Genomic DNA, 60,948 nt, shown 5'->3' with positions numbered 1-60,948 from the left:
GCTCTGCCCACATCCCTCCTCGTACTTGGGACTCCTAGTCCAGGCAGGGCCAGAGAGCATGTCGCCCCTGCTCGGTTCCTCCTCTACTCTGCCCCAGCCTAGGGCTGGGGACAGTGACCCTGGGCCTTCTAGGACCCAGAAACCATCCCCTGCGCTGACCAGAAGGGGAAGTGGTCACCTGCGCAGGACACCCGTATAACTGTTTCTCGGGTACCAGGCACTGTCCCAGGGCTGGCCTTGCAGGGACAATGGAGGTTGGCTGGAAACAGAGAGAATGTTTAAAAAAAAAAAAAAAAAAAGAACAAATATAAGCTTCCCAAAAAAAGAGTTGGGGAGGGGAAAGAAGGTGACGGAGTCAGGGGCTGGGAGGCAAGTGGCTGTCTGTCCAAGAGCTCTGGGTCCCCAGGGGTCACAAGGTCTCTGTAGGCAGGACACAGTCCCTGCCCAGGCTGCACGCATCTGCCTGTCTGGCTATGCCCAGTGGGCACTTGAGCCAGGTCCGGCTGGCCGAGGGGAGGGCACCGTATGGCTGTAGAGTCTGAGCGGGCGGTGGGCTGGGGGGCCGGCTGGCTGCAGAGGCCTGTGGCCCCACCCTAGGCCCAGGCCCAAGCGTCCATGCGGCCCGGCTGCCTCTCAGGAGGCAAAGTAGGAGCTCTGCATGGAGTAGAGCCGGTCGATGGGGTTCCCCACGCGGGCCTGCAGGGAGCCCACGTCAGAGGAGCCGAGGAAGCAGTCGCTGAGGCTGGTGAGGGAGGTATCGCTATCGATATCGTGGAAGATGGAGTCGTTCCCTGTGGGGTGCATAAGGGATGTCAGGATCTGGGTGTAGGCTAGGGCTCCAGGGGGTCCTGGCAGCCCTGCAGGATCCATGGCCAGGGGTTATGGGCAGGCCAACTGGCTGGGGCTGGGCCCTTCCCGTCACGTGGAGGCATGCTGGCAGAGCTCGGGGGACTGCCCTGGGCCCTCGGCTTAGGGCAGCAAGGACGGTCAGAGCCCGTCTGCCCTGCGAGGCAAGGACAGAGGGCAGTGCTGGGCAGGTGGGGGTGGGGCAGCTTACCATAGGGGTTCATGTGGTCACCTGGCATTTGGGGCGGCGTGAGGCCCTGTTGGAAGGGGTCGCTGCTTCCGTAGGGGCTCTGCTCCATGGCCACGATCTGTTGCTGCGGAGGGGCCAGTGGCGTGTAGGAGGCCATCATGCCCTCCATGCGGCTTGATAGGACCTCTGAGGACAATGGATGCCTTCACCAACTGGTCCTGCCTGCCCTGTGCCCGTAGTCCCGTCTGATGCCCTGTCACCCCCTCCTAGATGCACCTTCCACCGTCTCTCTCCAGTGCCTTCCCCCAGACTTCCCACTGCTGTCTTCCATCTGCTCCAGCTGTAAGGGCACAGCTGGAGAGGCGGCAGGCTATGTTGGCAGGAGCCCTGTACCACGGTTCACCATGGGGAAGCACTGAGAGGAACCCAAGCTAGGAAAAGCCCTCATCCCCGCAGAAACTAAAGCACCACCAGGAAGGGACACCACAGGCTGGGGAGGGGGTGGTCTGCCGGGAGGGACTGGGAAGTCCAACAGCTGGGCCAGGCCATCAGGGAGCGAGGTGTCAGCGTGAGCAAACACGTGGTAGGGTAGCTAGGCCAACCATGGGCTGTTCAGGAATGGAATGCAGCAGGGTTCCCGCTGGGGCTATCTAAGCAAGGAAGGTGCTGTGGAGAAATATTGGGAGGCTGGGTCTGCTGGGGAAGAGGAAGTGGGGGAGGCCCTGGGGACCCTGTCAAGGTCTCTGTAGGAAAGATAAACAATACTCAGAGGGGTACAATGGGTGATGGACAACTGCTCCCCAGAACAGAGGGAAGGGTGGGGGTCAGAGGCATTATGGGCAGTGAGGTAGCACCAAATGGGCTCTGGTGGACTGGGAGGATTCTAGTGGCATCTAGGAGGGAGCAGGGGCCACTGGCAAACAAGGAATTCTGTCCTCCAAGAACAAGTAGGGCTGCCTGGTGGCTGGAGGCAGAGGACTGTGGCCCCAGGAGGGCCTCTAAAGAAAAATAAGAGATATGGGGTTTTGGAACCTCGTCAGTAGGTCCCCAAGGCTAGGCTGGGATGCTGGCCTGGCTCCAGCCTTGAGTGGCAGAGCTGCCTGTGGGTGCCTAGCATCTTTCCAGGGCTGCCCGCTACCCCGAGCAGATGGCTTTGTCCCCTCCACCACACTGGCAGTCTCTGGAGCTCTCTGAAGCCCCTCCCTCCATAACTGCAAAGTCTCCATGTCCCTGTGTAGCCACTGAGACCATCCCCTGCCCAAGCTGTTGGTGCTGAAACCAATTTCTGAGTGAAGTCCAGCCTCGACAACCTGCTTTCCGCTCCAAGGCCTGGCTCCTTACTGCCTATGACCACCCACCATGGGCTTCCCCATACTCCACCCAGCTCTTCTGGGCACTTCCACAGAATGAGTGAGCAGCCAGCGTATGTCACTGCTAAAGTGCAGGTTGGAGCCCCTTGCTAGTGGTGGGATCCCGGAAGATCCCTGGATAGTCATGGCCTCTGTTTTCTCATGAGGTATGCCTGACAATCCTGGCCTGGAGGGATTCCACAAGAGCAGAGTGAACCAGGGTGGGCAGGATGTAAGGCCACACTGAGTGACAGGGGACAATAGCACCTTCCACAGTAGCAATCCTGACCACCCTTCCCGATCCTGACCACCCTTCCTGATCCTGTCCACCCTTCCCGATCCTGACCACCCTTCCCGATCCTGACCACCCTTCCCGATCCTGACCACCCTTCCCGATCCTGTCCACCCTTTCCCATGCAACCTCTGCTCCCCATGTCCCTGGGGCTCACCTTGGCCCAGCCGCTGGGAGTTCTGCTGTTCCTGCTGTTGCTGGTGCCTCCGGGCCAGCTTCTTCATCTGCAGAGGGACAAGCCAGGCACCCACTCAGTCTCAGCCTGCATGCCAGGCCCCCTTTATGCCCCTCACCTCATATGGACCCTTCCTTGCCTTCTACCCAGCCCCACCTCCCAGGTGTGCCCTAGACACTGGAGTAGCAGTGACCTCTCACCTTTGCTCTTTGGTTCTGAAACCAGACCTGGACCACACGCACGCTGAGACCTGTTTCTGCCGCCAGTGTCTCTCGGACCTGACCCGGAGAGAGGGGGGGCAGGGCGGTCAGTGCAGATGGCAACTGAGAGGTGGCAGTGGGTTGAGGGATGGAGGGACACTCCTGTCCCCAGTGATAGCAGTGGGTTGGGGAGGAGCAGCTGGACCCACAGTGAGCAAAGGGGGGTGTTGGCCTCAGACCCTCTGCCCGAACTCCTCACCTTCCGACAGGGCTTGGAGGAGACCTCAAAAGAAGCCTTGAAGGCTCTTCGCTGCTGCGTGGTGAGGATGGTCCGGGGCCGTTTGGGCCTTCTTGGGTCCTTCCCATCGTCTCCACTGCCCTTACTCTGGCTGCCCTGCCCCTTTGCTGGCTTCATGTCTCCATCTTCGTCCTCACTCTTCACTGTGGAAGACACAATCCAACCTGTCAGTTCAAGCTTTGTCTCTTGAGGTGAGAATTCCTCCACCTACCTGCTGTGGCCCCCACTGGCCTCAGGATAAAGTGGTCCCTTCCCTACGCCCATAGAGCCTTCTTTGCCTGGTCCTTCATCTTCTGCTCCCTGCATGTCCCATGACCCTAATATACACTCCTTCATTCTGGGCCAACCTGGTCTAACTGCTGACACACAAGCTTCCCCATGGCATCGTCCACAGTTGCAGGTGCTCATGGGCTCAGGGAGGCAGTGAATCAGGCCCCTGTGAGGAACGGGACCCAGGTGCACATGCATGGCCATGCACGAGCCTCAGGTGATACACACTAGAGTGAGTGCAGGATGCTGGCGCTCCCACCCAAGGGCAGATCTGCTCTTACGTGTCTCTGAAGGCCAGCAGCCTCCTGCAATTATGGCCCAGGCTGGCCCTGAGCTTCCCCAACTCATCACGTTTGACACCCACCTTCGGCTGGCCTCTTGGGGTCATGTGTCATGCTAGCTGGGGACCAGGGTGAAAAGAGAAGAGTGTCAGGAGCCTTCTTTCTTGAGACCTCCAGGGACCAACAGCTGACAGACGCACAAGGGCCAGGCATCCTCACAGGAGGACTTAGGACCGCGAGATGCAAGCGTGTACACACGCAGTGTGCTCACTGGGGGTACACACACCTGCACCTTGGCACAGAGGTCCACACATATGCTACTTAGAGATATTTACAATCATGGGCACACAGAGGCTTGTACCCACAGGAAGGGACATACATGCCAAGACACACGTGGCATGAAGAAACATGTGTGTACACCAAGCAGCACACAAACCACTTCCATGACCCCAGGATTTGGGGCCTTAGAGAGCCAGGTACATGGCTGAGCTTCCTAACAGCCATCAGCTTCTAACACTCCTCACCTCTTCCTAGCCCCAGTTTCTTTGGAGATGAGCCCCATGGAGAACTGTGATCCCTTCTACCTTATCTGTAAGCTGGGTTAGTGCCCTTCCCTTCCGTGGGAGTGCAGGTGGCCACAGGGATGCTGGCACAATGTCTAACCCAGGGATGGCCAGCAGCAGGTACATGAGGACTCTGCCACACTGAGGCCCAGACACTGGGGCCCTGGCAATAGCAGACACTCCCGAGGTGGGCAGAAGCCATCCCTGGGGGTCTAGGATACCTCAAAGGACAGGCCAGTCATCTCAGCATGTGCCCTGCTCAAGTTTCAGGAGTGACAGGGTGCCAGCTGAATTGCTGGACTTGCCCAGAGCAAGTGTATGCATGCACAGTGCATGTGAGTGTTTACACAAACATGCATGTGTAGCCTATGAGTGTACTGGTTAGCTGCAGAGATATGAAGCACATACATGTGTGTGTGTGTGTGTGTGTGTGCGCCTAGGGAGAGCTTTGCATGCTTGGGTGTGTGAGCACATGTCCCCACATAGGGGCACATGGGGTGCTGTCTCTATGGCACTGTGTACATGTGTGGTCAGATAGGCATACAGGTGTGTGTGCTCTGGGGCTGGCACCCACATAAATACTAGGGTGGCATGCAGGGGTGGGTGTGACACACCGGTGCTTGTGTGTGTGGGTGCAGGTCTGTAGAGCTCAGAAGCCCCCCTCCAGCATCCCACTGAACCATGTTCTGCAGCTGTCCCAGCCCAGGCTCACCGGAGTCAGACTCATCAGGGCTCACGGAGCTGAGAAGATCCTTCTCCTTCTCGTAGTCACCCTTGCACAGCAGCTGGCCCTCCTTGAGCACAAACTCATCACCCTTACGCAGCTGCCTCTCGCACACACAGCAGCAGAAGCAGCCAAGGTGGTACACGCACTCAAGCGCCCGCATCACAAATTCGGTAGGTGCGATCTTCTCCATGCAGCCGCTGCATTTTGCCGCGAAGAGCCTGCAGGGCACGAAGGAGGCACAGGCTGGGCTGAGAGTCTCGCCCAGGACATCTCCCTCTGCCACCCTGGCAGACAGTGGGGTGGTGGTGGGGGAAACACCCTCCTATTTTGCATGTCCCATGGACTAAACTGTTTCTGGGTCTTCCCGCTCAGACATGGTAGCCACTAGAGGGCAGTGTTCAGGGTCAGCCTCACTCCCTGACCACTAGCCTCCTTCACCCCCATAGCCAAATAATCTCAATTTTGCCCTGCCCTCCAGCCTGGACCCTTCTCCCTACCCTGGGCTTCCAGATCCTCAAATGCTTCAATCTTCCCTCACCTGTGCACACAGGACACAGAAGACTTTGTAACACGTTGATCTTGTTCTTTCCTGATCCACACTCCTGTGGCTCCGTGTCCTTAGGAGAACATCCCACCTTACCACCCCTGGCTTCCTGGCTGTAATCCCTCAGAACAGCCATGAGGTCTCCAGAGCACCCTCACGGCAGCCCCTGGGCATGTTCTGTCCCTGCTCCTTGGCTTGGCGTCACCTTCTTGTCCCTTCATTTCAGCCTGGGAACAGCTTACTGAAACATGGCTAGCAGCTGTACTCAGCACGTTACACGTACATGTCTCCTGATCTTGCAATGGCCCTTGAGACCAGAGAGATCTGGTCCCATTTTAGGGGTGAGGAAAAGGAAGAGCAGACCAGAGTTCCTCATGCTCAGCGCGCATGTGATGTAACAAACAAACAAGCCCCCATATGGGCGGATTCAGGTTCTGTCTCCCATTCAAGGGTCCAACCCGAACGGGGTCTCCATCCATGCCCCTGGCTAGCTTGTGCTGGAGGGTCCCTGCTATTCCGCTGACCGCTCCTCCCCACACCCCACCCTGCCACATGCTCGCTCTGTGGGAACTCAGCCTCAACAACACTTTGATGGAAAAATTTATGAAGAATCAAATTATTGCTGCTGGGAGGGAATTAAAACCATTTTTCATTCCCCGCATCCCCGGGCCACGTCTGCGGGCGCCACCTTGGGAGCACCGCGTCCCATCCCTCTTTATGGCCCGCCATCACGGGCACAGATTACAGCTGCAATTCTCTGCTAATTGGTTCTGGAGCAGGGACAGCAGTAAATGGCAGGCTCCAGCCCTGCCTCCCTTCCCGGGGCTGCCATCAGCACCGCCCACGACAAAATGCTGTGGCTCAGAGGACAGGGATTCCTACAGTTCTGGTTGCTGCCCTGGCACTGGCCAGAGCTCTTGGCCTGGGGACAACTCCTGTACCCACCTCTATTCTGTCTGGCAGACTCCTATTCAACCTGCAACACCCAGCTCCAATGCCACCTTCTCTGGGAAGCCTTCTGTGATGATGCCCTGGTCTAGGGCACGTGGCCTCCCCTACCTGCCTCTGACCTTCCTTACTGCCTTGGGTTGCTTTGCTGCAAAGTGAGGTAACAGAAGACCATCCTGAGGGTTTGATGACATTGAGCATGTGAGTCAGCAAGAAGCCATTATGTAGGTATCCAAGGTGGTCCCAGCTCTAGTGAGGATACCTCAAGGCAGGTTACGGCTCCTTCTAGTTCCAGGGGGCCTCTGTGTGCATTTGTGGTGTGGGTATGCAAAGTCTGGGTGTGGGACTGAAGGTCAGAACAGGTGCTTGAGGCAAGTGGGAACCCTCTAGCCCCACCTCAGCTTGTGACTTTGCAAGGAAGGCACAGGCTGGGTAGTTTTGTTCAGGGGCCGACCTGTCCCATTGGCAGCCATAGGGAGGCAGAGGTTCCTAAGAACCCGTCTGGCCATGGACTCCTTCCCAGAGGCAGATGCCTACCCCTCGCTGCTGCTCTGCACCTGACTAAGGCACCCAGTAAGGGCTGCAGGGATCTGAACAGCTGGAAACCAGCCATGTCTTGGCCAGCTTGGCAGGCCCAGGTCCCACACCAGAGCCAGCACATCTTGTGGGGCTCCAAGACACAGAGAGCTTCCTAGACTACAGAGAGGAAGCAAGCAGGGTGTGTGTTGGGGGGTGACCTGCATTCAGCGACTATGCCACCAAGCTGGTGCTCCCGCATTCAACAGCCACACTAATGCCTTGGCAGCAGGGGGTGGATTGCGACTTTCTCCAAGCTTATCAACACAATCTATTATTAATACCCCTCCAAAGGCTCCAGCAGCCATTTCCAGGCAGCACAGCCACTCGGGGCATCATCTGTTATCTAGATTGCGAGAGCCTGGGAAATAAAACAAACGGCGTGCACTTTATAAACGGAATGTGCCATCCGTTCGGTCTCCAAGCATCTCTCCACCCAATAAAACATCGGGGGGCACGTATGAAATACTCACTCCCAATTACGGGGCCGGCTTTGTCTACCACGCAGGGATAGAGTGAGAGCCACTCTTGAGTGCATGTGTGTGTATGGGGGTTCCCTTCTCTCTCCAGATCCCCTTCTCTCTCTCATCCCCTTCATCATGGGCACATGGCTGGAACCAGAAGCCACCGAGAGCCAAGGAGGAGCGGGCCAGCCACAGGCAGGACACTGCCATCACGGAAGCTTGGAAGCTTTGTGAGCAATTCCTCTCTCCCAGCCTCCGTTTGCTTCTCTGCACAGCAGGCAGGAGCTACCAGCTTAAAGCTGCCAGCAGATGGGGCGGGGGGCACACCTTGGCTCCACTGCTTCATGGTGCAAACCTGGGGCTTTGCGTGTCCTAGATGAGCACTCTATGCTCTAGCTCCATAGCTACCTTGCTATGTGACTTTGGGCAAGACATTTAACCTCTGAGGCAGGAGGTTCAAGGTTGGGGCCAATGAGGTGGTTCACTGGGTAGGAATTGCTACATAAGTTGGAACCCAAGTTCAGTCCCTCAAACACACAGAAAGATGAAAGCAAGGAGAGAGCAGATCTCCATGTGGCATGCTCTAGTGCATGTGCCCTCCCACCATATAATAAATAAAAAGAAATGGAAAAGTTCAAGGTCATCTCTGGTTAAGTTTGGGGCCATCCTGGGCTACATGGGACCCTGTCTTAAAAACAAAGAAAACAGCCAGGCAGTGGTGGCACACGCCTTTAATCCCAACCCTTGGGAGGCAGTGGCAGGCGGATCTCTGTGAGTTCGAGGCCAGCCTGAGCTATAGAGTAAGTTCCAGGACAGGCGAAAAACGATGCAGAGAAATCCTGCCTCGAAAAAAAAAAAACAATAAATAAATGAATGAATAAATGAAAAAAAATGAATAAATAAATAAATAAAGAAAGAAAGAAAGAAAACAAACAAACAAACAAACAAAAAAACAAAACAAAAAAAAAAAACGAGCAAGGCAGCACACACTAACTTTAATCCAAGCACCCAGGAGGCAGAGGCAGGAGAATCTCTGAGTTAGAGGTCTACAGAGTGAGTTCCAGGAAAGCTAGTGCCACACAGGGAAACTCTGTCTTAAACCCTGTGGTGGTGGTGGTGGGGGCTGTCCAAACTAATTGCAGAGCAATTGGGAAGATTAGGTGCCTGTGGGGCCCTTGACACCCTGCTTATTGGGGCCCCCATGATTTCTGGGAGCAGGTTCCTGGCTGTGTGCACAAGTCCCAGCATGCTTTGCAGAACCCCCAGAGCCAGTCCCTCTTGCTCCCCTCTGCCATAATGGGTCCTACTCTCTGGACTCAAAGACAGGACAGCTCTCTTGGTGGCCACCCACCTGAGTCATCTCCCTAGGTCCTCATAGACAGACTGACCAGGAGGCAGGGGCAGACACTTGTCCAAGGTCACACACAGCACTGCTCTGACCCTGTGAGTCCAGAGAGCATTGTCTCTGGGTACTGGGTCTGTGCACCTGCCCCAAGGCTATGAGCTTCCTGGAGGCCCAATCCACATTACACCCCATGATTCTTCCTCCTAACAAAGGGTCTGGGTTCTTTACCAAGTAAACCAAGGGCTGGGAATACAGCTCAGCATGTTTGCTAAGCATGCACGGGGGTTTGACCCCCAGGGTTGCATAAGCCAGACATGGTGACATACACATGTAACCCCAACCCTTAGGAGTTGGGTCAGTAAGCTTAAAGTCATCCTTGACTATATAAGTGACTTTGAGGCCAGCTTGGGACCCATGAGATCCACTCTAACAACAACAATAAAATAAATAAAGACCAAATCGAACATCACACTATATGCACATTTTTCAGTGACCACTGTGTAAAATATTTTATCATGAGGACTTCCCTCTTTGAAAGAGTTCCAGGATGTAAGATCCCATTCCCATTGGCAATTGGTTTGGTTTGTCTAAAGCATAATTTATTAAACTCATAACAGGCTAATTAAAAAAAATCTGAAAACACAGTATTTTGCAGAGGATTTGAATGTGGGTCACAAATCTGACAGACTAACTTCTTAGCTAGTGGCCACAGTGGGGTGTCTGGAGCAAAGCTCTAGCTGCATGCAACACTGGCCTTTCTGAGATGTGCTCACCCCAGATGTCTTCAGCCAGACCCCAGAGTTCAGGTGGCACAAGCTGAGCTCAGAACCCTGGCTCTGTCACTTTCAAGCCCTGGAACCTTGTTTAATATGTACTCTTGTGCCTCAGTCTAATGGGGCCAATGACAGATGCTGCTGATGTGGCGGCGGCGGCAGGGCTTTTGGGGCTGGATGGGTAAAAGGGGACTGTGATTGCTTCTATTACATCTTCAAGATTCCCAGCGTTGAGCCAGGAGAGATGGCTCAGTGGTTAAGAGCACTGACTGCTCTTTCAGAGTGACCCAGGTTCAATTCCCAGCAACCACATGGCATGTTCACAACTGTCTGTAATTCCAGTTCCAGGGGACCTGACCTCCATGTTAAAACACCAATGCACTAAAACAAAAATAGGTAAATTAAAACTATCCCCAGCACTAGCCTAGCACTCTTGTTGACTGAGCTTCCTCCTCCTCCTTCTCCTCCTCCTCCTCCTCCTCCTCCTCCTCCTCCTCCTCCTCCTCCTCACTGCATAACATGCCCCATCAGTCCACTTTTGTTTTGGTTTTTTGAGACAGGGTTTCTCTGTGTAACTTTGGTGACTGTCCTGGATCTCACTCTGTAGACCAGGCTGGCCTCGAACTCACAGAGATCCTCCTGCCTCTGCCTCCCGAGTGCTGGGATTAAAGGCGTGTGCCACCACAGCCCGGCCCATCAGTGTACTTCACAGTTTGTGGGGCCCCTGTTGGGTTCTGAGGATAACTTCTATTCCACGTGTGTGCTCCTGGCTCTCAGGGACCTCCTTCAGCCCTCGAGACAAGCCCTCAATGGGCAGCTTCAGTGGTGAGTCAGCCTCTCAGGCCTTGTAGCCACCACACTCCTCCCCAGGGGACACTGGTGCTTCTCAACTGATAAGGGATTGAGCCTGAAGACACTCAAAAACCTAGTCTTACTTCCTTGCTGTGGTTTGGAAATGTCTCACAAAGGCTCAAAGGAGGCTAGCCTGTGGCACTATTAGCAGGTGTTGTTTCTTGGGAAGGTAGGGGAAAGGTTAGGTCCCTGTGCCTTGGAAGGGATCCTAGGGTCCTGGAAACAGTCATGATGTTCTACCCTGCCATAGGCCCAAAGCCATTAGGCCAAATGACCATGGACTAAAGTCTCTAAAATCATGAGCCAAAATAGAGCTTTCCTTCTTAGCAGGGATTGCCTCAGGGGTTTGTGTCAGTGATGGAAAGCTGACATTCCTTTGTTGAGTCAAAGCAGACTTCAGTTTACTTCACAACACTTGAGAGCACAGAAGGATCTCAAGGTAAAGCCCAAAATCAAATCATGGCCCTCTAAGCCACACCCTGGCCTGTCACCAGCCCCCAAACACAGCAATTGCCATTGGCTTCTGAGGGTACCCTTCTCTTGCTCTTCCCTTTGCCTCTGGAACATTCATCCTTCAAGGCCCACTTCAAAGGTCCCCTTCTATGTGAGGGCTTCCCTAATGCACTCTCAGCCATTCTGTATTTATGTGTCCAATGTCCCTACTGAGCTAGGAACTGACACTGGGTCTAACTCACCCCCAGGTCTGACATCGAGATTATTAGCGTTTGTTGAATGGATGAACAACTTCGTGAAAAATGAAATGGCAGCCAGGTTGGGTGAGAAAAAAATTATGTTGCTTTAAGGGGCTCTAAGAATATCACTAGGAGGGTTTGGGATTTAGCTCAGTGGTAGAGTGCTTGCCTAGCACTCAGCTCCACAAACAAACAAAAAAAGTAGAATATCACTAGGTAACAAGACACAGATTTGCTCTCTCTAGAAACACACATGTCTGTCTCTCTCTCTCAAGGCTTCTGTCAGAATGTCATGGTGGCTGAGGCAGATGCTGCTTCCTAGCATAGTCCCAGAGCTCCTGAACATAACTGCTGGATTCTTCTCTCTGACAGAGACCAGGTGAATGGGTGCTGCTGCTTTGGTGGCCGTCTGTGCCCACTGCGGCACCTTCCTCAATTCATCCAGCCACACTGTGGAAGCTGGCTCTGAGGATGCCTGGGCACAGAGCCAGACTGCCTGGTCCCACAGAGATGGCCACAGTGTGGCAAGTGATCTGCCAGGCTGTGCTCACTGCAGGAGGCTGGGATGACAAATGTGGAGGACAGCTGGGGACTTCCTTGTGGAGGGGACATGACACAGGCCTAGGGAATTGGTTCTGGGAGGCAGCAGGAGTGGTTTTGAATCCTAGCTCTGCCCTACTAGCTTCCTGATTTTGGGACAAAACACCTCTATCCTGACAGTCTGGCTCCCTGTTAGAAAATGGAGGTTGGGTGCCCACCTAGCAGGTGTGGTAGCCTTCTCCAGTCCACATTCAGGTGGTAGCAGGACTCCAGATTCCACTGATGGGTCTCAAGGTAGCAAGAGCTCCCTGTGGTATGGGGTTCTTACAGTTGGGGGCTGTGGTACCCTATGATGTAGGTATAGGGGTGAGGGGCAGGCCTCCAGAGCCTGGGGACAGGGCCCTGGACAGTAGGGGTGGGAGGGACCACAGGAGCCAGCCCATCACTGGGACTTACTGACATCTCCCCCATGTGTCTGTGCATCCTTATCATTCCGGGCTTAGCTGTTTTTTATTTGGAGACAAAAAGGGGCCTGTTGATGGGATCCAACTCAAACCAGCTGCAAACATCTGCTTTGATGCGGCAGGAGCCGCAGGCAGGCCCGGAGTGCGTGTCAATCAGGCGGCTGGAATGTGCAGCGTGGCTGGCCATGCTCACTGGCTGCCGGTGTGGTACCTCCTGGCCTGCCAGGGCTTGGCAGGGCCTTGCTGACCTGCTGCCTGCCCAGGCGGCATGAGGGTTGCCCCAGGCTTCTCTTAGCCCTTTGATCCACCTCCAGGGCACAGTGGGGAGGCCCCAGCCAGGGCTGGAGGTCACCAGCCATAGGCAGGCAGGGACCAGCCCAGCTTGGAGACTTAGGTACTGTCCCCATACCAAGGCACACATTCAGGGTTCTCACAGACACTGGCACCTTCTTCATGCCAGGCACTAATGAGGATGGAGCTGGGGGCAGAAGAAAGGGACCATCCCAGGCTCCACCTTAACTCCCATGCTCTCAGCAGAGGGGACATTCCATAGGTTAGAATAGCATGTGCCTAGCTGAACAAAGAGACCAACACACACACACACACAATGTACCAAAGGAGACAATAAAGGAACACAGGGGCAAGGAGGGGTCTAGAGGGCTGCACTTTTAGAGAGGGCAGTCAGAGGCAGATGGGACATCTAGGGAAGGGGTTCCAGCAGTGGGGGGCAGCAGTGTAAAGGCCCTGAGGTTGGAGTGCACACGGAATGCTAGGAAGTGACATTGTGTCCAGCACCATGGCTGGAGCAGGTAAATGGAGGGAAGGGACCCAGATGCAGGCAGAACTGGGAGAGGGCTGCTCATGTAGCTTGGGAAGGCTGAGAGCTAATAGACTAGCACTTAGAAGTCTTTTAAAAAATAATTTATTTAACTTTATTTAATGTGATTGGTATAACAGTGTCAGATTCTCTGGAACTGGAGTTACAGACAGTTGTGAGCTGCCATGAGGATGCTAGGAATTGAACCCAGGGCCTCTGGAAGAACAGCCAATGCTCTTAACAACTAAGTTATCTCTTCAGCCCCCTTGAAAGTCTATTTAAACATTTATTATTTGTTTGTTTATTTATTTAGTGTGCATGTGGTGGGGGGGACAACTGTCTGAGTCAGTTCTCTCCCTCGACTGTGAGGGTTCCGGGAACTGAACTCAGATCATCAGTCTTGGTGGCAAGCACCTTAACCCACTAAGGCATCTGTTTGGCCCTCTGGTTTGACATCTTAACTGGCTCTCTCCGGTAGCTGTGTGGCTATGATGGATGAGGAGCAGAGACAGGATTGGGGACATCAACCCAGTGACCTAGGCGAGGTGATGTTAGCATCCCAAAGTAGCCTCACCCCCAGGAGCCTTCCAAGGGAGAGGATGCCAGAGGAAGGGTGGGCCTGACCTCTCAACAAGTCAGGGGTGGGTATTAGAAAGGAAAGCCGAGGCACAGTAAGGGAGGGGAGAATGGGGCCTCAGCTCTGGACAGGATGTGCCAGGGGCAGCACCTGACATCTGAAGTTCTGGAGGAGCTTAGATGGGAACACACACATAGGTATGGACATGAGCATAGACATACATGAGCACACACATACACAGACATATACATGTGCATACCCATGCAGTCCTACAGAATGAGCTTGTACCATGTTCCATCTTCAGTGGAACTCATTATGGAGTTGGGTGCGGCACTGCTCTGAAACCAGGCACTCCTGGGTAACAGACAGGAGCCCTCTTGCCACCAGGGAGAGACAAAGTCAATAAGCCCCTCTCCCCATCTGAGTACCTTCCCATGAAGACCTGTGGTCCAGCTCAGGATGCTGATCCAGACAGAAGAGACACAGGAAAGCCAGCGAAGGCAGCCAAATGTGTGAGGGCACCAGGTTGAGGGCTTTGTCTGTGTTTGAAGAGTTTGGGTTCTGGTCTGGGCCCCCAGAAATAGTATAGCTTGGGTAGTAGAGGGTTTGCTGGCATACAAGAAGGCTTGGGTTTGATCCCCAGCACCACATAAAGGCAGGCGTGGTACCACATGACTGCAATCCCATCACTTGGGAGGTAGAGGCAGGAAAATTAATGGCTTGATGTTATCCTAAACTCCATAGAGAGGGTTGCTCTCACCACATTCATAAACCCACTGTGAGCCAGACCCTGGACTGCTCCTTCCTTTCCTTCTGCTGCCCATCCCTGTCTCAAGAGCCCATCTAGGTCCCTTACCAAACCTGAGGTCACTAGCTCCTGACACTGGATTCAACAGCCTTAGTCCTGTTACTAAGTCTTAGAGTCTAAGACGTATTGAAGTGTTTCCTACAGACCAGCCCCACACATTCATGCCTAGTCTCATTACTAAAGAAGGAAATGGTGTTAGAGAGGGCATCAGGCTGCTGCTCTCCTGGCCCCTTTGCAGGTGGCGGCACATGGGTGGGCGTTCTGTTCTAGAAGCCCTCTGTGGCTTCCTCCTGCCCACCTGGTGATAACTTTGTTTCACTCTCCAAGTCCTAGGCTGGAGGTGCCGAGTACGTGAACAGCTGTGTGGCCCCCACAGTCCAGGTGGAGATGAGAAAGCCCATACCATGAGACATGGAGCCACTAACTTTGTCTTGGGGTCCTCCATGACTAGCAAGGGCTGGGTTGGAGCCCTGTGCCCAGGAAGAGCTGTAGGACTAAGGCAAAGCCTGAGCAGGTGTATACTCAGCCAGGCAGACAGCAGAGCTGGGCAGCCGGAAACTTGCTGGCAGCTTCAAATGCCCGAGAAGAGCTGACCCTCGTCTGTAATTGAGGATTGCCACAAGTTCAAGGCCAATGTCTACACAGTGGGCTTCAGGCGAACCAGTACCAGTACAGTGAATTCCTATCTCAAATAAAATAAAATAAAATAAAATAATAATAATAATAATAATAATAATAATAATAATAATAATAAATATTTCAGAGGAGGAAAGACAAGATGGCTTATTGGGTAAAAGTTCTTGCTGCACAAGACTGAGGACCTGTGTTCATTTCCTGAAGCACAAAAAGGTAGAAGGAGAGAACCAATTCCACGAAGCTGTATTCTGACCTCCACAGGTGCACACAGGCGCACCCTCCTCCTCCCCCCCCCCCCCCCCCATCCCTACCCCACGACCATTTTTTTAAAAAAAGACTGCATAGGGTTCCAGTGAGGGTGTGTGTGTGTGTGTGTGTGTGTGTGTGTGTGTGTGTGTGTATGTGTGTGTGTGTTGGGGAGTTGACTTGAGAATTGCATTCTGTCTAGAGACAGACAAGCAGAGAGGCCATCCCAAGAGGGAGCAGCTGGAAAAAGCAAAGGTATGAGGAATACAGAGGCCTTTTGCAAGGCTAGAGAGACAGTGCTTTAGATTGGAACAGGCTGGTAAGGATGAAATGCCAAGAGAGCAAGGCTGCAGGTCTAACACTCAAGACCTGAAAATAAAGCACATGTTTTTTGTTCTGTACAATGATACATCCATGTACCCATTCACAGTCACCTAACCAGCTATGCATCCATCCACTCTCCCATTCACTTATCCATCTACCCATCCCTTTATTCATAAATCCGTCTAGCCAGCCAGTCACCCACTCATGTATCCATTTCTCATTCACCCATCCACCTATCTACCCATCCATGTGTTCTATCCATCCATGCACCAATCCATCCATCTAGCCACTCACCCATGTATTCCTCTATTACCATCCATCTACTCATGCATTTTCTTACATCCATCTACCATCTAGCCACACCTTTATCCATCCCATCCACTTCCATCTATACCCACCCATTGCCTCAGCCATCCACTCGTCCACAGACTGCCTACTCACCCATCCCAACCTCTCACTGCAATGGGAAGTGTCAGCATTTGCCACAGCCAATGCTGGGTTGGGTGACAAGGACTGAGTGGGAGAGGATCCAGGGGGCTCTCCTGGCAGAAGGGGGTCCCTGAAGGAGGGATCTGGGACACAACTGTGGGGCAGAACACTGACCAAACTGGTATTGTGGTTTACCATTCTAACCCCAAAGATTTTGGCTTCTTTGTATAAACTGTAGCAGGGTTTAATTAGGGTTCTATCAACATTGATAAACTTTCTTTGAGCTAGTGTGTTCTAGAAGAAACTCCATTAAGGCAATTTAATTTTTTGATCAATTTTCTTTCTAGTATAGTTAAATAATTTACAACTTTTCCTTTTTCCTTTTTTTTATTTTACTAAAATTATTTTTATTGAGATAAATGATTTTTTTTTCCCCACAGGAATTTTTTAAGAGGGCTTGTTCTGCTGTGGGGTTTGTGTCCACCTCAGCCTTGCTGATGGTCAGTGGCAATGCATTACACCTGCCCAACCTCCCTGCTGGCAGCTGTACTTCACGCTGACTTTTTTATTTACCAAGGTAAATCTCCCCCAGGATCAGGAGGGTGTTTTGAATTCAATCCTGCCAACTCAATCACTGAAGTTTGTTTTCACAAATCTTACCAGGCAGCCAATGAAAACACGCCTACACAGGGACCAAAACATCGGGTCAAGACAGACTTCAAGGTGTCCTGTATGGACTTCATACATAGGTTCCTTTTTGTCCTTCAGGGACTCCTTCTCTTGATTTCCATATTTCTCAGAGTCTAGTCCCTTACTGAACACGTCTGAGTTGCGCCGAAGAGCCTTAAGCCTATGTTAGCTAAGTAGTTCATTCCTGTTCAGGTGAGACGGTCCTTTCCTCACCTCCCTTCTGCTCCATGCTCCCCTTGACATAGCCATGCATAACACAAGCTGTCTTAGCGTAGATGCTCCAGCCGCCATGAGATCTGGCCCAAGCCTCTCTTCCACCACGCATTTGTGTGTGCACACATTTCTCTGGTCCTGCTCTGGTCTGAACCCACATTGTGATGCCTGTATAAGGCCCTACCAAGTGAGGCATTGATGAAATCTGCTCAGCCCAGAGCTCACTGCTACACAGGAAGAGCCTTCCTTCAAACACATTCCTGCCCCCACCCCAATCAGTGATGGCCTACGCCTTTAATCCCAGCCCTCAGGAGGCAGAGGCAGGCGGGTTCCTGAGTTCCAAGCTAGCCTGGCTACACAGAGAAACCTTAAAAACAAAAACAAAAACTAACCAAACAAACAAAACAAAAACCCACACAAAACAACAAAAACAAAAAACAAATTAAAAAGATCCTGGGATAGCCTCTTGGAAAGTAGGGTCCCTTCCTCAATGCAGAGTGCCGGATAGGCGGACACCACACTTTTCTAGGAGTTGGGAAGGTGGTTGGGGAGAACAGGAAAAGAGGTGCCAGAGATAGGGAGCCTGAAAGTTGCTCTTGGGGTGACTTTTGGGAGGACATAGCCATAGTTGGTGAGTAGAACAAGTCCCCAAGATGAGCCACAGGATTCTGAGAAGTGGGTGCAGGAGGGGCGGGCTTCTGAAGGAGCCGCGTGAGGGCTGGACCTCTCAAAAGCCGCTGGGCTCCCTCCTGCAGGCTGGGGGTGGCCGGGGCAGGTTAAGCCTGGTGTCCCTGCAGGGCAGGGCATACAAGGCCACTCATGCAAGGCCACTCCCGGGGACCCCCCTCTACTGTTGGCCCGTTTAGTGGGTAACTGATCGCCCCACGCCCCGCCCCAGCCGCCCGCTGCCCGCGTGAGCCGCTTAATCACCGCCCGCCCGGCTGCATTAGCATAGTAATGGCCTTTAAATTGAGCCTCTTTGTTTTTTAATTAAGCTCCCAGCAGGTACAGAGAAGAGCGATTATTGAGGAAGCTGCCAGCGCTAATCGCCCGCAGTCATTTGACAATTAAAAAGCGCCTAGCTTTAACCCTTTCCCTGCGCCCGCAGCAGTACCCCCAGCGTTTAGCACCCGCTGTGTCTGCGCACGCTTTCCACTGGGATCCCGGGATCCCTCCCCTAGCACCTCAGAGAGGTCCTTGCCAACACCCCCATTTTGATGAGGGGCAAACTGAGGCACAGAGCAGGGAGGTAACTTGCCCAAGGCACACAGTTTGGGCGTGGGAGACAGGACTTTGGCAGACAGGTTGCTATGGAGACCCAGTGCCCAGCCTTGGAGCCTTGCAGCGCCCTCTGCTAAGAACACCTTCTCACTTACAGAGTCTGGCAAAAATTTTCTCACCCTTCTAACGCCTGTGGGATGGAATTCCCAGGCCTCCTCTCCTTCTCCTTATCCACCCCGTGCTGTGTACGGGCACGGGACTGGGCCTCCCGCACACCTGAGAACAGCTGTGTAGGAAGAGGCAGGAGTGGGCTCCGCCCAGATGGGTGGCCCACCAAGAAGTAGGACAGGCAAATTCAAAGACAAGCACCACAGTTCCTAGTCCAGCCCCTCCAGGGAGAGGCGGCCAGAGACACCTGACCTCTGAAGTTTGGAGGGAAGGTTCTCGGAAAGGCTGCAGTGCTCACAAAGATCCAGAGGCACCATCAGCATGACCTAGAAAGGAGAGCTGAAGGGAGGGGCAAACGGAACCAGAGGAGCCGCAGAGCCCGAGCAGCCGCAGAGCCCGAGCAGCCAAGGGGCGGGGCTCACAGACTTCACAAACAAGTGCACTTAGGTTTGAATGGGTAATGCCTCCCATGAATTACTACAGAAACATCCAAAAGGCAGCTGGCTGCTGCCTCCTCCACCATATCCCTAGTCTTCAGATACTCTCCCCAGAGACAACCTATGTCTTGGCTGAGGTTTCCTTCCTGAGAATAAGTAACACATGGGTGTGTGGACCCATGCAACCCCCACCCCAAGCTTGGCCTTTTATAAAGAGGACTGGCTGGGTCTCTCTCTCTCTCTCTCTCTCTCTCTCTCTCTCTCTCTCTCTCTCTCTCTCACACACACACACACACACACACACACACACACACACACACACACACAACCACTCTTCATTAGGGCACCTGACTTCCAGCTGCCAGATCCTTCACCATAGGCTCAAACTCGGATTTACTTAACCTGCACCCTGTGGAGGCCTTGTGGGCCATTTAAAGGATTTGGTCTTACTCTCAAGAACCATAGGAAGCCATTGAAGGGTTCTAATGGGGAGTGGCTTGAGTGATTTACATTTTCAAAAGATCACTTCGGCTCCTAGCTGGAGCCCTCTAAGAATTGCTGTTGGGGTCCCACAGGAGGCAGAGCAGCTTCTTTCTGGCTAGGGGTCAGAGAGTGGGAGATGGTTTGGGAGAGAGCAACCGATGGTGGGGAATGCGCTGGCTGGACTTGGGGCTGGATAGATGATGCCCCAACTCCGGCCACCCTGACATGGGGCACTGAGTGGTGGAAGCTGGCTCTCGGTCACTGCATTCCTGTCACCTCAGGGCAGGGGCCTCCCATAATGGGGAGGGCCCACAGACGCTCAGGAGGAGATGGGGGGGGCTGGTCGTCCCCACCCCACCCACCCCACCCCCGCCACAGGGTTCCAAGCTCTGTTCCTGTCTGGCTCAGTTTCTCAGGGGCTCTGACCTCATCTCACATGCTCTGTATTCTACTCCAGGTTGAGCGGACAGAGCCTGGCAGAGGCTGTGTCTTTCATAGAGAACTTTCCCCAGTGTTTGTGGGGCAAGAAGGGAATTTGGATAGAAAGAGGAGCACTTGGCCCTGGTCACTATTTTTTCTCTGTTCCAGGCTTGGGAGTGGAATGGAACAGGCTGTCGGCACCCAGGAGCCCCCCTCGCTCTGCCTATGACTCAGAGCTGGGGTGGGGGCAGTCAGGACCACCCACCCGCAGCCTTGTCCCCTGAGCAGAGGAAGGAAGCAAGGAGCCCTTGCAGGCAGCTAGGGGTTAACAACCAGCCCACCCCCATCTATCAGCTAACATCTCCCAAACAGACAGACAGACACGGCAGCTGTCCAAACAGGCCTGTGTACCTGGCCACAGCCGAGGAGGGGACAGGGCAGTGCTATTTGCTCAGCTCCTGCCCCCAACACACATACACACACACACACACACACACACACACACACACACACACACACACACATTTCCATGGAGTCGCCCTTGGGTTTGTGCTGAAGGTTAGACAGTCCATAATGCTAATCATCCTTGTTCTGAACTGGGGGGTCTCTGGACACTAGTGTGAGGACTGATTGTCCAGCCCAGCTATTGCCACTCACCCTGAGCAGAGAAACAGCACTCTCAGAGCAGAAACTGACACCACCGGAGCATGGGAACTGGGGAACCATCTCAGACACCCTGGGGGCTTGTCAGGCCTCCTTCTCACTCCCTCATGGCTTCCTGACCAGCTTCAATCGAGGTGCCAATGCAAAGGCACCAGCTACCATTGACTTCAGTTGAGTGGTCCAGGAAGTTCCCTCCCATCACACCTGTCCATCATCAACCAGGATGCTTCATACAGGGTTCCCAGGTCTGACCCTCCTCAGTGGTGAGCTACAGTACAGGCCCCACATAAGCAGCAAGATAGGGGCTGGAGAGTGGTTTAATGGTGAAGAGTACTTGTGGCAAACCAGGCAGTGGTGGCGCACGCCTTTAATCCCAGCACTTGGGAGGCAGAGGCAGGCGGATCTCTGTGAGTTCGAGGCTAGCCTGGTCTACAGAGCGAGTTCCAGGAAAGGCGCAAAGCTACACAGAGAAACCCTGTCTCAAAAAACCAAAAAAAAAAAAAAAAGTGCTTGTGGCCCTTGCAGAGGACTGGAATGGTTCCTTACATCCATGTTAGGTGGATGACAATTGCCTGGAATTCCAGCTTCAGGCTATCTAATGCCCTCTTTTGGCATCCATAGGTACACACAGGCACATGCACACAAAGGCATGCATACACACACTCACACTAAGAAAAAGAGGAGGAGGAGGAGGAGAAGCAGTGGCGGCAAGGTAGGTGCAATCTTGGGGGAAGGACAAAGCCCTTGACTCGTGTGTCAAGTCCTAACAGGGTAGCATAGGCCAGCAGTGAGAGATGCCCAATTTGACCAAGGTGCCTTGGGTCTGTGAACCAAGGTGCCCAGGGAGGGATGCCCCACTGATCAGGGCTCTCATGAACTCGGGCTCAGGCTCCGCTAGCAGGGACATGTGCAGCCCTAAGAAGTGTATCCTTTACCCAAGGCCAGGCTCTAGAAGGCTCTTCAGTGGTCCTGCCCAGTGTGACATCTTTACAGCACATGCTGGGCCTGCGAAGGCCTGGGTGGGGAGGGGGACTGTAAATTCCTGGGCCCCTGGCTTTCCATCCCTAACAACCTCCTCCCGTGGCCACAGCGCCTGTCCCTTCGAAGCCAATTTAAATGAGGGGTCCCAGACCTTGGACGTAAAGCATTCCAGACTCCAGAGAGTGGGTAACTATTGTTTCTTTGGGAAAAAAATAAAATAAAATATAAAATAAACCGGATCTCTGCAGCATCTAATCACTCTCATATGTGCTACGGGGTTCCCATCGTGGACAACCCTTTCCAGTGTGAGAGCCCCTGGGGCACAAACCTGGCTTCCCTGCAAGAGCCTGTGAGAAGGGCTGCTGAGGCAGAGGGCAGAGCCACTGGGCCCTGTCTATTTTAATCTACTCCATAACCTCACAATGACTGACTGTCCCATTTCACAGAGGGTACAACTGAGTCTCTCATTCAAGGTCAACAGCCAGTATCTAGCCCTGTCAGGATGTCTCCTGGGAACTGCCCTGCACTGAGTGGCCTCCCTGTGTGAGGGCCATGCACTGCCCTGTAAGGGGTCTGGTCCCACCAGGCCAGCCCCAGGCAGGCCGGCCATAACCGCAGCTGGGGCCTGAAAGAATCAAAGCTGGTTTTTAATAAGGAGGATGAATCTTCTTGGAAGCCTCAATCCAGGAGTGGGGCGGGGGGGGGGGGGGGGGGGGTGGTGGTGGTGCGGTGGCCAGGCAGCCCACGACCTTAGTTCTTCTGCCCTTCTGAAGGCAGGGAGGGGAGTCCTGGCCCAGTGGCCTGTCACTGGCCACTGGGGGCCTGGGTGGTGGGGGGTGGCTGCCCTGGGCCTGGAGGGAGCTGGCTCTTCTAGCAGTGTAAGCTCACAGGATATTACACAGCCTTTGTGTGCCTGGTGACCCAGCTGCTGGTTATTGAAAAATTCCACCGCTCGGCACAGGGCAGGCCTGCTGACCCCTCATCCCAGGACGCGCCTATCTTTCAAAAGATACAGGATTAGAGCAGCAGGCACGACCCTGAGCAAAGCCTGTCTGGGGTGTCTGTGTTTTCGTGGCCTCACGGGATACTGGTTGGAGTGGGTTCTTGGCGCAGGATTTAATTAGTTGGAATCAGTCTGCGATTACTGTGGCGACTATTTACCCAGGCACTCAGCAGTCTGAGCCCTACTCAGAACAAAGATGGGCCCCTCGGACCTGGGCTGGCCAGGCCAGGGGCCCCAGCTGAGCTTGGGCCCAGCTGCTGGGCGGGCAGGGAGAGCTGCAGGCCCGGCCAGACCTTCTGCCCGCACACCTCATTTAGTCGATATTTGTGGGTTTTCGAAATGCAAAGCATCTACATGGGGCTTTTAAAAAATTAAAGCATCTCAAGAAATTTATGGCCAACTTCCGAGTGGCCCCTCCCCCAGCTCGTGGCTCTGTGGCGGTGGTCAGGCCGAGCGAGTTTGCTGGGGTGGGATGGATTCCTGCAGGAGGATGGTAGGGGGCTATGCCCAGAGGCTGGCCTGATCCCCACTCTGCCTCCTTAGGTGTGCGTGTGTGTATGTGTGTGTGTGTCTGCAAACACACATGTGTGGCAACTACTTTGCTTAGGGAGGTGAGTTGGTGCACACGAGAGCTGATTTCTCTTGCTTGCACTCACTCCCATACCATGGGAGCTTTCCTAAGGCTTACAGTGCTACTGGGAACAGGAACTATGAGTGTACATGTATGCAGTCTAGATGGCCCCTCCTCCTGCACACACCTGCCTATCAATGCACATGTGCACACCTACTGGGCTCATACCTACCTGTCTGCATCTGTTCAGCTCGTGGTATACAGCCGATGTTTAGCAGTCTACATGTACACACACTTGCAAATCCAAGTGTGCCCCACTCTATGCACACATGCTATGCACATGGACCCCCACACACTGACACAGGCCACTGAACCAAGAGCTGCACTTGTGTTCAGCCAGTGACAGGCATCGCTCTAAGCATGTTCACACATTCATACACAATGTCTGTACACATATGTGCATATGTGTATCCCCACTTGCGGGGACATCAGCTGCCCAGACCTATGGGAGGCTACAGGGGTAGTTTTGCAGCCCAGAGTCAGGTGTGGCTTAGAAATACTTTGAGTTTTGTTGTTTGTTCATTTATCTGTCGGCAGGGTCTCACTATGCAGCCCTAGATGGATTAGATCTCTCTCTGCATCCAGAGTGCTGGGATTACAGGTGTGAGTCACCAGGCAGGACCCCAACTTACTGCTGATCTCCATCCCCAGTTCTTACATCGCCCCCCTCTGCTCTGACACTGCTGGGCCCTCCTTCAGACCTCTCTCCTTCTGCTCCCCTCACAGACACCATGGGGGACCCCTAGCTGATGCCCCTCTCTGCTCCCTGGACTGGGTTTCTTTTCATTGCCCGGCTTTCCCCAGGCTTCACTTCCGGGGGCTGGCTTTCAGGAATGCCTTGCACCTGCCTATCTTCACAAGCCACCTCTTTCCTGTCCTCACTCCACCTGTCTGCCTCACAACCGGGGACAGCCATGCCAGGACTGAGCCCCAAGCTGCTGCCATCTTTGAGTCATTTCTTAATGGTCCATGAAGTTGATGGACCCTTATTTATAAAACCTCCAGAATGGCTCACAAAGGAGGGCTGTGCAGGGCATTTTCTCAGAACTGGGCAAGGGAGACTGCTCCCTAATGACCCTTTTATCGCCATCCAGGTTGGGCACCACAGGACAGGGAGGGCAGGGGTATGAAAGTGGAGGGCAGCAGGTAGCCCCTCTAGAGTCTGGAAGATGCATTCCAATCTTGCCTCTATTTAGCTCTGTGGGCTGGACCCCTGGCATTCATCCAGAGCCTCAGTTTCCCCTTTTTCTGGGAGGTTTGAGCCCACTCAGATGGCAAAGTTACAATAAGACCATGGGTACTAAACGCTCAACACAGACTCAGAGGATGACTCCATCATCCCCTCCTTCTGATTCAGCTGCTGTCACATCCCAGATGTCAAGGTTCCTATTGTCAAGATTCCTGCAGATCCCAGGGACTTCCATTGGTCTCAGGAAAAGTCTCTGTCCCAAGCCCTGGACATTATAGTACTTCCTGGTGTCTCCCTCCATCCTCTCCTAGCCTGAGAGCTCTCAGCTCCCTTACCCATCCGCCTCTCAGCTCCCAGCCACCATGCTAACAAAACTGTCCAAGCCCAAGGACATCATGTCCCTCCCTGCACTTCCTTGCTTGAGGACCTGGCTTCAGTCCCTCTGTTTGCCACAAACTACCACCCAAATGGAAGCAGGCCTCACTTTCCCAGGGGGAGGAGAGAATGCACAGACATACAGGCACACACACACACACACACACACACACACACACACACACACAGGGGGGAGAGAATGCACAGACATACAGGCACACACACACACACACACACACACACACACACACACAGGGGAGAGAATGCACAGACATACAGGCACACACACACACACACAGGGGGGAGAGAATGCACAGACATACAGGCACACACACACACATACACACACACAGGGGGGAGAGAATGCACAGACATACAGGCACACACACACACACACACACACACACACACAGGGGGGAGAGAATGCACAGACATACAGGCACACACACACACACACACACACACACACAGGGGGGAGAGAATGCACAGACATACAGGCACACAGACACACACATACACACACACACAGGGGGACAGGGGGAGGAGAGAATGCACAGACATACAGGCACACACACACACACACACAGGGGGGAGAGAATGCACAGACATACAGGCACACACACACACATACACACACACACAGTGGGGAGAGAATGCACAGACATACAGGCACACAGACACAGACACACACATACACACACACACAGGGGGGGAGAGAATGCACAGACATACAGGCACACACACACACACACAGGGGGGAGAGAATGCACAGACATACAGGCACACACACACACACATACACACACAGGGGGGAGAGAATACACAGACATACAGGCACACATACACACACATACACACACACACACAGGGGGGAGAGAATGCACAGACATACAGGCACACAGACACAGACACACACATACACACACACACACATGGGGGAGAGAATGCACAGACATACAGGCACACAGACACAGACACACACATACACACACACACACAGGGGGGAGAGAATGCACAGACATACAGGCACACACACACACATACACACACAGGGGGGAGAGAATACACAGACATACAGGCACACAGACACACACATACACACACACACACACGGGGGGAGAGAATGCACAGACATACAGGCACACAGACACACACAGGGGGACAGGGGGGAGAGAATGCACAGACATACAGGCACACACACACACACACACACACACAGGGGAACAGGGGGGAGGAGAGAATGCACAGACATACAGGCACACAGACACACACATACACACACACACAGGGGGGAGAGAATGCACAGACATACAGGCACACACACACACATACACACACAGGGGGACAGGGGGGAGAGAATGCACAGACATACAGGCACACATACACACACACACACACAGGGGAGAGAATGCACAGACATACAGGCACACATACACACACACACACACACACACACACACACACACACACACACACACACGGGGAAGGGGCGGGTATAATGTACATCATATGGAGGTTAGAGACAACTGTGCAGTTGGTTCTCTCCATTCACCTTTAAAGTTGGTTCTGAGGATTGAACTCAGGTCTTCAGACCTGCATGGCAACTGGGCTATTTCACCAGTCCCATGAACCATCCATTTCTTCTGGAAACTCCAGACACCCTCAGCCTGTCTCTCTCCACACTGCAAGTTCCTGGTCTCTGCCTCCTGAGGTGCTGGGACCACAGTCCACCTGATGAGGGCTGGGTGTGGCTTTAGTTGTCGCTTCAAAGTCCCCGAAGCTCTGCCTTCATTTCTACAGCACTGGCTGCTCCTCCAGTCAACTCCACAGCCTCATACGACCATGATGCTAGCTCATGAGGGGAGAACCGAGTCTCTGGCATCTGACCTAGGCAGGATCTCCTCAGATGCACAGGCTCCTGAAGGGTGTCTTGCAGCTGCCGGGTGCTCCATCTCCTAGGCTGCTCTGTGGGTGCCTCAGGGCAGCAGAGCCCCAGTGTTCACATCCCAGCTCCTGTCAGTTAGCATATGTGCACAGTGACAAATGCACCAGAATGCCTGCTGATGTGGTGTGTGTGACAGTCAAGCCCTGGCATGGAAAAGGTTAATAAATCAAGGTCTACCCATTCCCCAGAGAGTTGTGCCTGACAATACAGGTTAATTTGTGTGCACTGACATGAGCAATGGTGCTGGGCATTTTACTGAGCAGGACAGGCAAGAGGTAAGTTAGCAAAGATACAGGTCCCACGAAATGAAGAGCCAACTGGATACACTCAGCATGCTCAGAACATGTTCCTAAGAAACATGTTTGGGAAGTTCATAAGTAAGGATCAGAGTTCAGATCCAGAACCCATGCAAATGTGAGGGCCACCTTTAATCTCAGCACTCTGGAGGCAGAGATGGGGATCCCTGGGGCAAGCCGGCTAGTCAGGCTAGCTCAAATCAGTGAGTTCTAGTTTCTGTAAGAGGCTCTGTCAATTAAAGTGGAAAATGATTGAGAAAAATGTTTAATGTCAACCTCCCACCTCCATGCGTGTGCACACACACAGACATGTGCCCCTGTCCATGTGTTTGTCTATATACATGTGAACACATATACTCACACACAAACCACACATGAGAGAAGGAAGGAAGGAAGGATCTAAGGACGGAAAGACAGGAAGGCAGGATCCAAGGATGGAAGGACGGGAAGGCAGGATCCAGGGACGGAAGGATGGGAAGGCAGGCGCATTGCGACCTTCTTGGTTATCTGACTTGGGAGTGATGGGATGAAGGGACATGGTCCCATTTTGTTTTACTTCTGCTTTGCAGCAATGACTTTTCTATTAGAAAAACCAAGGGATGTAAGAAATAACTAAAAAAAAAATAAGGAGGCCTAAAGAAGAGAGAAAAAGACCACTTCTGCCTGAAGTCAGATCTTATAGGGGTGACACTGCTTTCCAGGACTGAGGTCCCTCGAAGCCCGCCTGCCCAGGTCCTCCACTGGCCTCCAAAACCTCAACTCTCTCTCCCATTGGCAATTCTTTGGGAGTGAAAATCCAGCTGTAGGCCTGGGAGATCAGTCTGTAGGTGAAGTGCTTGCCGTGAAAGCATAAGGGCCTAACTGGGTCAGGTGGTGCGCACACCTTTAATCCCAGCACTCGGGAGGCAGAGGCAGGCGGATCTCTGAGTTTGAGGCCAGCCTGGTCTACAGAGTGAGTTCCAGGACAACTAGGGCCACACAGAGAAACCCTGTCTCAAAAAACAAAACAAAACCCAAAACCAAACCAAGCCAACCAAACAAACAAACAAAAAACAAAAACAAACAAAGAGCCTAAGTTGGGATCCCCTTGGCCAGCATGAACAAGGAGTGTGGTTGTGCACCTATCATGATAGACATATAGGTCAGAGGACAACTTTACAGGGTCGTTTCTCTCCATTCACCTTCATGTGTGGTTGTGGGGATCAAGCTCAGGTCTTCGGGCTGGGGAGGCAGAGATGGGGTCCCTGAGGCTCGCTGTCCAGGCAGCCAAATCTGCTAGTTCCAAGTTCTGAGAGACTCTGCCTCAAAATATAAGCGGGAGAGTGTTATAGGAAAACACCTGAGATCAACTTCTGGCCTCCACATGTACTCACATACATGTGCACATGGATCTGTACACACACACACACACACACACACACACACACACACACACACACAAATTAAACTGCAAACAAGGTAGAGAACCTGGACTTCTCAGCACAGGCTCCACAGTCCCCTGAGCTAGCCTCAGCTTGCCTTGTATTTGTGTGTGTGTGTGTGTATGTGTGTGTGTGTGTGTGTGTGTACAAAGTGGCTGGTGCTAAGCATAAAGGCACAGGTCTCTGCAATTCCTGTTGCTACTGCCCAACTCTGACACCGGCTGTTCACCGTTCCTTCTGCCCTCTGCCTGCCTGTTCTCTTTGTTCCCAGCTCTCACTGTCTTCTCTGCCCCTTCCTGGAAAAAGGCCTATGGCTCTAACCACACACATGCACGCTGTCACTGTCCCTGATCTGGCCCTTCTCCCTCACCACCCTGCACTTCGCTCTTAGTGTCCGTCTCCCTGGCCTGCTCGTTGTCTGTCTGTCCGAGCCTTGAATGCTTTCCTTCCATCAAGGCTAGATTCTGGAAGTGCTTCCTCCAGGAAGGTGGCTGGGCTCCTGCTGGGTCTCTGAGAGAGGAGCCAGGCTCTTGATAGCTCTGGGTTCAAGGCCAGTTTCTGTCTCCCATCAAGTGTTTCCAGCATGTGAGACAGGACAAAGATCAGAGCCAGCCAGCAGGGCCTTCTGAGGATGGCCGAGGTGCAGGTATGGGTCCTGGGTGACCTGTCTGTGGTAGACAGCCGGGACACCAGGATCCCTCCACCTACTTTTGTTTCCTAGCAGGTGCCCATGCAGCCCCCTTCACACTGCCTTCTGCCTTTGGGTCTCCGTTTGCATTCACCCTGGAGACAATGGTGCAGTCCTCAGGGAGTGTCTAAGCCCCCCTTGCTCATCAGGGGGACACAGCTGAGATGCCCCAGGCTGGCATGGGCTGGTCCCACCACCACCAAGGAGGCAGGCTACCCAGGGGCTGCTGTGCTCATGGGGCTGGGGGCAGCTGGTGTCTGCCCTATTCAAAGGCCAGCAATTCTCCACGGCTGGTGGGGGTGAGTAGGGGTGCCCCGCAGGCTCCCCTCCTCCAATACACATGCCACCCAGGAGAAAGTGTGCCCAGATCAGAGATTTGGCCACCCATCCCAGCAGCTCAGTACCATGGGAGGGAGTCTTTGTTTTCCTAGCAAGAAGCTGCCCCTTCCCCTGGTCCCTCTTGGAACAGCCCCCTAAGTTGGCAGGCACTGGGCTCACACTGGTTAAGCATTTTCTCCAACACTCCATGACTATTCAGTACTGCATCAGCGCAATAAATTCTCATTTTTAAGAAAACCAAGACTCAATTTAGCCACCACAGTCAGGAGCAGCAGTTAGCAGGGCTGTAGAATGTCACTGCACAGATGGCAGCCCAACCCCTGCCAACCCTGTCATGGCTGGGGTGGGGTGGGGAGCGGTCATGGGCCATGTCAGGCTGTACCACTTTCTCCTCAATTCAGACTACAGGGAGCAGGGTGGGGGGGCAGGCCAACAGCAGGCTGCCAGCTCTAGGGAGCCATGGTGGATCCCCACACCCATTTGGAGAAGATGACAGCCTCCAACATGAACAGGAAGAAGACAGTGCCCACCTAGTGGAATCTGCTGGTGCCAAGCTCCATCAGGTGTCACTCACTCAATGTATCAATCCTGCTGATGAGGTAGATAGATACCTTTATCCCTACTGAGGCCAAGGAAGATGAATTACTTTGGTGAAAGTCTTATGCAACTTGTCTATCAAGCATGGAGTAGGGCACATGTCTTCATGGTGCATCTCACCCTTTAGACAGGGAGCAGAGACCTGCATGAGGTCATACCTCTTGCTCCTGCCTCCTGGCCTCAGCAGGGATAAAGGGATATACTGCCCTCCTTCCCCACAAAAATCATGGGGTTGCCCATCTGATCACTAGGGCATTGGGTTAGACCGGATAGGGGACTTGGGCAGCCTGGGGCTGTAACTAAGTCTCCAATGTTATGCAGGCAAAACAAACAAGGCCCCTCTGTGAAGGGCTGGGGGATTTGTGCTCATTGCCATGGAAACAACACAGAGCATGGGGGAGGGGATCATGGTCTGCCACTGCCTTTACAGATGTGAGCCCTCTACAGCCTCAGACAGGCCAGGCCATGAGTGGCCAGGAGGTTGCAGGAGCCCAGGGTAACCAGATAGGCATCTTATCTCCCCCATGTCCCCCTGGGCTGGGCTTGAGAGGCAAGGTCCTGGCACAGATCTTGGGTCTGGGCTATGTGGGTGTGGTGCAATGCAGGTAGAGGAGCCTTCTGAGTCACATGTGCCAAAAATATATGACAGAGATAGGAACAACAACTCCTACCCACCTGGCTAAAAATAGCCACACTCAGGAGGCAGAAAGGTGTGGGGTTCCCCAAGAAGGCCTGCCCTGTGGGTGGCCAGTTCTGAATCTCCTTTCTTGGGGAGATTCACCAAGGCCAGGGCCAGCCCTCTAGCATGCATCTGAGAAAAAGCATCCTTGAGCACCCTGGGAGGGCTGGTACCAGGCGCTGCCTAGGGAGTGACTGGTAAGCCGGGTCCCACACAAGCTAAGAGGACAGTGATAACAGGTAGTTAGGGCTTACTGTGCCCTCCAGCAGGCCGACACTGTTGTGAACCTTCTGTGTGCTGCTTCTCATTTTGGTAAGGAAGAAAGGATTCTTACCGCCAGTCTTAAAGATGATGAGACCTGGCCGGGCAGTGGTGGTGTACCCTTTAATCCCAGTGCTCAGGAGGCAGAGCCAGGTGGATCTTTGTGAGTTCGAGCCCAGCCTGGTCTACAGAGCAAGTTCCAGGATAGCTAGGACTGTTACACAGAGAAATCCTGTCTCCAAAAACCAAAACCTAACCAAACCTAACCAAACCTAACCAAACCAAACCAAACCAAAAAGAAAAGATGATGAAACTCAGACCCACAGAGCTCAAGTTCACAAAGTGACCCAATGTTAGGAATTACTGAAATGGAACTTGAACCCAAGTCTGGTAAAGTTAAGAGAGGGGCATTCATTTGCCTCAGATCACCCAGCAAGGACCAGGATTGGAAATTAGGAGTTTCTGGCTCCCAAGTTCAGCACCTTTGAGGTCCCAGCTCAACTCTGGTCAAAGCACCACAGGCTGGTAAGCCCTGCCTCTACCCCAGCCTCCTCTGTCTGTCTGTCAGGTCCCACCGGAGCTGAGGGCACAAACCCCCTATTGCCAGGGGTGGGGGGCACAGCCTAGCACAAGCCTGGGGTTGAGTTATCTGGACGTTTGTGAAACTCGGCAAGGGTAGCCATTCTCATGCCTTGCCAGGCTGGGCCCAGCAACAATGAGCCATCTGTGCCCAGGTCAGGGCCTGCTCCAACAGGCCGCCCACCAGCTCCCAACCCAGCCGCACACACTTCCTCAGGCCCCTGTGCCCACCCTGGGAGCAGGCACCCTTCTCCTTGAGATCAGGGTGTGGGAGCTCACCATGCCAGCCAGGGAACTGGTTCTGCAGAACTTTCTGGGCTGTCAGTGCTTGGACTGGACAGAAGCCAAGAGGACTCAGGGCAGGAGCCAGTCCTGGGCACTGCCCTCTGGCAACAAGACTCCTACTTCTCAGCTACAGAAACCGGGGTTGGCAAGGACTTTGCACGACCATTTCCTGGGCCGATACAATAACGATAATAATGACCTGGCTATTAGGTCAGCATCTATTGGGCAGACATGCATACCAGGCCTGTGCTAAGCACGACACAGGAGTGCCCTTTAGATGTGAAACCTGAAGCCCAGAGAGGTCATTTGCAAGAGACCACACAGCAGCATGGATTGAAAGAGTGTCCAGGTTGTCCTGACTCCTGCTCTTTTTCCTCTGTAGGATAAGGCCCTGTAGGATAAGGAGGTGGAGGTCAGGGCTCTGCTGTCCTGCAGGTGTTGTGCCCTGTGGGCCTAGCACTGGAAACAAGGCCCCTTCCCTCAATCTGCCTCCACAATCCCTGCATTGTTGGCTCATTAGGTAATTCCCTGGAAGCACCAGCTGTTCCCAGGGTGGGGAGATATCTGATGGAAGTGGCTGTGGCGGCAGGGACCACTGGGCCAGAGGTGCTTCGGCCTGCCCTAGTGGGGCAGAGGTCACACTGGGCCAGGTGTCCCACCCTGGCTGTAGCCTGAGGGAGCCCTGTGGCCTTCAAGGACAGCAAGGGGAAGCTCTGGCCCCGCCCACCAGGGCCTGGCATTCCCAGGTGCCTGCTTAATGCTCTCGGCCACAGCCTGCACACAGGCTGGCTGGAGGGAGGAAGGAAGGGGAGAGGGAGGGGGGATTCAGAGCCCCAGGCTTGGTAGGTCCAGCTGAGCAGAGGCAGTTGGGGAAGGAGGGACTGCCCTCATCTATGGCTCCTCTGAGGCCTCCTCTATGTGGCCTCAGGGCTGGCCCATTAAACCTGCTCCATTGCCCAATAAACAGACAGCAACCATGTGCTTTGGGTCAGCCTCAGTGCCCCCCTGACAGCTTCGACCAGCCACACCCAGAGCAGCTGTGAGAGGCATCAAGCCCGCCTCATCCAAGGTCCTGGTAAACTGCTGCACCGAACACCCTGGTCCAGGAGTTCTTTATAACGTGTGTGTGTGTGTGTGTGTGTGTGTGTGTGTGTGTGTGTGTGTGTGCGCGCCAGGGGCTCCCAGGTCACCCAGCCTCAGATGCTGCCCAGCATCCGTTAGAACTAGCCAGGCATGAAGCTTTCCATGCAGCGAAGAAGCTGCCCGGTTGTGCCAATTGTTCAGTCCTTTCCTTGGGGACCTGGTATCTCTTGCCAGTGTCAACATTGCTGTTACAGGGACTTCTGCGGATCTTTGACTATTAGGTACTCCTGCTCTGACTTTCTACGATCTGCCTGTGTCCCCAAAGCACGCTGTCACTGCTTGTGGCATTGAGACCTTAGTGCAGCCCAGGAACCATGGCTGAATCAGCTGCAGCCTCAGTCCTAGATGCCGGAGGGCAGGGGAAGGAAGACTGTGAGGCACAGGAAGCAGAGGGGCGGGGAGAGCGCTTGTGCTAGCATGAGGACCTGAGTTTGGATCCTCAGTGCAGGTGCCAACAACCCTGGTGCCAGGAGGCAGAGCCAGGAGGGTCCCTGGGCTTTCTCCTTAGTCAATCAAATGGCAAGCTCCAGGTTCAGCAAGAGCAGCTGTCCTGAAATACAAGGCAGAGAAAGGACTGAGGCAGGATGTCTGACATTGACCTCTGGCCTCCACACATGCCCACACGTGCAAGTGCATGGACACACACATGCACTCGCACACAGACACACACACAGGAAGAAAGGATTGGCTAGCAAAACAAGCATGTGAAGTGTATGCCAAGTATTCATGCCAGCCTCTGCAGTGCCCTGACCTATGGCATGTGCAGTTCTTGTATGGTGCTCACCATGCCCTAGGCTGCAATTTGACATTTTGCAAATGTCAACCCTCAGAGATGCCTGGAGGTAGGTCCTGTTACCACCCTAGTTATAGAGAGAGGCGAAGTGGCTTGTCCAGTCTCACAGCTGTCCACCTGGCTCCAGCATCCAAAATAACCATAATACTATATATGCCTGTGTGTGCACAGGTGTGTGTGTGTGTGTGTGTATGCAGGTATGTGTGTATGTGCAGGTGTGTGGGTATGCAGGTGTGGTGTGTGCAGGGATATGTGTATGCAGGGGTGTGTGTGTGTATGTATGCAGTTATGTGTGTGTGCAGGTGTGTGTGTGTGTATGTGTGTGTGTGTGTGTGTGTGTGTGTGTGTGTGCGCACGCGCGCAGGTGTATGTGTGCAGGTAGAAGCCAGAGGATAACCTAGCAGTTTTCAGTGCTGTTCTTCAGGTCTTACCCACTTTGCTTTTTTAAAAAAAGAGAGTCTCTCGCTGATCTGAAGCCTCCCAATTAGATGAGCCTAGTTGGCCAGTGATCCCCAGAGATCTGCCAGTCTCTGGCAAGGTCTTTACCAGATTTTTACCATGGCAAGCACTTTACCAAGAGAGCCATCTCCTCAGCCATTATGCTATTTATGCAGGTGTCAGAAGTTATAGCCACACTGATTATACAACCCTACAGCAACCTCCAAGGCTAGTGTAGACCCCTGCACCAACACACACATACACTGTGTAGATATCCCCGCCCCAACACACACACATATACTTTGTAGACATCGCCTCCCCAACACACACATATGCTGTGTAGACACCCACCCCAACACACACATACACAATGTAGACAACCGCCCCAACACACACATATGCTGCGTAGGTACCCCTGCCCCAACACACACATACGCTGTGTAGACACCTCTGCTCCTCCCAAGGCAATGGCTAAAGCTCTCATAAACACCCTCCCTGGGAGCCATCTGGGGATCTGAGCCTTGTCTGCATCCAGAGGAGCTGGCTGGGTTCTTACCCTGCCTGTGTGAAGGTGGCTGCATAGGTTGGGGTGAGTGCACACAGGGCCAGCCCAGCTCTGGCCCAGCTGGGGCTCAGAAGGACCTCCAGGGGACAGCGTGAAATTGCAATTCTCCACTCAGGGGCTGATGCTAGAGGGAGCCTCTGGGCCCAGCTGGGAGGGGGTCATCGGGTGCCCCTGGACATGTTCCACCCAAGACTGGGACGTTCCTCACCACCTGCCCTGCACTGGTGGCAGAAGAGGCGAGCCTGGGGCAGTAGTCACTTGACACTGTTATGCTCAGTGGGGGCAAGGGTTCCATCCAGGCCTGTGACAGCGCCTCTGGGGCCAGACAAAAGGACTTGGCTCTGGCTGCAGCAGGACAGCAGAGAGAGGGAGAGAGAGAGAGACAGACAGACAGACAGACAGAGACAGAGAAACAGAGAGACAGACAGACAGAGACAGAGAGACAGAGAGAGAGACAGAGACAGAGAAACAGAGAGAGACAGACAGACACAGAGACAGACACACGGAGAACAACAGAGAGAAACAGACAGAGATGGAGTGAGAGGGAGAGAGAGGAAGAGAATACGAATATCTGTCTGTGTCAGAAGACACAGAGCTATTCTCCAGCTCTCAGCCCCAGGCCCAGGCCTAGATGCCTCTAAGTCACAGCCAGGTCCTCTCATTCCATATCTCAGCCCAAGCTGGTCACCCATGCCATGCAGCATGCTTGGATGCTCTGGATGCCTCATGCTTCCAGAATAGGCCTCCTGCTCTCACCAAGAAGCCTTCCTTCCCTTCCTGCTGCCAAAAACTCTGGCCTGGCAGAGGCAGGGCCTTCCCAGATTTGGACACCAGGGCCTCTCTGGCTGCAATTTATGCAAATGACTTAGCAAGGTTTTGGCTTGATAATTCGATTATTTGTTCAGCATTTATCTTAAGCAAACTGGATGACAAAGAACTGCAAACTAATGTGATAAAAACCATTTATAAAGCTGCCTTGTTCGGGGGCCTTCCCCTAAATATTTGTGACAAGGTAATAATGCTGCTGCGTGCGTCCGCCTGACTTTAAATTGGTTACTTAGCTGCGTGATGGATGAGGGGCGAGGCCACCTTCTTCTGAGGAGAGCTCCTGATTTCTGATCTCATTTTTTGAGGATAATGAATTATATCTAATTAGTCCCTTCCCAAATCTAATCAGGGGGGAAGGGATTTGGTACCCAGAGGGAGGGGGTTGGCAGGTGGCAGGGAGGGCAGAGGGGTCAGCAGGCGGGGTGCCCTGGGCCCTGAAGGAGGGGGTTGGGCAGCTGTTTACCCACCGCCACACCTGGCTGCAGAAGCCATGACTTTGGCTCTCCTGCTTCCTTCCCCAAGTCTGCCTTCTGGGCTCTGCAGGCTTGCTCCCTCCTGACTCCCTCTCTCTCCCTCTCTCTACTCTGCTCTTCCACGCTTCCAGACTTTGGCCTCTATGGGCTTTGCTTTCAAACCTAGTGATCCCCAGCTCAGCTGGCTGGGTTCAGGCCCCTTAGTCTTGGGTGTCTTCTTCCATTCCACCCTCCCTCACTCCAACTGAAGAGCCATGCTTCTTGTTCCTTCTTCTATGGAGCCTCTCACTCCTGAACTGCCAGCCTTGCCTGGACCTTCCTGTTAAATGAAGGAAAATGCTCCTTTAGGACAGACACGGGCCTGTGACAGGTGAGCAGGGTGGACATCAGTTCTCATCCTGCTCGTAGACCAGCCTGGCCTTGAACTCAGAGATCACCTGCCTTTGCCTCCTGAGTGCAGTGTTTAAAGGTGTGCGCCACGCCCAGCTCTGATGCCCTCTTACTTAACTTTGTGTAGTCCATTCCTGGGGTGCCCATGCCGACTCGTAGCACATCCTCATTAGCTGTTTGTCGGTTGCCTGCCTGATTCAATAATCAAGACCCTTGCAGCCCCAAACTCTGGCCCAGGAGCTGCAGGCAAGCGCTCTGCAGCTGGGACACACTCCCATCCTCCCTGGTGAGGCTGATGGGGTCTAAAGCCCATGGGTGTCCCCCTGATTTAACCCTGGCCCAGTGGTCAGCAGCCCACTCTCCTTCTACATATAAAGAAGGTGATCCTGGAGCCACACTGCACCACTGCCTTGGAAAGCAAGACAGTGTCCTGAGCTCCATTTGCTGTGTATAGAAAGTGGCCACGCTCCCTCCATTCCTTGTGCACCGTGCCTGCCCAGTCACGAGATTCACCCACCTTGCCTTTAAACACTCCCCAGCACTTCATGCATGGCCCCTTCACAACTCACTGGATCCATGGCCCTTTTGTGAGAAAGCGCTTCTTATTCGTACTATGCACTTTTCTTTTGCCCATTTCCCCTGTAAGTGTGTGGCAGGTGTGAGTCTGCAGGAGTGAATGAGGCCAGATGCCAATGCAGGTGCTGTCTATCTCTCATCTGGACCCAGAATGCACCAGTTAGGTTAAGTTGACCAGGAAGCTGTCTACCCCCTCCTCCCCAAGGATTAGGACAGACCTGGTACCACATCTGCCTTTCTTTCTAAACATGAGTTCTCGGGGTTGAATGCAGAGGCCCATGCACACCTATCTCCCCAACCCATTTTACTTTTTTTAAAGTCCCAAGACGACCCGTGAAATATTCAAATCCTCACACCATGCTGCTTCAAAGGTGCAATCTGCTGAGTGAGTGGTATAGTATTCTCTCAGTGCTGAAGGTCCACAGCTGATCTGGGTAGGAGGCTGTTTGTGGACACACCGGAGAGTCAGGTCAGAGGGTCAAGTGTTCTCCATGGTGTCCACAGGGGATACATAGCAACTTCTGGAAGCATCTTTGATGGTTATAGTAGGGAAAGGTACCACTGACACTGTAAGTGGAGCCTGCTACATATGAAACACCCAAGACAGCCCCCCTTGTGGCGATCAGCTACTGCAATTGAGCAATCCTATAATACAGCTGTGTTGGTCTATCTGAGGACTCAGCTCTGTCCCTCAGAGGACATGGAGACTGAGGAAGGAGGAGGGACAAGGGACATCGTCCTGGGGCTCCTTGGCTCACTGCAGCCCCTCCCTAGCATACACCATTTCTCCAGTGGCTTCTGGGGTTCCTCCTTGCCTGTCTGAAACCGTGAACCAAGGGAGAGGCCTCTGAAGATCCTGTTCAATATTGAGTTCATCCAAGTCTTAACCAGAACCTCTGCTGAACAGGAACTGCCCATTTTCCTTTCTCACAGCATGTAGTTGCTGTGAGTTTGCTAGCAGGAAAAAACAAAACTTTCCCAGCACACTGATCAGCCTTCTGTCCCAGGTAACTCATTCAGTTCGGTCATTTAGACCTCTGACCTATTTCCTCTTCTGCTTTGACCACTAGGACTGTCTTCACAAGAGTTTAGCCTGCTTGCCTTTTCTAAGACTCTGCCTCTGCCTCCTCTCAGAGGAGGCCTCCCACCTATCCTTTTGGGAAGGAGCTCCATCCAGAAGAGTGCCATCCAGGAAGTGCACTACCCAGGAAGAGCACCATCCAGGAAGTGCACCACCCAGGAAGAGCACCATCCAGGAAGTGCACCACCCAGGAAGAGCGCCATCCAGGAAGTACACCATCCAGGAAGAGCGCCATCCAGGAAGAGTGCCATCCAGGAAGTACACCATCCAGAAAGTGCACCACCCAGGAAGAGCACCATCCAGGAAGTGCACCACCCAGGAAGAGCGCCCTTCAGGAAGTACACCATCCAGGAAGAGCGCCATCCAGAAAGTGCACCACCCAGGAAGAGCGCCATCCAGAAAGTGCACCACCCAGGAAGAGCGCCATCCAGTAACAGGGCCATCCAGGAAGTACACCATCCAGGAAGAGCACCATCCAGGAAGTATACCATCCAGGAAGAGCACCCTCCAGGAAGTACACCATCCAGGAAGAGCGCCATCCAGAAAGTGGACCACCCAGGAAGAGCGCCATCCAGGAACAGGGCCATCCAGGAAGTACACCATCCAGGAAGAGCGCCATCCAGGAAGTACACCATCCAGGAAGAGCGCCCTCCAGGAAGAGCACTACCCAGGAAGTGCAGCACTCACAGAGAGCAGGGCTTCACTGCTCAGGCCCAGGCCACATTCACTGTCAAAACAGCAGCATCCCCCTGTGCAGGGCTGCACTGCTCAAGCCCAGGCCACATTCATTGTCAAAACAGCAGCATCCCCCTGTGACCTCACTAAACCCCACTGACCTGTGTGCTTTAAAAGCAGTGAGCCACGGCCTAAGGTGTAGCTCAACCCTAAGCTGAGGTGTGCAAAACCCTAAGCTCCAACCTCAGAACAGGAAAGAAATTAAAAAAATTTTTTTTAAAGTTAAATTATGGCCAGTGAGCTGCCTCTGTGGGTAAGGAAGCGTGCAGCCAGGTTGGCAAACCATGAGTTCTATCTTAGGTGTATCCCACGAATGTAAGGAGAGGGCTGACCCTTGTGACCTCTGTCCATGTACTGTGGCATGCAGGGCACACATACATAAATAATATATAAAACATTAAATTAAAGGGGGATTTGATATTATATGGATGAAACAAAAAAATAAAACACAACCACACTCCATTTCTAGCTTAGAGGAGAGTCATGATTTGCCCAGAAATTATTCATCTATTTGCCAAATAGATGAATATTTGTTTTTATTTTTGAGACAGGGTCTCACTCAGCAGCCCACTCTGGCCAGGAGCTCCGTGCAGCCCAAACAGCTGTATAACACCACATGAACTCCATAGGTGTTTGGATGCCTCCTGTGTGCCAGGTGCAGTTCCTCATTCTGGGTGAGGAAAGAACACCTGTTTCTCCCTCTTTGCTGGTGTGTTATGGGGGACTTAGCTGGGTTGAGGGACAAAGGCAGGATTTCAGTCCATGGGACTTAGTGTCCTGAAGCTCACTTCCTGTCTTATCTGTCTGTCCTGTTGGGACAGAATTCACCCTTGCCAGCAGGCATTCCTGACCAACAGAGCTGCCATATCAGGGCAGGGGCTGTGGCTGGGGACACTGACTCTGGCCCCAGGTCAGGGCATCTTTAGGAGCCCCCCTAAAGTTGGCCATCCTGTAATAACAGCTCTTCAGGATTCCTGCCACCACTGTGTTCCTGTCTCTTGAGCATCAGGACACATCAGTACTGCTGCCTAGAGCACAGCTGAGGAACCCACCCAGGGGCGCACGGCTCAGAACCTGAATTTAGGACTAGTGTCACAATTCTCCTTCCACTTCCCCATGGCAGGTCTTGATCCTTGTGGACTGATCAGGGTCAAGCGTCCAGCGGGAGCTTAGCAGTGCACCTGTTCCCTCCAGAACTGGGCACTATGTCCTGTCTACGGGGCCAGGAGAAGAGGAGAGGCCAACCCCAGACAGGTGCCTACCATCTGTATCAGAGACGAGCAAGAAGTCTCCTCTGACCTTCTTGCCCTGTCCATCCTCATTCTTGACTGGCACAGAAGGCTGACCTGCCTACCTACCTCCTTCCTGCCCTCCTATTACAATCCTGGTGGGGTGCCCACTACCCCCACACCCCAAGATGCAGGCTTTGCAGATAAGATCCCCACTTTTGAGTTATTCCTGTCTGCAGGAAAAGCCTGAGCAGACAGAGGCTAAGGATCAAGGAATCGGCTAAGATGGAGGTGATCAGGGCTGTTGGGGATGGCTCTCTGGATAGGATGCTTAGGCAGGTCCTGTGCCATGGCAGTGGTGGCAGCACCACACAGCACCCCCAGAGCTGAGTCATTCAACATGCAGGCACTAGAAAAACCCCAGGCCCAGCTCCTGTTTCTGGTGCTAGGTGGGGTTGTGACTCTTGCTGCATTTGAGCACAATGAGCACAACACAGAGGCTAAACTGGTGGATCCAGGCCCCAGCCAGAGCCCAGGTACGAAGGAAAAGTAGTCAAGAGATGCAGAGAAAGGGAGAGCTCCAGAAATGCCCAGGCCTTGATGGATGGGAGGATGGGACGAAGCCGGTGGGGAGTAGAGATGAGAGGTGACATGATGGCCTGATTCTCACCATAGGAGCCTGGAAGATGGAGGTGAACTAAGATTAAACAAAACACACAGTGCAGGAAGGCCTGAGGTCAGAAAGGACAGAGGGAGGGGTGTTTAGAACCAAAGGCAGGGATCCTTGTGCCAATGGACTGGCTCTATGTCTTGTGTGGAGGTGGACATGGTAACCTACTTGTGTGACCAAATGCATAGACACACACACACATACAGACACACACACACACACACACACACACACACACACACACACACACACACACTATCAGACAAGTGAAGTGAAGTGAAACTGGAGCATTAGGCTGGTGTCAACATCCAAGGTGACACTGTGATATATCAGTTAGCACCAAGGGATGCAGGGTATAGGGTACAAAGGGAATCTCCATTTCTGGCAACTGCATATGAACTCACAGTTATCTCAAAAGAAAGAGGTTAATTATAAAATGTCTCCAGAAACTGCCACAGACAGCACTGGTTAGGCATGGGCCTGGGGATAAAGCTGCATGAACTCCCAGTACCAAATGAACACCCACCCCATCACGGTGCAGTCTGCCTCACTTTTCTACCTTGTGTGTCCCTGGCCCTGGCCCAGCCTCTTCCAAAGGCTCCTTCTTTATCCATTTCTTCAGGTCTCTCATTTCCCTGCAGAACCCATGGTTTCACACGGGCATTACAGACCCATCACACCGTTTCCCACAGGTCCTGAGGGACAGGCATTTATAGGGTTGGCAAAGACCAAATATCAGGACAGAAGCAAGGTAGTCCTCAGCCCAACCTCAGGCCCAGGTCTGCGCGCTATGTTACCCGCTGCCCAGAGGGAGTCTATTCTGTACCCGCCTCCGGGCACACAGGTGGATGCCAACTGACCTGGAGGTGTGTAGAGAGGGGACTGCAGGCATGCATTTGCATGTGTCATGGGCCACATTCCCCTGGACACACACCTTGGAACTTAGGCCTGCTCAGGCTGCCCCACTGGACGCCTTGCCTGTAGGAAGGAGGCTCTGCCAGGTGTGGGTTCCCTTCATTGCACCCCAAACAAATCCCTGGCTGATAAGGAGCCTTTGAACAGAAACTCCTCCCTCCTCTGCCATCAGATAAACAGGGAAGAAAGAGAAAACCCCTTCTTTCCCCTCCTGCAGCTTTTGACACTCCACACAGGGGCTGCCCCAGGCCTCACCCCCTCCCCATAGCACCCCCTTTCAATCATGTGGATCACAGGCATCTTGACAGGCGGCTCCTCCGGTTTGGGTTTCAATCCAGGGAGCTGCAGCCTCCGGCAGTCCAGTAAGTCCTTTACACCTGAGTCTGATTGAATACAGAGCCTCTGTTGTGGGGACGCTTCTCAAGGGTCCTGGCTGAAGGGGCACCTGAGCCTCATGGGGTGTCCTGCCTCTGAGACCCTACCCTTGCACCCTGGCTTGAAATTTTGTTTGCTTTTTCTTTTTGTCTCAATGGCTCTTATTTGGAAGGGTCCTCTCACTCACATTGGATCTTTACCTAAGCTTGTAGGTCCTCACTTCCTGAGTCCCAGTCTGTGGGATTCCTGGAGTAGACCCCAGCTTGATGAGCCATTTGCTCAGGCCCTGGTCTGTGGGGGTCCTCATGTCCTAGGCCCTGTAACTCAGATCCTGTTGTCAGAGACACTAATTACTGTGCTCCCCGATTTGTGAACCCAAATCTATACTAGAACTGGGGAGATCTCAGGAGGTGGACAGGGGCTGGAGGAGAGGGGTCAGGCAGGCAGGTGAAGGGACAGCATTCCCATGGCTCTCCCTGGGGCCAAGGCATAATTACAAGGCATAAGGTCTCAGGTGTGTGTGCTGAGGGGCAGGCTGACAGGCAAGGCCTCCATTCTGTTTATCCTTCACAAAGACCCCCTGCAGGGGACCACAGTCTCCCTGCAGTCTCTGCTCTAAGCTGACCCCAGCCCCTTGCACCTGCCAGCTGCCTGGTGAGAAGGCCTGCAGCATTTGGGGTGGGGGTGGGGCTGTCCCTGGACTACGACCATAGGCCAGGCTAGGCCCCTCTCCTACCCCTTCTTCCAGGTGCCTCCCCCGCCCAGCTGACTCAACAGAAAACCCTATGATTTATTTATGCCCAGGAGCAGCCTCTGCCCAGGCTGCAGGAAGGAGGATCCATTCAGTCCCAGAGAGGGAGGAGAGGGGAGAAAAGGGAGGGATAAGGACATTCAGGAGGGGGAAGGGAGAGGCAGGCCCATCTCCTCCACCCAGGAGCCCCATCTAGGCCTCTGTTCTTAGGTCCCCAGATCCTAAGGAACCTTCCCCATCACCGCTTCATCTGGGCCGTGGAGGACCCAATTACTTATAATAAACAATTCCGTTTATCTTTATCAGAATCATTATCTAAATTGGCTACATGACACATACTGTTCTCTAAGTGTGCCCCGGGGAGGAGGGGCCATAAAAGCCGGGTTCTGCACTCCGTAATTATCCCTCTATGGGCCATAAACCATCGCACTGGTGTTTAAAATAGGTATGGTGAGCAGGTTCCCTGGCCATGAGAGCTGCCCAGGGCACCCACGGAAAGCATGCGGCTGGAAGTTTTGCTGTGACCAACAACTTCCAGCTGCTCCAGGGTGGCTCCTGTGAGGACTGAGCCTTGCTGTCCTCAGAATGATAGGGGGCCTGGTGGAGGTGTGGGCAACACAGAGAAGCCAGCGACGGAGGTAGCCATCAAGCCCCTCTGGGGCTCTTCCGTGCCCTCCTGACATAATGAACGGACTCTGTCCAGGACTGCTGTCTCTCTTGCCACACTGATGCTGACTTGAGTTTCCCTTGGTGTTTGTAGAGGCGCCTCCACCGCTGGTCCCCCCTCCTCATGCCCAGGGAGGGACACATCAGCATCTCACCCATGATTAAAACAAAACACAGCCTGCCCCTCTTGGAGCTGCTCATCCCTGTCGCCTTTCAGCTGATGGGTCAGAGCTGTGGCTGGCTCTGGCCTTGGTTTCCCAGAGGCCTCTGCTTCCTCTAGCTACTATGAGGGTTGGCCAGGGACTGTGTCCCTAAAACTGTTCCTTCTCCCAGCACCCCGATCCTTTGCTTGGTATTCTGGGAGCAGGAGACACCTGGCAGGGTAGGATGTACATTCTCTGAAGTCATTTGTATCCAGCTCCTTCTCAGTGGACTCAGTCAATGGGACTGACAGGTACAAAATGGCAGTGTTTCTGAGGGCCTTTCTGCTGACCTCTCTGGGGACGTGGGAGGGGGTGGCTGGAGCTCCCTGGGCTGGAATAGGGAGGAGGACCATTTTGAGCAATGGCTTTCAGCAGGTGCAAAGATACCCAGTCTGGGCACAAAGCAGACGTGTGAGACTAGCACCGGGCGCTTGCTGTACGTCAGGAAGAGTGTCCCCAGACTCACTTGCTGCTATGGCTCAAGCATCTCTGGGGAACTTGGAGAACCACAGACTCTCCCAGCCTAGACTAGCTGATTAGAGAACCTGGGCAAATCGCAGCAGCACATCTATTGGCTGCTCAAGTTTGAGAAACTGATTCTGCAGCCCACATCAGAAAGAGGGCATGCTGATGCAGAGAGAATGTGCAGGAGGGGTGCCTAGGACAGCTCCAGAGGTCTTGAATCCCTCTGGAGGGATGCTGGAGACCCAGGCGTTGAACTTAACAGCTTCCCTGAGACTTTAGGATGGAGGTGGGGTACAAGGTAGGGTGATGGGGATGCCAAGGGGGCAGAGAAGGGGCAGTAGGAGGAACAGTAAAAGGGTCCAGTGGAAAGGTAGAGGTGGTGAGGAAGGGAGCATGCAGCATGACACAGGGGGATCTGACCTAAGAACCCGGAAGGAGGGCCCGAAAAGATGATGGCTCATTGGTTAAGAGCATTGTTTGCTCTTGCAGAGGACCTGGGTTCAGTTTCCAGCACCCACACGGAGGTTCACAACCACCAGTAACTACAGTTTTAGGGGCTCCTACATCCTCTTCTTACATTTGTGGGTACCAGGCATGCAGGCAAATGCTATTATACATAAAATGAAATAAATACATAAAAAAAGAACCTTGCCAGATGTGGGACTCCCTAGAGTACAGAGTAGAAAAAGGCCCAGGTTCTGGATGAGTGCGGTTGGGAATCTTCAGATCTAACTAAAGGACCACTTAGAAGTTGCTAAAGTCCTGTACCCAGTGGTGCTCAGCATTTATGAGCTGTCTGTGTGGGAGGCACCTCCCTCCACCTCATTCATGGTCCCAGCTTGCAATCCTTCCAGCCACAGCCTCTTCAATTCCAGTTACCTTAGGGTCCCAGGCAGCCTTATCACCCCTGGTGCCTCCAACTGGCAGCCCGCATCTTCCTGATTCAGGCCATCATCAGCTGTACAGGCAGCCAGCACATGGATCAGCAAAGCCCCAGTCCATGCACTCCTTGCTCAGGGATCTTCCCCTACCCCTCTGAGTCACCCACAAGAAAAGGATGAACTTGCCCATTTTACAATGAAGACTCTAAGACAAGGAGAGCCCAAGTCCCCGGCCCAAGGAAATAGAGCACCCAGGAAGGAGTTACTGTGAAGCTGAACTCTGGCCCTGCTTTTCATTCAAGTAGGGCCCAGGTTCCTCTTTAGCTGCAGAACCTAGCCTCCTCCCAGGACAGGAAGGAGGCAGTACCCAGGGCGGGCAGACCCACAGGCTGGAACCTGCCTTCAAGGGAGGCCCTGGAGGCTCGAGGCCTCCTTAATGTGCCTATAACTCATTCTCTGGGTTCACTAATGCTCCCGGCTATTAGTGCCGAGCACAGCTAAGCAAACTACAAAATATTCCTCCGCCTCAACAATCAATTTCCATATTGTTACAAATGGAGTCCATGCCTGCTGTGGTTCATTTTTCTTCCAGGTTTTCCCCCCTTCCCTTTACCCAGGACTGTGAGGAAGTCATTATGGGGTGTTATGAATTTCACAATGTGCTAAAAAAATAAAATAAAATAAAAATGCAAACTGTGTGGCGTCCACGTGCTAGAGAGCAGCCCTTCCCATCACCCAGGGAGTTGCTGGGGTCAGGAGAGCAGGGGGAGATGGCAGTGACAGTCACTCCCTGAGGACAGGAGGATGCAAGGCAGGGCAAAAGCCAAGTCTCTAGGGAAAGAAGTCTACGTCCCTGTGAACTGCTTTTTCATTTTGTTAGTTAGTTAGTTAGTTTGTTTGTTTTTGAGTCAGTGTCTAGCCATGTAGCCCAGGCTGGTCTCAGACAGGTGATGAGCCTGCCTCTGTCTGAGAGAGCTGTGTGTGCCCTCACGGCTGTCTTGTTTGGCTGCTCCTAAGCTAAAGAGTCCCCAAAGGTCAAAAGGACACAGTGTGGCACTATTCAGCCTGGGTAGGAAGGGCAGAGGCTGCCATGGCCTCCTGGAAGAGTTTCCTGAAGGAAGGGAATGCGGGGGCAAGGGTTTCCCTACAGGTACCCTTCAGCTGCCTTGAGCCACCAAAGTTCCCCAGAGCGGAATGATGTGAGGATCAGGCAAAGGGCCAACAGCCCGTCAGCGGGGGACTGGTTAAATATCGGGGGTCAGTGGACAGTGAGAGAGAGCAGATAGACTTCTATGGAAGAAACTGTTCAATAAATGACATACCCATCCCACGTCGTCACAAGGGTTTGTGGGGAGGAAACATGAGAATGCAGGAATGGGGTCTGGAGTTGATTTCTGGGGACTTGTGTATGGGAGACCTCTTTTACTTTGTTCAGACACTCTATATTGGAATTTTTCCTAGCACATATACTTTGCTAATACTTTCTATTTACACTAAAATTTTTCCATTAAATTTATCACTATTGTGTATGAGTTTGGACATGCATGTGCATAGCTTGAGTGTGATGATCAGAGGACAACCTTGTGGGGTCAGCTCTCTCCTTCCACTAGGGGTTCCAGGGATTGAACTCAGGTCACCAAACCTGCTCGTAAGTGCTTTTATTCTCTGAGCCATCTCACCAGCCCATGATTTGCTGATGAAGATTTTTTTTACAAGGCTGTTTGTTCAAAAGAGTTAGCACACACACATTTTCTTTTGGAAAACCTTCCCTGATCCAATAAAGCAAAATATATTCACTCTGATTTTGAATGCCTCTGAAGTTCTGCACCTGCGTGAGTACATAACACCATGTCCCCATCAGACTGTGATCTCAAAATTGGGAACTAATTGTTCAACTTTCCTTGACAACTGTGGAGCCTGAGCTGGGCAGGATTTGTCTCCTGTGCTCTAGCAATGGGGAGGGTTGGGCACAAGAGAGCTCGAGAAAGCTTTGGTGACTGGACCAAGAGTTTATTTCAAAGAAACTCTGGTTCTAAGCACCAGACCCTGCTCATCCGCCAGAAGACAAACCCTGGGGCCAAGGTACTTGTCTTACAGATGTGCCAGTTGGCCCTGACCTCACAGAAGACAGCAAGCCTTACCAGCCACTGTCTTGTGGACATGAGCCTTACATAAGCAGGCTTTGCTTGTTGGTTTTTCTGTTGTGTGTCTTCGTTTGCTTACTCTATCCGTCTAGCATGGGAGTTCAGTAACACTGGGTGGGTGGGTGACTAAGATGATGGACAGATGGATGGATGGACAGATGGATGGTAGATGATGAGTGGATGGATGGATGGCTAGGAAGATGGATGGACAAATGGATGATGGATGATGAAAGGATGGACGGATGGACAGATAAGAGTAAATGGATGGCTAGATGATGGATGAATGAGTGTGTGGGTAGATGCATGGGAGCTGGATGTGAAAGATGGACAGATGGATGGACAGGTGGATGACTGAAGACAGGAGGGACAGCACAGCTTTCTGTTTTCCTTCATGATGACATCCCTCCTATTATTCACAGTGGAGCACACAGTTTCTGAGCAGACCCACCTTACTCACTTCTACTCCAGGGGTCCAGTGGGGCTGCTGTCCCTAGATCTCCTCTCCATCAGTGTCCTTCACAACTTGTCCTTCATGAGGCACAAGGACACTATCCTTCCTCCTTTACAGCCTCTGCAGCACTCCCTTTAGACTCTACAGTCAACTCAAACATGGACTCTGAGGACAAATACCCATTCTAGGTCTCTTGGTAACTGTTCCCTCAGCAACACCACACCCTAACTCTCTCCTTATGTCTTCAAGGGTTGCAGAGGGCGGGTCTTCTGCCCTTCACATTGTCAGCACCATCTCACTTTAATACAAGTACCTTCTACCTTCATGAATCCCACACCCTTCACATCATCCTATATGGCAGCGGAGGTTGTCCACAGAATAAAACACCCAGAATTCTAAGTGGGTTAAAAGTTTGAGCTCAGTTAACCATGTGCACTGCTAGGGCTACATTAGAGATGGTCCTGCACCCTGCTGGGCTCTAGAGCATCCCTCACAAAGCAGGTGATGTTAATGCAATACCAGCTCAGTCTGGTAATATTGACATCCCTGTCTGCCTCCCTTATAAGTCAAAGGAGTCCCTGGCAATTTGGTCCAGCTGTGAGTCCCTCCACAGTGTCAAGCAGGCCCGGAGGAGATGCTGAGGAGTTTGCTAGGGGCCAAGTGCAGTTTGGATAAAGTTGTCTATCTGCTCTGGGGAGGTGGCTCCCTGTTTTGAGGGTCTTCACAGGGTCCTCCAGGGGGACACGCACAGCTAGCCAGATGAGCACATACCTCGAGGGGCCTGCTGCGGCTGGGCCAGGTGGGAGATGAGAGCAGACAGGAGACCGATGGCAGGAAGTGCCCCAGGCCCTCTGTCCCTGTCAGCACTTGGCAGGGGTTCTGAGGAACTCCACATCACTGCTGAAAGGACCTGTCTTGCTTGAGAGAAACTCCAGCAAAACATACTGGCCTTCAGCCGCACCTCACACCTGAATCAGGCAGATACAACCAGGGACAATGTTGGCATCAGCCCAGCTGCTCTATGCCGCTCTATGAGGAGGAGGAATGGATCCTGGTTCATAGGACAGGAAGCTGAAGGTTGGGAATGGACTTGCCCAAGTACCATGGCTAGGAGGGACTCTCCCCTAGGTCAGCTGGAGGGCCTGGCCATCCTCTCGCTGTCTTGCCTTAATGAGGGGACCCCTCTTAAGACTGACATGGCCATCTCACCATTCAGGGGCCCAGGTTTTGGGAGGGAATTGGGAGCAAACACTGATCCTCAAAGACAACCACCAGAGGCTTCAATGGCAAGTGTGGCTTCCCATGGGGTGGGAGCATCTCCTGGGAGAGGGCAAGGTGGCTCGGCTTTCCTCTCCCACTATTTCTGCAGCATGAAGCTGAAGGGTGCAGAGGGTCTGGGAGGAGCCCTCCCAGGGGATCGATCAATAGCTTGCCAGCAAACAGGCTTTTCAGAACTGGCTTATGGATTTCTCTCTCTGCCTCATTCTTTAAGCCTGACAGCTGTGGAGCTGACGGGGGAGACTCTCCAGCCTGGGAGGACACACAAGGGCTTGGTTACCTGGCAGGATGTGATGACTCCCACCTGGCCTCCAGATGGCCCTTTGTCAGCTGCTGGGACACAGACAGGGTAATAGTTTATAGTGCTTCGCCTGCAGCCCCAAGCCTGCCACACTGCCGCTCCTTTCTGGCTACTCACTGGAGCCCTTTAAGTCCCAGTTTCTAGAAGACTGGAGTCTACTTCCCAGGGTGACTGTGACATCTCAGGGGGAACACAGTCCTCCACACGCAATCAGAGCCCCCTAAAGACCCCAGGCATCATCTGAAGGCGAGCCTCAGGAGCCTTTTACTCTGCAAGTCAGAGGCAAAGGAAGAGAACGCACGATCCTCCTTGATCTACCACATCCTTGAATTGCAGAACTCGACACTGGGAGGGAAACAGGACCCAGGATGCCAAGGATCATCCTGGCTTACAGGTGTGGTCTGGACCGTCCTAGGAATTAACAGCATCTTCCTTTGCTCTCAAAGCATCCCTGCTTGAATAATGAAGATATAGTCACTGATTTGTTGAACTGTTCACCTCTGCCAGGGATAGACAGGCTGTCTCTAAGTCTTGTCAACAACCTAGGAGTAGGGATATGCTCCCCAGAGAGACAAGTGGAATTCAGAAAGCGTATCTGACTTGTCCAAGGACACACAGCTGAAGGTGGCCTCAATGCACTGTCCACATTCATCAAGCCTGCCTGCTTAGATGCTCTGGCCTCCCTCGCCCAGGCATGCAAAGCCCTGAGATTCCAGTTCCTTCTCCAACTGTCTTCAAAAACATATACAGCCTTTCACTGGACTTGCAGGTCAGTGAGAGCAGGCCAGCTACCTGTAAAGCACCACCCTCCCCAGCTGTGCACACACGAGGATGAGATCCAGGATAATAAGCTGAGATCTTATCGGAGGCTTGGAGGCTGGAGGCTGCCTCTGTGCACTGTAGGCTGCTCCTCTTTAGCCTGGGGATCCTGTTTTCTTTCCTAAGTGGAACATCAGATACTCATCTCTGATTTCACTGTGGACTGGGGGGTGGGGATGGGGGCAGCCACTTAACACCTAGACCCAGGGTGAGGAGGGAAGGGCTGTGTGTCCATCACCAGCTGACAGCTGTCCCAGCCGGGCAGGTGGGGGCTGCGATGAGAGGAGGGGTCAGCCTATCTCAGCCTCCAGCACAGATGAGGCCAGAGCTGCGGTGGCCATCTTCATGTTTCCATTCCCTGATTTTAGAACTCCCCGGTGGAATGTCCACCTCTGGGTAATGTCAGGCTGTGGAGTAGATGGCAATGAATGCATGTGACCAAGGAGGCAGGGTCAGCCCTGGGAAGGGGTATAGGTGCTGGTCTTATTTTGGATGGCCACGGCTGACTGCCTAGGGCAGAGGATGGAAGCTACCTTCTTGGTATAAGACTGTAGTTAGCCACAGAGGTATGAAGAGGGGCAGGCCCAGGGGAAGAGGCCTTGGGGGAGGTACTGAGTGCTGGTGGTAGGTTCCTGAAGCGTGTGTGTGTGTGGGGGGGGGACTAGCATTCATGATCATCTGGGGTCCAGACAGCACTCTATGGGGCCAGAAGAGCCGGAGGTGGCTGAGGGCAAAGACCAGGGCTCAGAGTTCCCATGCCTGTGTTGCATCCAGCCATTTCCTCTGCTTTAACCCTCCCATTCTCTCTCTGTGTGTGTGCAGTGTTCAAGAATCTTCCTGGGGCCTAAGGTTGCTTTGTCCTGCTGTATGGAAGACTATGTGTGAACAGACCCAGTTTCCATCCTGTCTGGCCTCTTGGGCCAGCTGGGAATACATCCCTGAATCCCACTGCCACAGTTTCAGATGCCATGATTACAGAGAACTATGGAGTGAGACATGTCCTAGTTGAGGAAGTGGGTCTCACATGGCTGGTCCCCTTCCTCACAGGGGTATGCTTTCTTCTCTGTACCTCAGTTTCTTTATCTGAGGAGGGGCATGACTGAGAGAATATGTAGAGTGTTTGCCCAGACCCTGTTCTGCGGGGTTAGAGCCCTGTTGTCATCATGCTCACGTGTAAGAGGGTAGCAGGCTAGCTGGGGCTGGCATGTAGGTAACAACATGGGGAAAGGAGACCATATTCTGGGTGGACACAGGAGAAACCTGGGAGGATGGTGACATGAGAATCCTCAAAGATGGAGTACAGAATCCCTCCCCTACACACATACACATGGGTTAGGATGAAGTATGGGCCTGACCCCAGGACAGAAACTCTGGCTAGGATATTAAAGACCAGGAGGAGGAAGAGGAAGTAGAGGTGGTTCCATCTTTCCCTCCACGGGCTTCCCCTGCCTTGGGAAGACCACACTATCAGTACCTGGACCCAGGAAGCTATAAATACCTGGTTTCACACCTGCTCTGCCAGTTAGCTGTGATTTCAGACAGGGAACAAAAGTCTCAGAGCCTCAGTCTTTGTCTCTGCAAATGGATATAGCGATGTGGCCACTCTTCTTGAGAACATAGTGGATGTGCTGCAAAAGATCATGGGAATTCATCCCACAACCTCAAAGACCTGGACCCTGACTCTCCATGCTCTAGGAAAAAGACTTCCGTATCATAGGCGCTTAAAAAAAAAAAAAAACCCAAAAAACAAAACAAAACAAAACAAAAAAACAGAACAAAAAACAAAAACAAAAACAAAAAGACCAAAAGAAAAAAAAAAACCTGGTGCCCATCAGAGCTCTCTCTGCTTACCTGCCCTGCCCTATGGGGCCCTAGCCCCATGGAAGGAGAGATACAGTTCATGCCTCCTCAGACTCTCTGGACTCTTTCCCTGAGTAGATGTTCTGTGGAATCACCACAAAGTGACTGGCAGTCTCCTCCCCAAGGAGTGGCTCTCTGAACATCCATGCTCCCAGCTTCTAACCAAGGGCAGAACTACCTCTGGCCAGCTGCTCAACCTGTCACCAGAGCAGGTGGTTTATTTTAGAGATGTTGCTCAAAGCAGGTATAGGGTATCCTATTTGCTCTCACACCACCCTAAAGAGACAAGAGCCTGGCTTCCAGGAAGTTACACAGGACACTGACCAGCCCTGGCCTTGCCCTTTATTTACCCCTCCCAGGGAGGCCAGTCAGTGAAGGGCTGAAGAGAGGACATTTGGAGTGTGATGAGGCCCCACAGGATCTGTCACAGATGACAAGCCTGACCTAGAAGCATCCATCAATGCTGTTCTTACACTCAGGGTCGGGTCACAAAATTTGGCAGCAGTGGAAAAGTTGGCCTCCTTGGCTCTACAGCTGTTCAGATCTTGGCAGAGCAATGACCTGGAGCCACTGGGAGAGGTCCTGCACTGAGGCCTACAGCTCTCAGGATAGCTGGAGCAAAGACTACCTGGTAGGCTTTTGCCTGCTCTTGCGACCACCATCGGCTCCCCTATACCTTGCCAACTCCTGGGCCAGGAACTCCAAGGGAGTTCTTCTCCAATGGACGTATTTTAAGTCTAGCAAAGGGTGTGCTTCCCCCACTTCTTTCTATACATTGGGCTCTAAAATCTGGGCCATCCCGCCACTCGCATTAACTGTGTTAAGGAGGAATTATAAAAAGAAATCAAATTTCCCATAGCATTTGAACGCCATTAAAATGCCAAACAATAAACTACCAGGCTGCAAATTAGATCAGTGGAAATATCAAACACATTGAGGTATAAAATCCATAATTGCATTTAGTGGCAGCCATCCCTGGAGAGACGCTGCTAAAGATCACCACAGCCCCACATATGAGGGCCTATTGACAGAAGAATAAAAATCGACAGGCCAACCAAATAAACCGGCAGGCCTCATTAAATATTCAGCTATGGAAATTTGACTATCCAGGCTTCCTCCCCTTGGTCCCAGCTGGGGGCTCAGCCCCTGCTCTCCCCTAACTCTCTCCCCCATGGCTTCACAGGAAGGGTGAGGGAGGCCGTCTGGGAGGGTGGTGGGAGAGGGCGCGGAGGCAGCAATAACAGGGGCTCTACTAGAGTTATTATTGTTGGGCGGGTGTTATTAGCTCTCACCCAGGAGTGCGTGGCCCCCGAAGTCTTTAATTAGGTCATTACAGGGTAATTTCCAGGGAGGCTTTAACTCCTTAGCAGCCGAAGAGTCCCCAGCTCAGTCTCAGATTCCCGAAGGGACCTGGGGTCAGCCCACCGGCTGGAAAAAGAGCCGGATGGCTCAGGTAAGGGGCTGGGCTTGACTCCAGGTCCCTAGAGACTGAATTCACCTGCTCCAGGACAGATGGATGCCTGGCTGGCTGACGGGTGCTTAGCCCTGGGGGCGGTCTGGGTTTTGCAGGGCCGCAGTCCAATAGGGTTTCAACCTACGCGAGCCACTTCCCTAGGAATGGATTTTTCATCTTCTTGGCCCTCCCCAGCGCCTCCTCTTCCTCCCCTTCTAACCATTCCTGTCTCCCACCTCTCCTCCCAGGCCTCACCCAGTCTCCGGCCCAGCTCTCCTCCCCTTTTCTCTTTCCTTTCCTTCTCCTGCCCAATTACGCCCTCCCCTCGGTGCTCACCTAGGAGCTGCAGCCATGTATAATGCATGCGGTGGACGCACCAATAGGATTAGGCACCTCCGCCCGCCTTGGCGGAGTAAAGTTTATGTAAATGACTGATGACAGCGCTATTGTGTGAGGAATATCAATGGAGTAATTACAGTTACATCGGGCGCCCGCGCCGCCGGCCCGTGTTAATTTTTCACCGGCTCCCCCGGGAGAGATCGCAGCGCGCTCCGAAGAGCACAGCTAATAATGGGAGCCGGGAGCCGCCGCTGCGCCATGCGCCCCGAGGTCTTTCTGAGCAGACTGCTAAGCACTGCCTGTCTCCCCGGAGAGCCGAGAACAGAGATAAAATGATTAAAAACTGCCAAGCGGGCCTGGCAATCACTCGCTCCGCTGTCAGCCCGACACAAGACAAATCTCTGCGATTTTTTCTCTCCCCACCTCTCCCTTTGTGAGCCCCTCGAGCTGGGACGTGGGGGGCCGGCTGGGGTCAGGGTCAGCTCTCCAAGGTGGCAAGGCCTTGGGCAGGACAGGCAGCGGTGGAGAGGAGGGCACTGGCCTCTTGGGTCGGGGGTGAGTACACAGGCTGCAGGGAGCCCGGGGGAGCCAGAGACCTAGCTAGTTGTCTGCTTCTCCCATAGAAACTCCTGTCAGGGCATACCTGTCAGGGCACACCTGTCAGGGCACACCTGTCAGGGCACACCTGTTGGGGGACATGGTGGGCACACCTGTGAGAACATACCAGCCAGGGCACACCCTACTGGAGCACACCTGTCATGACCCACCTGCTAGGCACACCAGCAAGTGGGGGGGGGGGATCATCTTGGCTGGAAACTCTAGGCTTCCAAGATCGTATTCTCTGCCCTTCACTCCCCCAAGCTGCAACATGGCCACTATATAGCTGTCTTCTTTCTCGTGTTTCCTAGGCCAGCCTGGTACCTCCAGCCTGAGCATTGACCTAGAGCAGATCTTGGATGGGGTTTCTGCCCTCTCCTTCCTCTCGGGACTTGAGCATCCATCCCTGTGGCCCTGGAACTTCAGTCTGGTCCCAGCACCAGAGAAGGGAGTGAGAAGGAAGAATGGAGGTAAATGAGGCTACCCACTGCCCTCCCCAGTCCATCATCCATCATCAGGCTCTGCCTGGACCATCACTGCTCCACCTGACACGCCTACCTGTGTTCACATATCATCATTTCTGCACAGCCCACATGGACACAAGTGAAGTCTTCTCTGTGCTGACAGAGCCCTCCATATACAACACCACATGTTGACACCCAGACTCACAGTGTCCCCAGTGTAGACTTGTAGGCCACACATCATGGGAAACATCAGTCCAGCCACCAAAAGAATAACAGTCACCAGGAATTCGCTTGTACCAATACCCTGAGCCTGTGCCAGCCCATGACACACACAGCATGCTGCACTGGGGCACATGACATAGGCACCTCCCCTCTGTGCTACTTGCCTGGTTGCATGCACAAGCCAGGGCCCCCACAGAGGCTCAGAGCTGGCCTCTGCAGATGCTGTGTGTGCTGGAGTAGTATGTGGCAGGATCACCTGCCTGTGGGGCTCAAATGGATTGGGCTGGGCTGCAGCCTAAGCTGGGACAGTCACAATGGGGCTGGCTCTGACATTAAGCAGAGCTTGCCCTGGTGGCCTCTGGCTAGATGCTGGATGTCAATATCAGGCGGTATCTGTGTTAGGCGTAGCTGCTCCAGACAGACCACACTGTCTGCCCTCTTGCTTAAGGCTCCCTGGCTTGGTTCCAGATTTGAACAAGAATAATGAAGGGATTACAATTTCTTCCTTCATTGGACTCCACTGCCAAGAATACCCATTTTATAGGTGAAGAGACTGAGTTCAAAGGCAAGAATAAGAGCCAAGGTCAAGGTCACCAGTCTCTGAAGCACACACTCTTTCAAATTCTAAGCCACCAAGTCCTGCATACACACTGCTTTGGGGATGCACAGGTCACACCACTGTCACATGTGAGTACTCAAGCACACAGCAGAGACTTGAGCACCTGAGCTTACTAGTGTTTGCCCACACATGTCCACTGAGTCTCCACTACAGGTCCTGTGCTGCTAAATGTTAAGTAGGAGGCCTGAGGCAGAAGACAAAGTCAAGGTCAGACTCTCACAGAGCTCCAGTCAGCTGACATTCTGGTCATGGGAATGCACAGCTGTGACTACAATCTAGCAGGACCCCCTTCCCATGCCCACAGTGCTCTCCCCAAGACCGACCTCTTCTCTGGCCCCTCAGCCTTCTCAGCAACTCACACAGCAGTGCCTTTTCTAAAGTCAAACCTGACATGCTGCCTCCTACTTAGAATCCTCCCATGGTATCTAGTCACCCCTGGAGTAAAGGGCCATGGCTCTAGCACCCCTTCTAGATCCCCATGTGTGAGCTCTCTCTGCATCGGTGTGTGCTGACCTTTGCCTGAAGCCTGCCTAGAATTAGCTCCCACTTGTCTGCCCTGGATAGATCTGTGTGGGCTTTCGGATCCTTCCTCCAGGAAGCCCTCGTCTGTGCCTCTAGGCTGGGTGAAGAACCTTGTCCTGTCTCCAGGTACAGCAAGACCCTGTGTTCCCCTACCAGAGCCCGAGCCAAACTCTCTACCCTCAGCCTGCTTTCTCTGTCCCATGCGTCAGAGATTCTTTAGGGGTAGGGTAGCCTGTATCTGCAGAGTCTGGGGTGAGGCACACAAGGCCTTGACAAATACTTGAAAGGAGAGAGGAGGAGGCTTCGAAGAGGGGTCCTGGCCAATTCAAGGCTGGCGGGAAGGTCACTGGAAGAGGGCTCTGACAGGAAGGATGCACAGGCTGCTCTGAGGTCATCAAGCTGCCCTTTGGGAGGAAGAGGCTGCCTCTCTTGTCAATCATTCCTGGGCCCTGGGAATGGGATGCCGCCCCTGTCCTCACTGGGGGCTGGCAGGCCACAGGACAGACTGGTTCAGACTGTGTGGCCACAGACTCTACTTTTCTCTCTTCTGCTAAAGATAGATGTCCTTCAGGGCTTCTCACAGGCACAACCCAAGCCAGGAGACCCCCACACAGCCTCCACCCCAGCTCCTTTCCTCAGCAACAATCTTTGAGATTTGAGAAGTGATAATGCAGCATCTGATAGGGTTTTCTCCAATCCGCATTTAGGAACCCAGGTTTCACTTGATAGACTGCACATTGACCATGCACAAAACCTTCAGCCTGGTTCCCAGCTCTTTATAGAGTGAGCATTGTGGCACAGCCCTGTAATCCCAGCACTTAGGAGGTAGAGGTGGGAGCACCAGAGATCCCAGGTCATCTTGGCTACATAGTGAGTTTAAGGCCAGCCTGGGATGTTAAGATCCTATCTCAAAAAAAAAAAAGTACACACACTTCTATAAGTAAGAGCTAAGGATGGAGGAGACAGTTAGTGACAGAGCAGAGCTCAGGGTTCCAGATTCTGAAGCACACCCTCCACCAAGGTCCTATCTGTGACTGTGTGGTGCCATTAGCCATGTGTCCAGAACTGCCAGCCCAGACCTTGGCCATAGTGTCTCCAGCTGGCAGTGGTTTTCCCAAGCTTCCAGATCCTTCTTCTGCACAACCGATTCCATTTCTCCAGCTTGCCTGCCTTGGTTGGAGTCCCCAGATACCCTGCGTGTTCACCCAGGACATCACACTCCTCACCCAGCCTACAAAAGGCACAGAGGGCTTCTTGAAGCTATATAAACCAAGAACAAGCAGGGAGGGGAGCAGGTTCCAGGTAGACTAACACAGAGAGCCAGAGATTGGCTTGCAGTCTTGAAGGCAGTGCTAGGGAGGTGATGCTGGGGGTGGGTCTAAGAAAGGTGGCATGTGACAGAGAAAGGCAATGACCTACTGATGACAAGTGGAGGGCTGGGGAGGTAGAAGTGCAGGGACCAACATCAAGCCTGGTAGTGACACTTCCATGTTGTGTGGCCCTGTCTCAGTCACCTTAGTGTAAATGGAGGCATGCTGTGGGGGCCAAATGGTGTGCATGCCTGACATTCAGCAGGTACTGGCTCTTCAGGGGACTATGAGGAGGGGAAGAGAGCTGCTCCCAAAGCTGTGCTAGCCCCTGGATGGTCCACCTCCTCATCTTTGCTGATGCTGCCTAGTGTGATCTGCCAGTACAGTTCTCTCTGCCTCTCTGGCAGCACCCCTTCCCCCAGGTGTCCATCACCAAAGACCCTCCCCAGTCATAGCTGCCACCATGAGGCTGTCTTCACCATCCTTGCTTTCTTTGGTCCTGTGTCCTGTGAACCTCTGAACTTAGCATGGCTGGGACCAGTTAAGTCACCACTGTCCCTCACTTCCTGTTGGGTGGGGCGCTTACCCAGAGAACAAAGGGGCAAGTCTAGAGCCCAAAGCTGGTACAGCTTTTTTGAGTGTGCACTGATAACAGAAAGGCTGGGGTGGGACTCAGGACAGAATACTTATGTAGCATGAACAGAGCCTTGGGCTTTGTCCCCAGCACTGACTGGACACACACACACACACACACACACACACACACACACACACACACACAGACTGACGTCCACAGCTGTTGTTCCCCTCAGTTTTTGCAGTGAGGAGCACTGTCTTAGGAGCCTTAAAGCCCCTCTTGTTATCCCTACAACAATTTGTACCCATTTCACAGAGAAGGACTGGGCACTCACAGACTGACACTGTATTAAGGAATGGCCAAAGTCCAGCAGTTAGGGGTTAACAGGGCTGCTGTAAGTGGTGATACCTAAACTCCATGAGGACAGTCCCTGAGTACCTACTATGTGCAGGCCTACTTTTGGCATTTGCTGTCCCTTGGCTAGAGACATACTACTCAGCGACAAGCATCTACCAGTCTCAGGGCCGGGTCTTCATGGCCTTAGCTCCCCTATGCCTCCCCAGCAGGGCTTGACATGGTGGGGGGAGGCGGTGTCAGACCACTCATTTGAAGTGGGATGTGGTATTCAAAGACTGGCCAGGCGTAGCCCTGTGGTATGCTGCTGCTTCTGGGGGGGGGGGGGGGGGGGGGGCTTTCTGGGCTCTGGCTCCTTCATGGAGCATTCTGATACCTCCCGTCTCATCCTGCTGGGTCTGGATCCTGTGTGTCTGCTCCCAGGTTGCCTGTTCTCCCTGAGTATTCTCGGAGCAGGGATCCTCTCTGAGGCTGGTAGGAAATGGGGAGCAAGACTGAAGGTCTCTCCTGCTTCTCAATTTGCACATCTCTGAAATGGGGAATCACACAGGTGAATCTGTGAGCCTTAAGAGTTTGATTTTGGATTTTTCAAGGCAGGGTTTCTCTGTGTATTCCTGGTTGTCCTGGAACTCACTCTGCAGACCAGGCTCACTCAGAGATCTGTCTGCCTCTGCCTCCTGAGTGCTGGAATTAAGGGCGTGCACCACCATCTACACCATCTCTCCCTTACTGTTTAATGAGATACTGTCTTAAGTCAGCATCTGCATGATGTAAAGAGCCTTCTCTTGAGCATGTGCAGGGAGAACAAGGTCAAGAGAATACAGCTCTTTCAGAAGCAGGAGACCCAGAGAGAGGATATTCTGGGGAATTCCAGGGCTTTTGCCTTTTCTTGCCTACCAGAGGATGCTAATGTTGTCCTGCCCTCTCTTAGCTTGCCTCCCTCTACATCCTGGGATTTATGGAAGAGAAAGAGAAACCTTGCCTGGCTCTAGCCCTCTCTGCACCCACACCAGCCATTGCCTGGCTCTAGCCCTCTCTGCACCCACACCAGCCATTGCCTGGCTCTAGCCCTCTCTGCACCCACACCAGCCATTGCCTGGCTCTAGCCCTCTCTGCACCCACACCAGCCATTGCCTGGCTCTAGCCCTCTCTGCACCCACACCAGCCATTGCCTGGCTCTAGCCCTCTCTGCACTCACACCAGCCATTGCCTGGCTCTAGCCCTCTCTGCACCCATACCTTCTACTGTCCTGCTGGCACTGCTTTCCAGCTAGGAGAAGGCCAAGCCCTGGGAGATGGGTGCACCAGCACAGGCAGGCAGCCATATCTAATTCATGCATTCGCAATGTCATTGTACCCAGATGCCAAGCTGGGGTTCCCATATGCCTGTGTGCCCTGGGCCAGCTATGATGTGATACTCAGGCTTTACCCTAAAAGCTGGAGTCTTTCCATGGTCATGGGAATCTGCACGTTTAATAAGCACCTCTGGATGGATCCCAAGCTGGGTGTGGGTCAGGACACAGCCAGGGAGATGCCATGAGACTGTGACTTATGTGTTAGCTCTCGGAAGTGGATACCATCTCCAGCAGCAGGAGGACATAGTCAGGGACTCTTAGGTGTGGCTGGCCCATAGGTCTAGCAAGAAACCAAATGTCTGGTCAGAGCTCAGATGTTCACCAATGAGGGAGCTGAACAGTAAACCAAGGACAAACACATGAGCCCTGGTCACATGCCCATGGAGCCAAAAATCCTTCTAGAGACATGATCAAGTTGGTCAGCCTTGCTTGGAGCATGCCAGAGCACCTAGGCCCCAGGCTCGGAGCAGATTGCTGAGATCTGAGGTTCTAGCCCCAGGCTCCTGTGACCCTCCCTTTCCCCTCCCTCATAACCTCAGCCTGAGGTTGGCTTCCACTCATCCCCGCTGCACTGACTTCATGTCTTCCTGCCGGGGGCCAGCGGCCGCCTTTGCCGGTCCCTAATCCTGTTCATAGGCTGCCAGCTCATCTTCATAAAGTGCCTCCCTATTTCCCGTCACTCCCCTGTCCAATAACCTTCAATGGCTCCCTCCTGCCCACAGGATCAAATCTAACACCGGCTACTGCCCTGCTCTGCAGCCTCCTGTCCCGGTGTCCTGAGGTAGCCCCTCCAGCCAGACTTACTGCCCCAGACCACCCTTCTCAGTCCACATTTAACTCCAAATAGCTCTGCTTGCAGCACTTACCTGCAACGCTGTCCGCTGTTTGCCTAGCTTCAGCTCCCAGGAGCCTGCTCACCTAACACACAGACTTTTTGACACACAGGGTCTCTTGTATACCAGGCTGGATGACTTTGAACTTCTGATCCCCTTGCTCTGCCTGAGTGCTGGAATTACGGGCAATCTCAGGTATGGGTCACTACGACCTTTTATTCAGTGCTGGGATCAAACCCAGGGCCTCTCACATGCCAAGTGACACTGTACCAGTGGGTCTACACCCTCAGCCCCTTCATAATCTTTAAAAATATTATTACTGGGGGGGGGGGGCAGAGGCATGTGTGTGCTACAGCATGTGTGGGGAGGTCAGAGCACAATTTACATTAGTTGGTTCTCTCCATCCAGTGTGGATTCCAAGGATTCAACCTATGCCATTGGGCTAGCAGCACCTTCACCTTCTCACCATCTCACACCCCAACCC

At 53.1% G+C, this 60,948-nt stretch overlaps 1 protein-coding gene across 1 annotated transcript; it reads right to left on the bottom strand.

Annotated features, from left to right (window-relative positions):
- Window positions 1-339: 339 nt before the first annotated feature.
- Window positions 340-53,872, bottom strand: Lmx1b (LIM homeobox transcription factor 1 beta). Its single transcript, XM_036183373.1, has 9 exons — window positions 53,795-53,872; window positions 18,771-18,844; window positions 18,530-18,703; window positions 5,177-5,409; window positions 3,312-3,493; window positions 3,053-3,130; window positions 2,835-2,901; window positions 1,079-1,222; window positions 340-791 (listed from the first exon to the last, which is right to left on the bottom strand). Exons 1-9 carry the CDS (start codon window positions 53,870-53,872, stop codon window positions 634-636), a joined length of 1,188 nt encoding a protein of 395 aa, XP_036039266.1. The 3' UTR covers window positions 340-633.
- Window positions 53,873-60,948: the final 7,076 nt, after the last annotated feature.

This window comes from Onychomys torridus, chromosome 4 (assembly GCF_903995425.1).
Source record: "Onychomys torridus chromosome 4, mOncTor1.1, whole genome shotgun sequence".
Lineage (NCBI taxonomy): Eukaryota > Metazoa > Chordata > Mammalia > Rodentia > Cricetidae > Onychomys > Onychomys torridus.
Note: the sequence above shows the minus strand (reverse complement) of the source record. Positions and strands in the feature narration are given on the sequence as shown.

Bases quoted from the DNA above. Each gene is read 5' to 3' on its own strand.
- Lmx1b (XM_036183373.1), bottom strand. From the start codon at position 53,872: ATGGCGCAGCGGCGGCTCCCGGCTCCCATTATTAGCTGTGCTCTTCGG. The intron at 18,845-53,794 runs GTGAAAAATTAA...TCTCCTTTCTAG, and splicing joins GATCTCTCCCGGGGGAGCCG to GTCATGCTGATGGTGCCTCT. The intron at 3,494-5,176 runs GTGAGCCTGGGC...TGTCTTCCACAG, and splicing joins CCCTGATGAGTCTGACTCCG to TGAAGAGTGAGGACGAAGAT.